The following is a 69,212-nucleotide window of genomic DNA, read 5'->3' as shown; positions in this document are numbered from 1 at the left end:
ACACCATGAAGAAGCTGGTGGCCATAAACAAAGTGGTCTGGTCCTATGTAGACCCATCAAACCTCATGCCATTAATTTCCATTTCCTGCTGCTTCCTGCCCCAACTGCCATTTGTCCCCACCAGCTGCAGCAGTTGTGTTTGAGTCACGGAGCAGTAGAGGGGCTGATGGGTACCTCCAAGGGGAGTCCCATATTTGGAGCCCTCCCGCCTCCAAACCAGCACCTTTTCCCTCTGCAGGTTGGTGTTGGAAGCCTTCCTGCCTGATGAGGGGTCTTGTGCCTGGGAAACAAGGATGCTTGGAGAGGTATTGACTCCTTCCCTCATTGTCTTGTACCAGGGCTGAAACTGTTCCTTTCCTGCTTGCCACAGAGTGGAAAAAGCAGTTATCCAGTTATCCAAGCTGTGTGCATCCCGTGTAGGGAGGTAGCAGTTAGCAGTGTGTTTGGGCCACCATCCCCAGCCCTGCATCACTGCATGGGGTCTACATCCCATCCCGGAACCTGCTGACAACTTGTCCAGGCACGTCTGGGTGTTAAAAGCACTATAAGATCTTAGGAGAGACTGGTTTGACAGGCCACTCCTGCCTTTTGCTAACTCCCAAATTAATTTGGGGCAACTTGCCACAGGCTGCCCCATCTTGCAGGTGCCCCGGAGTGGGGTTTCCCTGGGGTGCTTAATGCACCATCAGCCGAGGGCCAAACCACTCAGTGCATGATTGCTTTTCTTGCTGATCAGCTCTTCTAACTCCATCCAACGTGACACCAGAAATGTCACAGCTTGAGGGAGTGAGGGATGGTGCTATCCCCACAGGTCACCCCAAATGCCACCCATGCAATGGTACCCAGCTTGGGAAATCATGCCTGGAGCAGAGGGAAATAGATTTCTGGGGTGCTGAGGGGCGTGCAGTCCCCTGCTTCACCTACCCTCACTGCTGTGCCCACCACGTGGAAGAAAACCCTCCCAAGGAAGGGTCTGAGTGAGGAGGGCTCTGTATCCCCCCATGCCTGCCATGCCCTTGTCAGCCCACTGGATCCCAGCTGATGGGTAGCTGCAGGCAGCAAGTTTGAGCGGTGTCTCAATGCCAATTCCAATAAATAAACTAGCCTGAATGCCTCGCCTCGCAGAATGGCATCTCATTCAGCCATTCAAGCCTCAAATACCTCCGGGATTCTTTGGTTCTCAATTTGCAGAACTATTTCCCTTTTGAGTGCTCTTTTATTTTTCTTTTTGCTTATTTAAACCTGTTTTTCCTGTAGTGAACAATCCTTGCAGGTGAAAGGAGGCAGGTTTTCGATGTTGGAGGAGCTTTCCTCCAGATTTAAGAGGGATCAGTGGACTCTATTTAAAAAGGTCTTCCCTGGCCCCTGCTTCCCTGGTTGCGGCTGACGGGGATGCAGAGGGATGTTCCCATGGCTTGGTTTTAGTCTGGGTCCCCCCAGGCTGCCACATCTCTTGTGTGAAGCCCATTGCTTGCAGCCAAAGCTGAGCAGATGTGCTGGTGCTGAGGAGAAGCGCTCGCCCACTCGAGGCCAAGCAGCAGCTGCAGGAGCTACTGCTGGCCAGAGCTGCAGCCCCTTCCCGGCCACTAAGATGGGTCATGGGAATCTAAGGGTGGGAGGAACATGCATGTGTCCAAAATACCACAGATGCCTTAAGGCCAGAACAAACTCAGGCCTGGTGAAGTTGCTTTTAACATTGGCGGAATGGGGCAAAGCACTGAGCTGTGGAGCAGGGTGAGGAGGCAACATTCCCTGATTGCATTCCCCCTACTCTGCCCCTTTCTCTCTTCAGGGAGCTTTGGCCCGTGGGTGTTGCAATGAACCACCTGGAGAAGCTACGCGAGACACCTCAGAGGCTGGAGGGGCAGAACACAAATGGAAAGGAGCTGGTACTGTTTTCTTTTTATTTTAAGCCAAACACAAGAATATTAAGGGATCTGATTCATGGTGTTTGAACACCTGGGAGTGATACACAGCGAAGGCTTCTCAGAGCCACAAGATTTTCCCTGCATATAATCTAAAACAAATGTCTTCCTAGCCAATGTCTAATCAAGGCCTTATGGATCAGTGAACAAATATAGGGCCTTACTTAAATTAGCAAGATTCATGTTGTTGTTTTTGGTGGTGGTTTTACAGCTACCTCATTCCACCCACATATCCCCTTTCACAGATTATCATCTGCATTCAGGTACCTGCTTAATGCCGTGGCCAGATACGATGTTTTGCAGGTATCTGGGAATAAGCAACAATGTTTTGGGGCAGGAGAGACGCACAGGCTCAGACCCCTGTGAAGTAACTGAGGGCAGCTCTCCGAGCTCAGTTTCCCTTTGCAGACACTTGCATCTTCCTGCTTCTGCACCAGCTTCTGCGTGCAGCAGGGCTATTCGCATAAGGCTGTAGCAGCCTTTTGCACCGGTGTGGGGGGAATGTGGCCAGCAGAGGGTTTGCACTGGCGGCCTTTCTAAGGGCGTCTGGTCTCTCTCTAGCAGCTGTCACTGTGGTCAAAATTTTGCACATCAGCCAGACCATAAATAAATGGTTTAGCCTCAGGTTTCAGACATGTTTAGTAAACACGGTGCAAATTCTGCTGCATCCTTTCAGCTCCTCCATCTTCCTGCCAGCTCCCCATGAGCCCTGGCTGCCTTCCCTATGCAAAAGGCAGAACTGACTATATCCCCATTGCCAATCTTCCCCAGGAGCTGCAGGCCAATGCCGTGGGGAGGATATGCTCCCCATGGAGCCAATCTCCCCTGGTCTTTCTCATTTCCAGCCACCCCATGCGCTCAGTATAGCTGGAGCAAGGAGAGAAAGTGTCTCTCTGACATGCCTTGGTTAGCGAATGATGGTGCTTGCTCCCTCCTGGGAATGCCACTGCTGCTGGAGTGATAAACTAGAGGTGTTTGGGGATTCAAGAGGAGAGCTAGGGAGCAGGGGATGAGTGAGGCATTGCTGCACATTTCTGCAAACAGATACAGCCATTGTGTGGGAACTGAGAATTGCAGGAGACCAAGGAGCTCCGTCCTTGGCTCTGCAGAAACTGGGATGCCAACAATGGGAATGTCTGCATGTCCTTCCTCAGGTCTCAGCTATTAGAAATGGACTGAATCCATTTTGTAGTCCTCAGCCTGCCAAGCCCATGCTAGCACACTGCAGCCCTCCCCAGCTGCTGGCTACCAGGCAAGTGCCAGCCCTCAGAGACACTGGATGGCAGGAAGCCCTGGGCACCTTGGCCACCACTCTGAGTGGCCAAGACTAGGGCAAGCAGCGTGGACAGTCACTCAGGCCTTCCTCTGTTTTCTGTGCCTGTACTATCCCTCTCTATCCTCCTCTCTGCAGCCCTTTCCTACCCTTAAGATAGCAAAATCCATTTTCATCCACACCACCACCCTGCCATAACCCACGCTGGCTCCTCTCCAGTTTCCCCCAGTCCTCGGAGATGTGAAACTCACTCTGCCTGCTCCTGTGAGCGGTCCCTGCGAGGTACCAGCTCAGTAAGGCTGAGCAGAGTTTGCTTCATCTTGCTCATGTTTCCCAGGCCCCCTCTGAGCCTCTCCAGCCCGCCGTCCACAGTACAACCCCCGCGGTGGGAATGGCTCCAAAACTGAGCACCATGAGCAGCAAGGCTGCACATAAGTCTATTCACCAAGCCCAGCTGGGGAACTGATCTGGCTGAAAAAAATCCCTTTTTTCTTTAAATTTCTTTTTTCCCCAGGTTATTTTTCAGCCCAGCTCAGGTCCTCAATCTGGTTTCCTCTGGTTCCTCCAAAAGAGCCGAAGGGCAGCCAGTGGGCAGGTGGGAGGACAGGGATGCTGCAGAGTTCCACCCACTGGTGATAAAGCTGTGACCTCAGCAGTCTGAGACCAGTTCAAACATCAAACTCCAGAGCCTTTTCCTTACCCTCTTCCCTGCAGACCAGGAGCAGCACCTTTCCACAGAAGGGCCGGTACCTGGGGAGTGCTGTCGCTACTCCCAGCTAGCAGGAGCTGGCTTGGAGTGGAGATTCCTTCCCCTCCTCCGCTGCAGCCCTTTGAAATGTGTTTACATACCAGATGGGGCTAAAAAGTCAAAATTTTGTTGGTGCTTGGCCATGGAATCATTCCGATTTGAAAACACTTCCATGACTTGGTTTTTTGATTGCACTAGCAGAAATAGATGGAGGGATTGAATTGGGCACGGAGCAATTGGTGGACCAGGCTGCTTGGACAGCCCAGCCCTGTAGAGCTTCCTCACCAGAGGCTGTCCATCACAGGGTGTCCCACCAAAACCTTTTTGGTTTTGATGCCCATTATATTTTACTAATGTTTAGTGGGTTGTTCCCACCAAGTCCACATGGCACAGCCTGCTTTTGTGCTACCTCCTGGCCATGTCCCTATCCCAGATGATCCACTTAATGCTGTGTAGTGAACATGCCTTCTAATGAGGCCATCACGAAGCCAGCCTTGCTGCCTGGGGGAGCTTCTGCAGTGACACTGCTGCAGCTCATGCCTCTTGGAGCTATCTTCAAGCATGAGGACTTCACCAGCCCCAGATCAGTAGGAAGCCTGGAGCAGCTCCCTTTGCCATCCTCCTTTGAACTCTTTAGTGAAGATGCCAAGACTTGACTAGATACTTAGTTTGCTGGCACTTCTTTAGGCCTCTGTGCCCTAAATAGCACTCAGCAGTCATTTATCATTGCAGCCCGGGTCCTCCAGGCAGCGTGTTTTCACACGCCTGTATTTATAGCCATGCCAATTTTCTTTTTCTTTTCTTTTTTTTTTTTTTCCCCATAAATACAGAAATACTTATATTCTCTGCTGAAATTTCCTCTGGAAGCTGCCACACTCCTGTGGTTCAGTAAACATCAGCCACCTCTGAAACAAAGTTTGTCACTACATATTGTTCTCTCATCCCTTGATCTTCGCTAGCTGTGGCTGCTCTTCTGGAAACTACCCTCATTTCCATGCTACGGGCATGAAGTTGGCTTTCCCAGTGGATGTGGAGCCTGGCTAACACTTGGACCTCACATGTGTCCCCTGTCCCACATCTTGGTTTGTGTCACTGGGTATTGGCCACCCTGCAAGCCACAAAACCGGCACACATCCAGCCATGGGGTGCGGGAGAAGCTGAGGCAAAAGGCTCAGCACAGGAGTGTGTCTCCCAGTTCCCCTGCTTGGGGATGGAGGGTCCTGCTAAACCATGTCCCTCCCTCCGCCCACAGCAGGTTTGCCAAACAGCCTGTGGAGCCGTTCCTTACTCCAGAAATTGCAGCCCTGCTCCAGTGCCCCCAGTTGGAGAGCTTGGTCTAATCAGAGGAGAGTGAAATGCTTCTCCTGCTTGGAGAGCTGCAAGTCCCCAGCCTCCTTAAAGCTCCTCAGAAGACCATTAGCAGGACAGCGTGTCTCCCCAGAACTACACACTTGCTCGCACGCTTGGCAGGTGGCCCGACCAGATGTAGCCAGGCTGCCGGGAGGTGCCAAGCATAACAATTAACAGCCACTTTGTGGTGGGATTGGCAGTGGCAGCTGCAAATAGCAGGCACATTTGGCCGCCCACCTTGCTTCCAGGCGCAGCATAATCCTCTTACACCCCTCCAAGGGATGCATTGCTGGGGGTCAGGGAGATGACAGTAAGGGTCCCTTGGTGCCAAACAGCTGAAAGACCTCAGTGACTTCAGTGAAGTCCTGTGGTGAAGGGCACCAGCTGATAGGCAATCTCGGTGAAATCACTGAATATTGTACCTTATTTCTGTCAAGGTGCTGTCTCTGTTTGGGTTTTTTACTGCTGACTCAAGCTGCAGTTCTGCAAACACTGAGGAACTTTATCCAGATGAACAGCCCTGCAGAGTTTGGGAGGGATGGTGCCACCTTCCTCACTTGCAGCAGCAGGCACAAGCTGCTTTATTAGGTCTTAATTACTTCCTTGCTATCCAAAATTCTCAAATTTTGAGAGGCAGATAAAGGCAGATAGAAATAAAAATTACACACTTTTGCAGCTCAGATATTTGCTGCCATGAATACTACACTCACACACTCATTTGCTAATGGATACACTTCTCCTCTAATTTCTTTCCCCCTCCAGACATTTGCAAAAGCTCTTTTCATTCCCATCACACCTTTAGCGAGCAGTAAGCCATTCTGTGTTTTGTTGCTTTTATCTCTTCTCTGAAAGCTTTTATTGACTGCATGTTGGTTTTGTCTCCTCACCTTTTCCATTTCCCATCTAGCCATTTTTTTTCCCCGTTGTTTTTTTCAAGGCTTCATATCTCGAAGAAGTCTCCTGTGGAGCTATTTTGGATATTTCTCACTGCAGCAGCTGAAAACTCCTGGAAGAGCTAATGACAGGAGCAATAAGGAAAAGCAGATTTGGCTCCAGAATACACTGGGATTAGGGGGGGAGTTCAGTAAATTACTGAACTACCTGGATGAAGAATTAATACCCAAAAGCTATTTGGCCTTAGTGCCTGACTCTCATTTACATTTAAGAGCTGTAATTGTTTTAGGGATGAACTCTCCGGCTGCTTCTCTGCACATTTGTTGCCTCAAACAAGGAAGAGCCTCTTCACTTTTCACACAGCACCTGATTGCAGATAAAAAAAGCTGTGGGTCACAGGAGGGCTGGCTGAGGCCAGCCTCCATGCCGAACCAATGTGGGAGGCTGGTGCCCCTTGCATGGGGTTTGCACAGCAGGTCTGGGGTGGAGATTTGATGAGGATAAGGCAGCAGGGCTCTCCCCCTTCCTCCTGCAGTCCCCATCAGTGTGACGGTGATATGGAATCACCCTCTCCCTGCCCAGCTGCCTTGGAGGTGATGGGTGCACCAGTATTTTGGCTGCACATCTGCAGCCAGGACACAGGTCAAGCAGCTCGAGCACTGACAAGGGCAGGAGGAGCCTGCGGCTCAGGAGAGTGGCTACCTGTTTTGCTTCCATTGCCAGCTGCTGTTGGCTGCAGCAAGGGACTTTCCGAATCGCTGATGCATGAAACCACTAACAGCTCAGCTTTGATCCCGGTACTTTAAAAGGAGTCCTGAATTTTCCAAAGCAACCAGCTCTCATCAGAGGTTTGAGGTGGCAGCATTAGCCCAGTTTTGCTTTGGTTGGGAGCTCTGCGCTGCGTGTTCGGAAATGCCCAACTACCTCTAGGAACCTCACCTTTGGATGACTGGGCATGTGGGTGCTTTTGGAAACCAACACAGTGGCTTCCTGAGATGTTTTAGTGGCTGCTGGCCACCTTAATGCTGTGGAAACTAGAAGGGCTTTGTTCGGAGATGTTTCCGTAGCTCCCAAATGGAGAGGTGTAGGGTTGGCTGCCCTTCCAGAGCCCTCTGACTCTCTGAGCCTTGCCTTTCCTTGCTGCCAGTCCTTTGGATATCAAAGCAGGTGTTTTGCTGAAAGACCTTGCTCTGAAGAAAGGAGCTAGTGTTGCTCCCCACTGCCACTTGTTTTTTATAAGACAGAGAAAAGCTCTTTGCCCGGCTCAGGCAACACCCGCAGAAGAAATGCAGAGTTTCTAGGTCACACTGTTCTTGGCAGATGAGGCAAAAAGCGAAAACAGGTTAGGAGACTCCTGAAACACCTAGCAGAGAGAGGGCCAGGCCCAAGCATTGCACGGCCCAGGAGACCTCTCTGACATGCCTTGGAAGCACCTCGTCCAACCCTCCTCATGCTGTGACCGGGTCCCTTCTCACAGGGCTCCTGCGGTTGGCAGCCCAGAGAGCCCGTGGTTAAGCTGCTGCTCATCTGGGGGACGCGGAGCGGGGAAGAGTCACCTCTGAGCAAGAAGCCATCAAGCTGTATCCATCCTATCTGCCCTGGCTCTCCAGAGCATTCCCAGGCTTTTTCTTTCCATGCTCCACTGGAGTCTAATCCTGCATGCAGAAAATTCCTCATGCTTTTTGCTCTTATTCCTTCAGGGCATCTGTTTTCTCTCCCGTTCTCTCTGGCTGTTCAACAGCCTGAACTCAGTTACTCTAATCCCTCCATCTTCAGAGATGTTCTCAGCTCAACATAATAAATATTAACAGCTTACATGTATCTTGGGGTTCTTGTGCAAGGACTCCAAATAGCTTTTTGGTTCATATGCACATGGGGCTCACTTTATTCGCCAGCAAAATGCAGCCACCGATGAGAGAGCAGTTGTTTAGCAACCTACAGTGACAACACACAATAGTTAAGACGGGAAGTGAAGATAAATATTGTTTCCATTTGAAACTCCAGGAGGGGATTGGAGTTGGCAGAGTGTAAGTACTCACGCTGAATTTTAGCCAGAATTCTCTGAATAGCATTCCTATGCTTACAGAAAGGGCTATAGGATTCAAAATACCTAACCCATCCCTGGTGGTTTATTTACAACTCACATTAACAGCACTGATGTTTTAGGATGCCAGCGACGCTCTTAACCAGAGAAAGTTGAGTCACTTGAGTAGTGAAATACACAGGATTACTCCAAAGCCCTTCCTCAGAATTTCTAGGGAGGGAAAAAATCAGACTATTATATATAAACAACCATCTATTAGCTCTCAAATTAAAAAAATACTTTTATATTTTAGGCAGCTTCACCCTTCAGCTATGGCTTTCTCTGCCCCATGCTGAAAGGAGGCCCAACTGCAGCATTTTTTTCTTCTATCTCCAAACACTCTCAAAACCTTAACATGGTGAAAGAAAAAGGGGACAAGGGAGAGGAACATACACAAAGGGCATCTGAGGGAGCAGAGATTCTGGTCAAGGATGCTGCATTTCCTTTGCATGGTCCAGGGAGTATTCGTAGCACTGAGTGGCACTTGCTCACCATGTGCCTCTTCCCTATTGAAAAGTCCAGGTGTGCCAAAAAGCAACCAAGTGTGAAGTAAGATGTGAATGAGAACAAATCAGCCCACATTACCTTCAGCTGCTGTCTCAGCTGCTGAAGAAAACCCAAGCCCTGTGTGACTTGCCCACAGCTGGTGTACTGGAGCTGAGCGCTCACTGCCAGCCGTGACCCTGCCTGACTATCCTTCCGCTATTTAAAGATTTTGTTATAAATGGGTGTGCTGCTCAGCTAATGGAGAGCTTAAAATAAAAAAGTCTCCAGTGATCCTTCAGCCGCAGGGACACTGAGGACCTCAGATTTCGGTAGAATTGAAGGGTCCCCTGTGGCTGCAGACCTTCGTACTCCAAAAGCAGTCTGGGAATTTTCAGGTCTCCCTCTGATGGCTTATTTCCACCCCAGGCTGGGATGGCCATGAACCTGCATAGCATTGTTTGGAAATGGCCCTTTCCCAGTGCTGCAGAGCCCTCCCCCGCATTTCTCCTTGGACCACAAGATGTATGAAGGGCAGAAGGTGCAGAAAACAGCCAGCAAGAGCATCTTGCCAATACTGGCTGAGCCCCCTGCCCTGGCAGTGGGTGCTCCCCCCCAGGCTGAGCGAGACATTTTTCAGGGGAGGAGAAGCCAGGAGGGACAGAAAATTTGGGATAGGAGGGATGATGGGGTACCTCTTGTCTCCCACCCAGGCAACTCCACCTGGTGAGCAGATAACAGTGATTTGTGAAGGAGCAGGAAAGCAAACCAAGAGAAGGTGTTCAGGAATGGTTCAGGACAGAGGCACCACTTTGGCTCCAGAGCCACACAAGCCCAAGCTCTGTACTGAAACCAGCCCTGACACTGCCTCCTCTTTCAGTCAACTCTTTCTGAAGGTATTCAAAGGCAGCAGGAGTCTACAAAGCCCTTTCTAAGCTTTACTGGGCTTTCTCCACGCCCTTCATGTGCAGCAAGGTGCATATGGTTTTGGTCCTCCCCCAAGAGCATCAGAAGTTCTTGCAGCATCTTCAGCCCTGCTAAATCCTCAGCATGCCACTTCAGCTCAGCTACATACCCACCTTGCTGCCTATCCATGAGCACTGGGACCAGGACCTTCTCCCAGCCTGTTTCACCAGTCACAGCCTGAGCACCTCTAATGATCCCCAGCCCGTGCCCGCAGCTCAGGGGCATGAGGAGCATCCCTACTGCTGTGTTCCAGGCACAGGGCTTCTCATTTCTACCCTTGTCTTACAAGGATTTAGTTCTTGAAAAATTAGATTATCTGCCTTTATGGCAGATTTACTTTGCATGTTCAGATCTTCATTTGCCAGTGCCTCTCCAGCAGCCTTGTGGGGCATAGCTGCACTATTCTCTCTTTCTAACTAGGACTTTACATTTTGAGTGGTTTTGAATTTCACTACACTGCCAAAAGGCCCCTGCTCTTGTTTCACCAGATCACTCTGGTTCTGTCCTCTTCCATCCACTCCTTCATTTTAAAGGGGAGGTTTTTCCACTGCTCTTACAGCCTGCATCTTCCCATCGCTCCCTAAGGACAATATTAAATGCCAACATTCACTCACAAGCCTTCATCCTCTGTATGCAACATTCAGACTCTTTCTTTGACCTGGACTCCTAAGCTATGGCTTACACAGCATGTACAAAAATTCCTATTTTCCTCATCTTTTTTTTTTTTTTTCCAGTGGCTGTAGAGACACAGCTCAGTGTGATCCACTCACTCCTACCCACTTTATTTTTTTTGTACTTCATAAACTGGTAATTATGCCAATGGATAAGTTTATTTTGCATGATCTGCTTTATATAAGTGCATTTGGCAATTCTTGTATTTTTCTCTGGAGCATCCACATGCTGGAATACTTCCCATTGGAACTGTTCTCTGTGTAAGTTAGCAAATACCTCAGATAAATGGGATGGGGGAATAAGCAAGAAAAACTTGTTTATTATACAGCTATTGAAATCCATGCCAAGTTAGGGAATGCAGAATAGGATGAAACCTCTTCAACTCCTTTTAGCCCGTAATGGGATCAAACCATCCTATTAAACAGTCACAGAACAATCTGGACAAAGAACAAGATCCCCAGGTCAAACAACATTTTGGAGCGGTCCTGGACAACAAGGCCAGCTGGGCTCAGATACCTGAACTCCCTGCTCCTTGCAGGGCAGAGGCAAGGGCAGAGGACACGGGTGAGGGACTGCCAGACCGTGCCTAGGTCAGCCTTGGGGACAAGGCACCAAACCTCACACAACCCTTGCTGCCTTTTTCCCATGCCACTGAATGACACTTCCCTGGCAGGGCTGGAAGGGTCTCGACAGTAGGTGCGTGTGCCGGCACGTTCAGCACACCCAGACTTCCTGGGAACTACAGGAGGGCAGGGAAATGCCAGCTTGTGCAGGTAGCCCAGCAACCCACAGCCCCATAAGATTCAGACGAACCCCCCCAGGGCAAAGCCGTGCCAACGGGAGCCAGAGGGGGCAGTGCCCAAGAGCCACCCACTGACATGCAAGGGATGTCTGTTGTGCCTTTGGAGGAAGCAGGTATTTTGCCTCAGGGCACTCAGTACTATTTCGTTTATCCAAAGGGATAAATCCCCTCTGCTCTTCTAAGCTGGCACACCCCAAATGCCTCAAACCTGCGACCACCAGGCTTGGCTACACACTGGCCTTGACTGTAGCATCTTCTGCTACTTCTTCCTAATCGCATCCCATCCCCCTTCTCCTTCCCAAGGTGACCAGGCTGGGACCAAAAACAATCCGGGAAAGAACAGAGGCCAGTTCCCTCACTTGCCCTTTCTCCTGTAATCTCCTCTAGCCCTCTCTTGGCTGTACCTGGTGCCTTATCACAACTCCCCACGGAGGCACCAGGCTCTGCGGCACAGCGGTCATCCTCAAAGCCACCCCCACCTTTGCCGGGGAAAGGCTCCTTCTTCCCCAGGGAGTCAGCGATGCAGGCTGACGGGGAAGGCTGGAGCGGGGAGAGGGAAGAGGCTCGCTTGCCGCCTGCCGTCAGAAGCCTGAACTGAAGAGGAAAGATCGCCGTGATCCCGACGCCTCCGCCAGCTAGTCCAGGTCTCAGCCGACCAAGAGGACCCGTCCTCTCCTCGCTGCGCCCCTCTCTGCAGCTCCGACACCAGGGTGCACGTCTGCGCCGTCAAAGCAGCCGCCTTGCCGCCTGGTTTTGGTTCAATCCACGTGTGACTTCCTGCCATGTGCTACCAGGAGCCTGTACGGGAATATTGCCTTCCAAACTCTACCTGCCTTCTGCAACTTTCCAGATGGCCTGCATCAAGGGGAACAATACATATTTTGCCCACAAAAAAAATCCAATAATCTGAATTTCTACTTTTAACTCCAAGCCATAATCCAGTGCCAAAGCTCAGCAAAGGCAACTGGACAAAGACCTTGTGCTTTTAACTCTGCTGCAAGGGCTCAGGCCACTTTTACAAGAGGTTTGCCTGCTGCAAGGTGTAACCCCCTGCTCTGGAGGAACAGAGGGTTTCACCAGCAAGACCTGTCACACCCACACACAACACTGTAAGGAAGAGAGCAAGCCACATAGGTACCGATGACTGTAGCTATAAGTTATTTATTCTGCAAAATAGAGGTATCTTCTATGGAGTTGAACACTGGAATCACAGCATTATGAACAGAGTTGTGGAAACATTATGACAGCACACACACGCGCACACACGCAGGCACACAGGCATACACCTACACACACACAGCCTTTGTACAGGCCCCTACTCTTGCATTATCTAGAGGGAGCCCTCTCTGCATCTTTATTTGCAAAAACCTGCAGCGAGGGTTGCATTCAAGACCCCTTCCCTATTCACAGAGCTTCAGAGGGAACGAGGCTGGTCAGGATGGGGTGCGTGGCACAGGCAACACCTGTCTGGAGAGTGCTGCACAGGCTCCCCAGCCCAGTGTTCAGCACATCCTGGGTAGGATTGAACTCCGGGGAGAACACAGCCCGCGGTGGAGCGCTCTCATTCTTCCCTCAGTCTTTGCCCACGAAGCCGAGCGCAGGGTGTCTGGAGGAGGCAGATTTCCAGGTTAGGACACAGTCAGTGCTCCCTGCTCGCCATGGTCCATGTTCCAAAGCCGGTAAAACTCTGCAAAATCCACGTAGGGCTCCACACGCCCATCTTCATCCGGCTGGAGCGAGTGGGTGGGTCGGGAGCGGAAGAGACCCCCATCTGAACTTGAGCTGCTACTCTGCGTGTGAGTATTAGTCGACTGGAGAGTCACAGTCGGGCTTTGGCTATGGAGAGAAAAAGAGTGTGAGAGCCAAATATTTTTCCCCATTTGACGCTTTGGACAAGAAAAGCACCAGAACAAGTGTCAGTGTCTGCACAGATCAAGCTGTCTTTAGCAAACAGGTAAAAAGGTCCAGTCTCTTGCTCTATCAGAGCACTAAGAATTGATGAATGCCAAAGATATCTGATGCACCTTTAACTGAAAGGCCTTAAGCACAACCACGCATCTGAGGAAGAGAGAAGAGGAAGCAGGAAAAAGAATATGAAAAAATAAGAGGCTTGCACTCTGCTGGCCTCCCCACACCCATACAGTGTGAGCTTTACGGGTAGACTCTGGCAGAATGGAATGCTATTCCTGTGTGATCTGTGTTGCAGCCAAAGCAGCTCTAGTGTGTCAGCCTCACTGGTTCTGCAGCTACCAGAACACAGTAACAGGAGAGCTTCTTCACTTTGCAATGTGTACACATGCCACCCTGTGCCAAAGGCTGAACCTAAACCAGAGCCACTAACTAACTACGATCCTAGTTAGGATCCAAACAGGATCCAGTTCTAGTCTTTACCTTTTTTATTCTACCCCGGCCTCCCACCTCTGAGCAAGCCAACTCCTGCAGCGCAGCCTCTCCAGCACCCTTAGAGATGACCTCCAGAGCCCCTCTTCCTTATTAATATAAGGGCACCCACACTCCCTCCACGCACAGCACCCAACACACTTGGCACCAAAGATCCAAAGAGAAGGGCTGCTCGCTGCCAGAGTGCCCTCCACAAGCAGCAGCAGATGCTGCTCCCAAGCCATGTTCCCAGAGCTGGCTTCAGAGCTGCTCGCTTTACTCATTCCCACACCTCACACAACCCATCTCCAGCTAACACATTATGCTGGCTGTCAATACTGCAGTCAGGAGGGCCACTCTCCAGATAAGGGATTGATTGACAGGTAACTGGCAGGTGTCTCTCTGCTTTTCAAACTCTTTACACAGTGTAAGCTGCAGGGAAAAACTGTGGGTCGCAAGAGATTGGGGCATTTACTTAGTGAGGGTGGGGGTGGCTTCATCCAGAGTTGAGCTGCTGTGGGCACCATTGACCATCTGGCCTTGGGAAGGCATGACAAGAGAGAGCGTGACACTCGTCTTGCTTGTGCTTTGGGAGCTGGAATATGGCACAGAGACTGGGTAGACACGGCCTCCTGAGAAGGGAGGAAACAAGAGTTAGAAAACACAGTTGAGTGACTGGGGGTGCACAGCAGCAAAGAAAGGCCCAATGAAGGGCCAGAGACCACAAGAATTTATATTAAACTGCCTTTCTTAGATGCTGTACTGTATTCTGTCAAATTGTCACAGACTCCAGGTCTCAAAAGCCAATAATCCTTTTAACATTCCTTCTACACTGAGTGGAGGAACTCCTAATTCCTTCTACACTGAGTATCTCGTCTCCCAGTGTTAGGTCAGTGCTGGATTGATCAGAAGATCTGATGTTCCACCTTCCATTTCATTATCATTTTCTCCCCAATATACCTTGCGTTGGTGTCAGCGTGGGCTGGCTCATCTCCCCTAGGGGGTACCCAAAATTCCTCACAAGCAATGTCATGTCTTCATGCCGGGGACAGAACTTGGACCGTTCCCCACCGCTGGCAAAAGTGTCACAGTGGATCCGCTTAACCCGGTCCACTACTGCCTGTGCCACAGCATCCAGTGATGTCTGCTTGGCAAACTCTGTGGCTATCATGGCTGCAATCTCCTGAGCAGAGAAGGGGAAAAAACAAACCAACAAACAAACACAAAAATGAAGGATGTTTAGGAGATTTTAGGGGAAACCTCTCCCTACCATTTGATCCAAGAGTTTTTTACAGCAACTCATCCAGCTGTCACGCTTGCCAATTTCACCTCCCGGTATGTGCCCTGAATCATCCCATTCCCTTTAATGGGCTACTCCTAAGGGACAGGCAGCTGCCTTGAAGAACTGGCTTAGCAAAGCAGCTCCCATTTTATACAGGCTGGAATAGGGTGACACAGGCATTTGATCTGGGCAGCACTCATAGGACAGAAGAGAAGGAAAGTCTGTAGGAGGGCAGCTGACACTGCTGGAGTGAGGCAATAGCCAAGGAAATACTTCTGTGTGAGCAGGCTCACCTGGTTGGCCTGCCCAGGCCCATGAGCTGCCTCCAGCGCCTTGTAGAGCCCTTCAGACATGAGCACCAAGAAGCCAGTCACCCCATCCAGTGAGTGCCCTCCGTGGATTTCAGGCTCTGCTATGATGGGCTTCGATTTAGCAGCACTGGAAAGAGATGTTGTTATTTAGTATTTAATGGTGACACAGGAGGTGAGAATGGAGGGGTCATGAAGAAAAGGAGGGCTTGAAACCATAAAGCTCAGTTTTCCTCACCTGAGCAGTTCAATATCAGTATAGCCATATTTGACTTTGTAATCTCCAATGCGCCGAGTGCTTTCCTGCCCACGAATAGTTCCCACTTGTTTTATTTTCCCTGCGTCCAAGCCTGCCAGATCGAAAACAAAAATAAAACAAATTGACTTTGGGAAATTTTCAGGACTTCCTCTGGTTACACTGTCAGGAAAGAGGAAAGATACACCAACAGCTAAAGAGAACTGTAAGACAAAACAAGATGCCAAAGAATCAACTCCCAACAGGAAGAAAAGGAAATGCAGTTTGCTGTGTTCCAAGGGACACCTTCTCATTAGCTGTAATCTGGGAAGGAGAGAAGAGGAGAGATACACACACAGCCAGACACGCACATTCTGAATACAACGGTTGGCCCCGAGACAAAGTCCACATCCTGCTCCAAAGCCACCAGCAGCAGCGGGCCTGGGCACACAGGCATTTGCTGAAGAGGTAGGGAAATATCTGTGCCTGTCAACTCTGGACTGTGTGAAGGGAGGAGAAGGCAGGAAGGAAGAAATAGTATGTGAAAGATTCTGCATTTTCTTCCACCTGCTATTAATCCCTGTTCTTAAACTCCACGTGACAATTTCAGTAATACACTAGATTGCAGAGGGAGAAAAAAGGAGATCTACAAGAGACAATGAATTTGCTTAAGTGCTCAAGCTGATGTGGGCTACTCCTAAAATAAGGACAATGATCAAACAACTATTTATTTAAATAAATTCAAGGGGATAAACCTCTGGCAAGGGTTAGGAGGCAAACCCATCTAGAAGAAGGTTCTAATGGGGATCATCTGGGTGTAGCTATCACTTGAGGCAGGACTCAGAGCAGATGAACCACCTACCTGGTCTGTTCTGGCAATTCCTCTTTGTTGGTTATACCTAGAGCTAACAGGCAGAAAGTGTTATTTTGAGATTTTTTTTTTTTTTTTTTCTAGAGATGACTGTCCTCAGTACAAGTTGAAGGCAGGGGTCCAACTGAAACTCTCCCTTCTGAGTCAAACCAAGCCTCACTGCACAGATGGCTCCACACCTACCCCAGCACTAAGACACAACTCTGCCATCTGCTGCAGACCAAAGCTGACTCATCGACACGGCCCAGCTCATTCGCCAGCTCCTGGCAAGGGGATACACACTATTGACAGACACAAACACAGGGAGGCTCTCAGCATGCCAGAGAGGTTGTGTCTAAATCCCAGCAACTTTCCTGGAGCACTGAACAAGTTGCTGGGTGAAGAGCCACAAAGGCGTAAGACCTCTCCCTCCTTTCCCCCAGGAGAGGTGTCACACAGGCATCATCATGACAAACACTATCCCCACTACCTCTCATCGCTGTCCTTCACCCTAGCCCTACAATGACCTCCTTTGGGTCCCCAAAACAGCCTGTGCAGACTGGCTTGCTCCACAGGCTCTTTCTTCTGCTGGGACTGCCAGGAGAGCCACTGCTGCATCAAGTTAAGGTCAGTATTTCTAGCAGACCCCTGTTCTGCTATGGACTGCAGCTAAATTCTGCATTTTTGGCAGCAGAAAGGCAGTCAAAAGGTGTCTTTCCCTGGATTCTTGTATTCAGTCTTCTGTTTCATAGCACATACTCCAACTGCAGGAGTACGGGGAAAGGAGGAAATGGGAAAGAAACAGAATTAAACAAGACCCAGCAGCTGAAAATTACCACATCAACAGCCTCACCAGATAATAATATATCTACTAGGAATCTAATGAAGAATGCCATGTTAGATCTAGCTAAACAAAGGTACAGAATATAATTATTTCAGTAAGAATTCAGTACTAGCAATCACACTAGCGGTCTGGGCTAGTTCTAGACCAAGAAAGAAAACATGTCAAACACTGTAAAGGAAAAGGGAGATTGCCTAAAGCAAAAAGTCAGCATTAAGAGCTCAACAGTTACTGATGTGAGAGCAGTATACACTAGTGCTTGGCCTGGCTCTGTCTGAAGTATAGCTGCTGTTTTTGCAGCAGCTTGTACAAAGCCATATTGAAACACACCATCCTGAGGGTGCAGCATCACACAGAACTTGACCCAGCATAAACTGTGGTTTGCCTCCAAAGGAGCAGGCACATCCTGTCCATCCCGTTTCCACCCTCTGGCTGTGTGCTTCCACTCCTGCCTTCCTATCAACACCAGCAATCACACAGCTGGAGGGCAAATCAATGTTGGTTTGGCAGTCAGACACAAAACTAACTCTCAAAATCTTAAAAAAAATAAAAATCATTTTCTGAGCTGAACTTACTCACTCTGTAGCCTCAAAATGGCTAGATACACAGGAAAAGAATACACTGAACTTGTCACTTGAAACTACAGTAAGCTTCTTCTGGTGGTCATTCATTGTTTCTGGCAGCTTGAGTTATTCCTGATAAATTAATGAAGGCATGAGTTGTTCTCAGACAAGAACATGAAACCCAACACTCACCCAGCTGGGAGAAGCGAAAAAGTTCATCCTCGTTCTCTGTCGTATGGTCCACGTTGAGCTGAGTCACCTGCAGCCCATCCACTGTGGACTTGCACAGCAGTGCCCGATTGGTACCTGCAGTGGGAGCAGCGACATGAGGCACCAGATAGCTGTGCCATTAAGAGGGAGAACATATCCAAATGGAAAAGGAACAGGAGAGGGGAATAAAGACAGAAAAGAGAAAGGCTCAGGTACTGTCTCATCATTATCTCTGAAAAGCAGCCTTGCTTGCAGCACAGTAGGCCTGCTAGGCAGCTTTTCACCCAGGCCTGAGCAAGGACCTCACAAGAAGGCTCTCCCTTCCTCAGTGAAGCTGCACTACTGCCTCTCAACCCATTTTACCTCTGATCTTTGGTCACACACATGGCATCAGCCAACATCCGCAGGGATAAAGAGCCAGGCTGATTTCAAGTGCTCCTATAACTAACAAGCCTATCCCTCCTTGGTGACAGACCAAAGAAACTGTCCCCCACTTTCAAATGTCTTTCATTTCCTAGAGTCATGACCACCTCCAGAAATGCCTTGACTGAGCTGCAGAGAAAAAACAACTCACCCACATTGGCGATATAGAGCTTGTTGTTGAGAACAACAGCCACAATAGCCATGGCTCCTCCAGAGATCTCCTGCTCTACAACCTTCAATCTCTCCACAATCTTCTGGTACTGAGGAGGCAGCTGGTGGTGAGGGACACCCTGGAACCCAAAATGAGGGGGAAGCTAAAACACACAGTCCACAACATAGACCAGCCACAGCTGTAATCAAAATTCTGCAGGGAGGGGACTCATCTTGGTATGTCTTAAGTCTCACACCAAGACTTTTTTTGTTCAATCCTAACAAATTACATGGTTCTGATAAGATTCTGGAGACGACAGCCCAGTTCACCTGAAGAGCAGAAACCACATCTGCCCAAATGCCATGCAAATTTGAGGCCTTGCCTCTCATCTGCATCATATGGCTTTTTCCTGGAAAAGCCACACATGCAGGCTGAACTCCTCTCCATGGTACGTCGAGTTCCTTATTAAGATAACCCATGATGGGTCGAAGCAGTGCCAGTAGGAACAATAGGAACTCTGGGAAATGGACCAAAACACTTGCTTCACTTCACACAAGCTCCCAGAATAGAACCACAGAGAAGTAATTTTCAATTACATCCTCCCTTGGACCAGACTGACAAATATGCCCAAACCTCATCCAGCAATCTGGAAAGTAGGACTTTCAGCAACCTCTGATCTTAAAGCTACATTACCTCTGGTAGCTGGGATTGCAAGCTGGCCTTCTCTGCCAAGGCATCATCAATAGACTCCAGAAAACTTCTTTCCACCACATCAAAAGCCTAAAAAAGTCCATAAATAGAAACTAAGCTCTTGTCCAATGCCTACAGACCTTTGAGGCTACCCATCCCCACCTCCCTAAGACTGGCTCATAAGAATGGATGATCACTGTATATACAGACAGTAAAGGGTCACTACATCACATTGAAATGCAATTATTTCAGTGGAACTAGTTAACAACTTGTACAAACAACCTGCAACAATGCAAAAGAGGGGACAAAACCATATAGATCACATACACAGCCATGTCAGAGACCTATCTGATTTTGTGTGTTGACTGTAAGAACTTGCCTATCACTCAAGAAAGCCCACTCACAAATCCGTCTCCCCACACACTAACCTCCCCCTTTTGCTCTCTGTCATCTCCTTCACAGGCTGACTTGTTCCTGCATGTCCAGTGAAGACTTGCTGCAGCTTCCTGGACAGCTCTCAGCACTGTGCTGACAGAGCCAGGGAGGCAGATGGGTATGAGGCGGGAGTGAAACGACAATTGCTCAGGATGAGTGCAATTGCAACCATTGGCAGATGTTTCCAACCCCCACAGAAACCAGATGCTGCTCCCCTGGTGGTAAAAAGCGGAGGTGGGTAGAGTGAGGAGAAGCCGTTGCCAGCCAAAGCTTTTTTACCTGCAGCAAGACTCGACGGACATCAGCATCGCTGTGATCTGCATGTAGCTGGCCCAGCAGCAGTTCTGCAGAGAGCCTCTGACCCACAAAGTTGGTGACTCGGTTGCCATCATAGCCATTGAAGACACCATAGAGGTAGCAGTTGTTCTCACTCCTGTCAAAGAGGGAAGAAGCAAAGATGTCACAGATGTCAGTGAGAGACATATGTAACTAGCTCGTCCAGACACCTCTATGCTCGGGCTCCACCCTCTTCTTCTAAGTCCTGTGTGACAAACTAAATACCATTTTTACCTCCCCTTGTGTCTGCAGGTGTCCTGTGTCTCAGGTGCAACCCACTTACCTGAATTTTAACCAGTTGTCTTCCAAGGGGTGACTCTCTATCCCCTTGCCATCTGCACTGTAGGCACGGTTTGGAGCTGAGCCCACCCCGGAGAGATGGCAGGATGGTAAGTCATCTGTCCAACTGGGCTGCTGTTCCTGGAAAACAGAAAGAGACCGCATAAAGCCCAAGCAACCTGCCTGATCTACAGGTTGCAAGTCCATCCCCATCCTCTTCTCAACCTTCCTTCCTTTGCTAAGACGGCAGCACACCTCCCCAGCCTGTAACTTCATGTTGCCTGCTGCAGAACTGGATCACTTACCACGTCCTTTCCCTCTGAATCTGAGCTCTGGCTACACCTCCAGCTCTTGCTAACAAGAACCAAAACTTGCACCCGAGTCTTACACTCGATACAGCCCAGCACCAGCTTAGCTCTTCCTTTGGTGACTCTGAGACTCACGCACCCGTGGCACGGGAGTACAGGAAAGGCGCTGGCTCCGCGCTGGAGTAGCTGGCTCAGGACAAGAGGACTGAGGCCCTGCTGCTGCCAGAAATTAAGAGGCATCCCTGGGGCCACCATCTCCCCGGCGCACACACAGACACACACACACAGACACACACACAGACACACACACGCACAGAGACACACACACGCACAGAGACACACACACAGACACACACACACACACACAGACACACAGACACACACGCACACAGACACAGACACACACGCACACACGGCCTGCAAAGGCCAGCTGTCCCCTCACACAGCAGGGCACCCTGAAGCCCACAACACACGCTCAGCCCCCCCCGGCCACCTGCCGCCCCCCACTGCCCAGCCCCACTCCGGGGTGGGTATCGGTGACCAGGCAGAGCCCCCCCCGCCCCCCGCCCCCTCCACGCCGGGGCTCCCCTGCCCTCAGGCGGCGCGGAGGGCGGCAGGGCAGCCACCCACCTCCCCCCCTCGGGCGGGACGCTCCCCGCCCCCGCCGGGCCTCCCCCTCCCTTCCGCACGGCCCTGCGGGGGCGGGTGGGTGCGGAGGAGAAGGAGGCCCCGCGCAGCCCCTCGCACCCACCTGGGGGGTGCGTGTGCGCGGAGGGGGGGAAGGTGCCACTCACGCTCTGCAGCAGGCTCCTCCTCTGCGCCGCCATCTTGCAGCAAGGAGCGGCCTCCCCCGGCCCCGTCCCTCCCGCCGCCCCCCGGCCCCGCCCCCCCGCGCGCGGCAGGCCACGCCCCCCGCCCCGCCCCCCCCGCCCCGCGCTGAGGCGCAGCCCGCCTGGAATCCTGGAATCCCCTTGGGATGGCTGGGGTTGGGAGGGGCCTTACGGATCATCCAGTGCCGACCCCCCCGCCCCGGGCAGCGACTCCTGCCCGGCGGGGCAGGCCCGGGGCGCTTCCCGGGGGACGGCAGCCGCGGCTTCCCCGGGCGGACAGTGCCGGTGTCGCACCAGCCCCGTAGGAAATGATTTCTTCCCAACGACTAGTTTAAATCTGCTCCCTTCCAGTTTAAACCCGTTTCCCCTCGCCCTATCACTACAAGCCCGTGTAAGAAGCCCCTCCCCAGCTTTCCTGTTGCCCCTTCGGGTACGGGAAGGCCGCTCTGAGGTCTCCCTGGAGCCTTCTCCAGGCTGAGCATCCCCAGCTCTCTCAGCCTCTCTTCCTAGCAGAGCTGCTCCAGCCCTCTCCACACCTTTGTGTCCCTCCTCTGGACCTGCTCGAACAACTCCGTACCTTTCCAGTGCTGAGGGCTCCAGAGCTGGACACAGCACTCCAGGTGGGGTCTCACGAGAGCCCAGTAGAGGGGCAGAGTCACCTCCCTTGGCCTGCTGGCCACGCTTCTTTTGATGCAGTCCAGGATACAGATGGATTTTCCGGGCTCGTCATTTCTGTCAGCTCACGTTGAGCTTTCCATCAGCCAGTGGCGGGGGATGTTACAGCCTAGAAGTCAACGTGGGCCTGAGGGCTTCAAGGGCTCTTGGAAATGCAGCCTGAGCGATGTGGTGGAAGGTGCTGAGGCTCCCAATGTGGAACTCCCTGGAGACCTGGGCACCCCCTCGTGAGCCCTGTGGTACAGGGGAGCCCACGGGGATGCCCCAGCGTGATGCTTGCCTGCCTGGCTGGGGCAGAGAGCGTGGTCAGCTCACCTCCCCGAGCAGAGAAATCCCACCCAAGTGAAAGATTTTTTAAGTTTCCCTGTTGTTCCCCATTCCTTTTGTCTAGGGACAATGGAGCCATCTCCATTTCTTCCCTTGAGGCCTTCGGTTGTGTGAGAAAGAAGCACCTTTCGGCCACCACTGCAAGGGAAGAGGGCCAGAGTTGTGAGGATCTTCTACAACGGCATCACCTTGGGTGCCAGAGAGCCCTGAGGGAGGCTGGTGCTGAAATGTTTTTCTTAGCACTGTGTCTTGCTCTGTGCAACTTCTAGGGAACACCAAGCCCAGGGAAGTCAAATATGCCATCTCCCAGCTGCACTGCTGCTCCATAGGCACCACGAGAGGCATCCATTTGTCTCAGCTTGGAGTCTGTCTCCCACAGAGATGATCCACAGCCCCTTCCCACCCTCTTTTGCAGGCTGTAACAAGGACATAGTGGGACCGTGCCCTCAGGAAAATGACGGGAAGGTGTCTAGAACAGCTGATAGATGATTCTCAGTATCCACCACAATTTGGAGCAGTCCGTGGTAGTCTCGAGTCAGGCACAACAGCAAAATTGCTTGTGTGCCTGCCTGAACGACACAGGCAAAACCAGAGACCAGTGATTTTACTGTTCTTTAAGATCCTTCCTAGGCTGAGGTAGGGTCTTTCAGGAGGGACAGTTTCCACTGAATCCGCTCAGCTGGAGCCGGAGAGAAGCCACAAGAATCACTGCCCCCACTTTCTTCGCATTATAAGTCAGCAGAAGAGCCCTCCAGGTGTGTTGAGCAGCATCTCTTGAAGCGGGTGACGGCTGCCAGCCAAGCTGCGGCAGCAGGGGGCCTGGGGGAGAGCACGTCTCTCTGTGTGAATCGAAGCTGAAGAGGCTCCAGCATGAAAGACGTGCAGTTTCAGTCATGTGTAGCAGTACATTTGTGGTGAGGGTGGGAGTGTTAAGTAGTCCTGACTTCCAGCAGTGGCTTGATACTCTTTTAATGACATCTTTGTGGCAAACATATTAGATTTAGATGCACTTCAGAATTAATTGCCAGTTAGTTAACCCCATTCTATGGAATGATGCTTTTTGCTGCAGGGGACCCTGCTAGAGGATTCCAGCTCCCTTTCCTGTAAATCCTTTGTCTATTGTTTTGTTACATCTCTTTCTTCCAAAGATGCAAAGATTACTAGTCCTTCCCCGTCATGCAAGGCTCACAAATATTCAGCCGTTCAAGCAGACTTAGGTATGAAGGCAGAATAGCGTTTTTTTTCAGATTTATATTGGCCAAAGATAGAAGAAAATGCTAAATTTAGAACCTCAGCCTACAAACAAGTTTCCGCATGTTTAGCTTTCTGTATATGCTTGGTCTCACTGATGTCCTTTGCACTGTTTCTGTGAGCAAAGCTTTGAATGGGCACAAATAATTACAGGAATGGTTCTCAAGTCTGAAGTAAAATTAAAAGTAGGATGGACAGATTTGTTTTCTTTTGAATGTCAAGAAGAATTCCTGGTGGTGCAGAAGTATGTGTAGAACAGCATTGTCCGTGTCATTAAAAAGCAACAGGTGTGTTTCTCTGCTTTAAAGCACAGTGTCACTTTCTCAGCATTGCAGCAGAAGCTTATGCTTATTTAATGACATTCAAGGTTGCAGTCATGCACCTTGATGAGCTCAGGCAGGTCCTGTCCTTGCTCAGAGCACCACTGAAATCAGCAAGGCTTGTGGTGAGCTCAGACTGCCAGCATGTATCGCATTGCAGGGCTGGGAATTTAGAAGTCGTTTCTGTCTTACATCCATAAGTGAGTCCGTTTGAGACTAACAAGAGCAGACTCTGTGTGTGGGTGTGATAGGGCAGAATGTGATCTCAGTGCAAGAGCAAAACAACTTTCCTAAAGATACATGATAGAAAAGCTGCCACTTTCCTTGTTTGTACAATGACTAGTCACATCTTGCAGTTAAAAATGTGTCCTGCTCCTAATGTAAATTGCCTGACTCCAGGTCGTAGTCACTAATCTTTGTCATTCTGCTTTATTTTTTTTCCTGCCTGTTTGGGCTGGAACACAGACCTGGTGCAGAACATTTTTTTCCTAGGTGAAAACACTGGTGCCAGATTCTGCCCTAACCATAAGTGAGGAAATTAACCACTTGGCCTGCAGATATTTAATACCAAGATGTACTAAATGAGGCTGCTTGTAGTACTAGATGCATATTTGTCCATCATTTCACAGTCCTCCAAAGGAAAGTGCTACCAAAGCCGGTGTGCTCCTTAATGAATATCTCAGAGAGCAACAGCTTTATGCAACATTTGCAAGATGAAATCCTGCAGCAAGAGAGTTTTTGTTGGTTGTATCATTCAAGCTTATTTTAGCCTTTGTTTTATTTATGCTTCTTACCTTCTGCAAATCCTCCCAGAAATTACCACGCTGTATTCTCATGCAGCCAGAATCTCCCCAAGAATGTCACTGAACCTCATAATCCATGCACCAATAAATTAATTATATGATTCATTGACTTCTGGATCGACAGCTCCCTCTCTCATGTTGAACTCCCATATTTCTCATTCCTCCCTCTCTCTCTCTCTCCCCTTCTCTCTTTGTAAATGTATTGTTTCTCATTGCTTCTTTGTCCCCAGTGCTAGGGATTAGACACAGGGTATTTCTGGTGCCAAGCTGTGCAGCTGCCTTCCTGTCTTTATTAAGGTGTTCTCTGTAGAAAATGCAGAAGTGTGGTCACTGCTGGGCTGCTGGCTGAAAGATGAAGAGCATGATTGAACAATGTGCTGTGGGGGGCAGGGAGCAGAGGGCAGCCCCAGTGCAGGGCTCCTGTAGGTGCTTGGAAACTACACACGATGGGAAGCAAATATAGGATTGCCAGCAGAAGCCATCACATCATTTAGTTTCTACTGATTGCTTGTGAAATAGGTTTAGGGAGATATTTTTTTTCTGCCTTGTTTTGATGATAACGGAGGCTGGGGCTGGAAAGTCATGAGTTTTGGCAAGGCTTGCAGAAAGTGGCAGGGCAAAAAAAGAGGGGTCTCTCTGAGAGAGCCAGTTTGCCACAGTTGCTTTGCTCCTGGAGCAGACCATTGCAAAAAGGGATGATGGAGGGGGAAGCATTGGAAGCCTTCACGCAGCTCCACCCTGAGGTCTCCCCAGCTGCATCTCCTAGCTTCAGCCTGGTGCTTCCCACAGGCACAGATGCTCCTCGCCCTTCTTGCAGACCACTATTTCCAAGCAGGCTGGAACAGCAAAGAAATAGATGTGGAGCAATAGAGAGAATAAGCACTAAGGAAGGAGAGCTGGAAACAGCACGTTCCTTTCCCCCAGCACCCTCCAGAGAGTTGGAGAGTCGAGGTGGAGAGCCACTGCCAGGGGAAGGGGGAATTGTGGGGGAGTGCTGATCCCCCCAAGAGAGAGCCAAATATCACTGCAAAACAGTTTATACAGAGCTTTGGGCCAGCTGGATTTTTGAGGGACAAAATGGGTTTTTTTCAGTTGTGCCAAAACATGGTTTTATTGAATTCCTTGACACACTAAAGAAAGTCTCATCTCCTTGAGTTCTGGGATTATGTGAACTTTTTTTAAAAAACAACTTTATAATAGAATTATGTTTCTAGATGTCATGGCTGCAGGGACAAGCTTCAAAACATGACTCATAAGAGCTTGAAATACCAGAAAGCAAAATTAAAGAGATTTCAGATGATTAGAAGAAACAAACAAACTAGTAATGTTGGAGTCTTATTCGTCTTAAATGCTTGCTTTTGGCAACATCTTGTCTCACCAGTTAACTCCACCTGTCGCCAGCACAGATGTTTGCCTTTCTGTGGGCACGGTATCTCCACAACACTTCCATCGCAAAAGCTGGGGCCGTAGGAAGGGCCTTTGTCCAAACAAAGATAAATCAAGGAACAGATGGGTCTATCAACACTTTTATGTATGATGTGATGTGAAGCTACAGCCTGTGTGTGCTCAGTTGTGTCCCCAACAGGAGAGACAGTTTGGAGAACTGGATAGAGCCCGCTCGCCATCGTGTGTCTCTGCTCACCTGCTCAAGCTGCACAAGTGTTGGGAAATGCGATACTCGGGGACTCAGGTGACAGGCTCATTAAAAGGGAATGAGAAGGAAGCTTCACCTAAGCATTGGCACAGGGTGGGATTTTGAATTTTATTTTTATTGCAGAGCCTGTTGAATTGAGATCCTTTTCAATGGTGGGCGATCAATTACTGACACCCACTGCTGCCAGTGCCCTGGGAGCTGGTTTCCCAGTATTTGACTGTGTTTTGAAAACATGTACTGTGTTAGACACCCAAGCAATGGTCACACACACATGAATAGAGGTAAAGACACATCAAAGGAATAAACTGCTCTGCTTCCCCAGGTGTGAAAATACTGATGTTAATTTTCATACAGGTTTGTATGCTATATTCCTGTATGTTCCCCATCCCCACACACCCCTTTCACAATGAGCGTCCACCTCTCGTATGGCATGTCAAGCTCCTTCTTACATTTTCCCACTCATTAGGCAAGAGACTCATGATGGTGTGTGTGATTTGAAACTTAGGCCCAGAAAAACCAGCAGCCCCCTGAAATGCAGATTTCAGTAAGGGCAATTCTTTAGGACTCTTTCCTCCATTCAGGCCAACAGTTGTCACTAAACTTGCCAGCCAGTCATACAGGTGCATAGGAGCCATACTCTCATAGCAAACCCAGCTATAAAAGCCATCCCTCCCCAAAGAAGAAAATCCAGACCATTTCTTTTTTTCTTTTCTTTTTTTTTTTTTTCCATATAGTTTGGTTATTTTTAACATCATAACTTTATTGAGACACCAGTAGTTACCACCTTCACTTTGTTAACCACAAATATATAGGACATTGTAAACACAGGTGCCGAGGTGGCGGGGTTCGCTGTAGTTGGAGTTCAGAACGGACAGGGGGGAGGGATGGAGGAGGAGGAGGAGGAGGAGGAGGGGTGAAGGGACACTCGGGCTTGGGCAAGACCACTCAGGGGATCCTGTATGCGGCAGGCCATCCGTGAGTCATCGTATATACGTATATATGTATAGCTTTATATTATACATCTTTTTAAATATATATATATAATATATATACTATACACAGGCAGTAATGCGGCACGGGAAGGGGCAGGGCAGCCCGGGTGGTGGTAGAGATGCCACGCAGGCAGCAGGGATGGAAGGTTTGGACTTGCTGCATGAGGTGGCCTCGCTGGGCTCCTTGCCTGGTACCTGCTCTGGGGACCGGAGCTGAGACTCCTGTGGGAAGCACCCTGCAACGCTGCCTTCCCGGGTCCTCTCAAGTGCTTGATAGGGTGCAGGGACAAAGACACCTCCTCCCCTGAGGGAACTGCCAGGAATAATGCAGAGGGGAAGGGTGTGTCATGGGGTGATGAACAATGTGGTGGGGATGTGGGTGAGCTGGGGATGGGGATATATCAGGAGACTGAAGCAACAAGTAGAACTGGGGCAAAGTTTCATCATCCCTTTACCCTTTGCAGCCCCTATGTCCACAAAGCAGGCCCTTAATTGGGGCCTTCCTAAGATAAAACGACATCAAGAGGCTCTTCCTCCTGACAGAGGATGCATAATCCTCTGTAATCCAGACAAATGGCAGAGGGGGAAGAAAGCCGCCTTATCGTTTTGCTTATACAGCCTTCCCTCTGATCTCCTAATCGGTAGAGTGGGGCTGATCTCAACTACATTTAGGATCTAAAAGGGACATGGCCCAGCCAGCTGCTCAGGTCTTGTCTATGATCTCCAAAAACAGGCAGCACCTTATCAGAAGCGCCTAAGATAAGATAACCAACCCTTTGGGTAGGTCCTTATCTCTCATCAGCTGCAGAAACAGCCAAATGCCACTGGAAATTGCATTTTAAAGAGCTACATGCAAACAAGGAGAGCCCCACCCCCAGGTGTGTCACCACCAACTCTCTACTACCAAGGCTGAAAGCATGTCAATCCAAGGACAGTATGCCTTCTCCCACAAGAAAAAGCAAGAAGTTGCTCGAGTATCTACTGTTGTAGTATCCCCTGCCACACCAATGCCTTTCCTATGACACAAAGCAAGGAGGAAAGGGACAGAGACATGGGCAATAACCCAGGATGAAGTCACCTGGCTCATGTCTCACTGAAGTGCCAGCTCTGAGGGGGAGGCTCATTCCTACCTCAAGCCCACCAGAGCCCACCAGCTGATTACATAAGGGAAGCAAGCCAAAGAGGTTAAAGAAAAGCTTGCTCATTAGTCAGCCCAAAATGGTGTTTAGCCACCTATGTAACTCTGTTGGGAGAGTGGGCATGTAAGATGCTCCTGTGCTACACCTGAAAACAGAGCCCCAGGTAGACCCCCCCCCACATAGGGTCCATACCTGTCCTCATGCACCTGGTCCCTCACTCGCTCACCAAGGAGAGGGACAGGTGATGGGTAGCTCCTCCCAAAAAGTACAGCACATTTTTGTGCTGAGGGCAGGTTATTTAAAACCTCCTACTCCTCTTGGTCTCCACCCCCCCACCCCCAAAACACAAAGCATGAATGATGACACAGATGAGTCCGGGTAAGTACAACTAGTTTTTCTCCTCCTCCACCTCATCATTCATTCTTTTCTCTCCCCCAGCAGGAGAAACAGATTGGAGGGAGCTCCCCCCACAGCCACAGTCATAACAAACCTCTCTCAATAAAGTAATCCCCTCCCAAGCCTAAATATTAGGCTGACCCCACAGAAGAAGAAGCCTGAGGGGCTTCCCTCCAAAAAATACCCCTCCTATTTACAGTATTGCTTTCGCTTGCAGTCACAGAGCAAGGGATGTGTGCCCTCTCCCTCCTGGTGCATCCACAGGGCTAGCTGGTCCCCCTCTCCCATCCTCACCAGTGTTTAATCACCAGCAAGGGGGAGCAAGCCATGTGGAGGTCAAGCCATGGAGAGGACAAGCCACCTGCAGCACAAGTCTGCTGGTGGGAGCAGGTAGAAACAGTGCCCATATACAGCAGAGAACAACTGCCCCCCTTCCCTCTTGGAGCCTTCAGCTCTATGGTTTCTACCCCTTTCCTATCGTGGGGCATCTGGAGAGGAATTGTGCTGAGGGGAAGACTGATAACTTCTGTGTCCTCCCGATGAGATTTTTACGCAACCACAGGCCAGACCTGTGTCACATCCTCCTGACTCCTAGGGGTGCTACAGGGAATAGTCTGGACACTGAAGGGGAGCACCTATGGATTTTGAATCTGCTCCTGATCTCTGCTCCTGGGGCCAGTATTGCGTGGAGTCTAGGGGATGGAGCTCCTCATTGCTGGCAGGCAAACCCTGCTTCTTGTGCTCTGAGAGATGTCTGGGCTGGGGATGTCTGTCCAGGTGGGTTTTTCTGAATTATTTCCCTTTAGGAACTGTCTTCTTACACAGACCTTACTTATATCCGGGAATAAAGAGTGTGCTTCCACAGCCGTGTCTTTACTTGAAACAAAATCATGAGGAGTGAGGAATGATGTCCATGCGAGCTCTATCTGAGAGTCACTGCTGCCACCTAGGTGAGGCTTTAAATACAGACAGGATCTGAGATGCTGCAGAGGACGCAGTAAGGTATAGTTTATGTAAAGTACAGTAAGATCTGTTTTCAGAGAGCTGAGTCTGGCCCTAACTAATTCTCTCCACACCAAGACCTCCTCCCCTTCTGCGTGGCAGGCAAAGCGCCGCTGCACAAGGCGAGACCCTTCCCTGCTTGGTTGCACCCCTCTACAAGAGCCAGATGCATGCTGGCCATGCCAGTAGCAGTATTTTTTTCCAGAGAAAATCCTGCTCCATTCCTGTGTGGTACAAAGATGGTATCAGCAAGACACTTTGCACTGTGGTAGCAGATGAATGGAGGGAGGGTTCAGCAAGACCTGGGAGCAAAACTGGCTTTTTTTCTCCTCCTTCTGCCAAGGGTGACATGGTAAAGCTCTCCTCTCTCCCTCAAACCAGCCCAGCTGGGGATGAGGGCTCTCAGAGCCCCCTTGAAGCCCACCTCCTCCATCCTTCCTCCCACAGACACTGGGTCTGGGGGCCAGGGACTGGGCATGGCTCCTCTCCTGCCTCACCAAACACTGGTCTGAGAAGAGCAGCGAGCAGGATGTACAGGTGAGGGAAACCACCTCCACCTCAATCCAAGAGGGCTGGGGAAGGAGTGACTCTCATGGCACTGCCCCTCTGCACTGCCAAGCATCTTGCTCTAACCTGCAGATGTGCCTGTGGTCTTTGTACCTGCAAATCTTCCTCCTTCCCTTTCCATTTTATCTCTTTGTGCTTCCCCGCCCCCCAATACCACTTCTCCCCAAACCCTCTAAAAATAAAGCACCTCTCCCTCCCCAGTGTGTGGCAGAGAAAAGCCCCCCCGTCTTTGTATGGGGGATGCCCTTCCTGCTCCCCTCCAGCTTCCCTTCCCCCCCTGCACTCCTGCAGGCAGACTCCAACACCTTTCCCCTCCCTGAGCTACCAGGCCCTCCAGCCTAATAACAGATGCTCCCATGTCTACTTTATTGACACCATCTCTTCTAGGAAGGTCCCCAGTCCTTCTCACTCCTTCCCTCTGCCTCCAGCACCCTCTCCCCTGCCCTGCTGCTGCCATAGCCCCTCTCCTGTCCACCAGCCAGACTCTGCCCTCTGCAGCAAGGCAGGAGGGAGAGGAGGGAAGGGGGGACCTTCTTGTCACTGGAAGAGTTTGGTTCTGGCAGGTAGTTTTTGGGGGGAGGAGAAGGAAGAGGTGATGGGGAAACCTTTTTTTCTTTTTTTTTTTTTTTTCTTTTTTCCTTTTTTAAAAACGATAAATAAAAACAGATGACCCAGAAGGCTGGAGCATAGCTGAGAGCCACCTCTTGTGCCACTATGCACGTGTCTGGTTTGTGCCTCGGCTTTCTGCCAGCAGCGGGAAAGGGGGCAGAAGGGAAAGGGGGAGGGAAAGGGGCTTCGGTGGCTCAGTAGTTCTGCGTTTGGTACCCCTGTGTCTCGGTGTCAAAAGCATCTGCTGGGGGGGGCTGCTGGTATGTCCCCACCGCATCTGTAGCATCCTCCTCATTCGTGTAGGGAGCATAAGGCATGCCGGAGTCCTGGCTTGGGTCCATGTAGTCCTGGGAGAAGAGGGCTGAATCGGCACCCAACTGGAAACGCTGATACGCCAGAAATGCCTGGCCCACCTTTAAGGGAGGAAGTGGAGGGAAGAGAAGGGAAGCAGAGAGGGGAGGGGAGAAAGAGAGGGGGAACACACCGAGAAAGAGAAACAAACAAAAGTGGGGTTAGTACTGGTTACGGATTAGTGTGCGAGGCCCGCCTGGCAGACCCCTGGTGAAACACCCCCGAGGGCATGAAGGTTCAGGCTGCCCCACAGAAAGGAGTCCGCTGGGAGAGAGGAGGAGTGGGCAGGAATGGCTGCCAGCCCAGATAGCTGCCTGCAGCCTGCTAGGACTCCCTGCTGTCTCTGGGGTGTGCTGGGCACCTCCTGCCCAATGGTGGGCTTTCACTGAGGTGGCACGGGTCGCAGAGGCTCAGTTGGCGTGTGGTTATCCCGTTCAGCCCCTCCTGCCCCTGGGAAGGCAATCTGCCTCAGCAGCACCACAGAAGGTTCTTCTGCTGGGCTGGATCTATGCAGCTGTTACGCCTGCAGAGGCCAGGAAGGAGAGCAGGATTTGACCTGGAGTAGCGAGGTAGTGATCACCCCCTGTAACCCTTTCACTGGCCAACATTTGCACCATGCAGCACAGACCTTGGGAAGGAGCAGGAGGAGGCAAGGCAGCTGCTTCCCAGACCAGGGGATAGTTAGCAAGTGTACTGCTGCCTCCTGCCCCGGGCACTGCAGACAGGACACCCTTTGGTGGACTGAGGGAGCCTGGGCACAGGGTTTAGCATCCCAGACCCCAGCAGGCATGGTTTGTTGTCCCAGAGCATCCCAGATAGAGGTGAGCAGTCTAGCAAGTGATGGGGGGAGAGGTTTTTGGGGAATGAGGGCTGGGAGAAAATGGAGGAGATAAAGTGGTGAGGGCAGATGGCATCTTCTGGCTGTTGTATTAGGTCTGAGCAGGAATCAAAAGAAAGGCACAGTGTTGTTATGCAGCATTAGTTAGGGTACAGGGGAAGGAAAGAAGGGAGCAGAGGAGGAGGAGAAGAAACTGCCAGTTCCAACTCCTCAGAGGGACATCCCCTTACAGTGGACAACCCCCCTCCAGTTCAATGGCCCATGTCTTCCCACCCAGTGCCCTACAGTGACCACACACCCATGGTTGCGGCATTGGAACTGTCTCTGCTCAGTAACCTCCTCCAGCTGCATCCCTTCACCCCTTCCCCCAAATTCCCCCATCAGCAAGGGGCACTAAGGCAGCAAGGATGGGGAGTTAGGGAACAGGGTGTTGTATTCTTCCTGAAAAGTAATGTCTCTGAGTCTCCGGAAAGCCAGAAATGTGAGGGAGCCCTGTGAGGAGAGAGATGGGTGTGGGGAGGAGAATCAGTAAGGAAGAGCAAACCAGAGCATTTGATTGAAATAAAAAATGCAAGGAACTGGCAGCAGAGGATGCCTCTTTAGCCACTTGCAAGCCCATGCATTGTGGAGGACCACTGCAGGTGGTGGCACCTCAAAAAGGACCCTGAGGGACCCTGTGCAAAAACCTTGCTTCTTGTCACACTTTACACTGGAGCTTGCAAGGGGATTTTGGCAGCACTCGCATGGGGGACACGACATGATGCTGTCCCTTGCCCCAGCTTGGTGTCACCTTGGTGAGGGTGCAGACTGCACAACCCTTTGCAGCCCCACCTTCCCCTCTGGCAGCTTTGTGGTCTTAGGCACCTTTCCTACCTGGCCCCTGCCCAGTGTTAAGGCCCATAAGGGGAAGAGAAGATAAAGCCACAAGGACTGACACGTGGAGACTGGCCTAAAATGCTTTCCTGCTTGGCACTATGCTGTTACTTCCGACAAAAATTACATGGGCTGGGTGCCTTCAGAGACAGGAAGAAATCGTGAGGGATATATAGATTGCACACCATTGTTTTTCTAGGAAACTAGCAAAGAACATCTGTGTAAAAGGCAGTCCTAAGAGACAGCACTACCACCTTCCTACGAGGGGACCCAGTGAGGCAGCACTGCAGTGGTGCATGCAAAGGGAGAGCCCAAAAGGACATGGACCACACCTTCTTGTCACCACTGGTGCCATTTCACATGGTGGGAGCAAAGCAGGGAGGGACATGCATGCAACGCCCAGCCTGGGGCTCCCTTCCCTGCTTACCATCTGTGAGGTGAAAATGCAATTAAAGTCCTCCTACAAAGAGGGAAAATGATGCTCGGGGAGCTGGCTTGTCCAAGGTCATATCAGAGGTTTTTCAAGGACACTCCTTACTGGGATATGGGACCCTCTTTTCCCTGGTGCTTATTAATGATCTAGCACCTTCTTCCGTCTAATTTTCTGAGTCCTTGTCTCCCAAGTTTATCTCCTAACCATCTCCCCTCCTGCTTTTCCTTCTCAGCGGCCATGTGAACTGAAATCTCAGAAGGAATCACTCTCAGCCAGTCACCTCCCATTCTCCACAAGCTAATAGAGTGCAGAGGACAGTTGATCCAGTATAATGGCTGCTGTACTCACCCAGGTGAAGATGGAGAAGAATGAGAACGTGATGGCTGCTCGGGCTGCATCCCCTCCCTCATTCATTGGGTTGTCCTCTTCTTTTGAAGCTTGCCACTGGTTGGTCAGAAAGCAGAAGCCAACGAACCAGAGGAATGCCCAAAAGGCTGTGACGGACCACCACCAGCATGCCAAAGAGACATCAAGAAGGCATGTGTGAATAGAACATAAACACATCACATTTCTCTGGAAACTTCAACCCTATGAGACCCATCAGTGTGTAGCAGACTGGGCCAAACTCTGACTGTGCAGCCTGTCTAATCCCAGATGAGCTGGCAGGCTCGCTGACAGCTATATTTTCAAGGTGACAATAGGTGTCTGCAGAAAGTACCTCAGGAGAGTTCATTTGCTTGTGTTTGGATTGATCACAGGACTTGCATTTGGCCTTGGGAGGGAGCCTGAAGGGCTTCCAGTACAGGAGCAATCACCTGGGCTCTCTGCAATAGCCACTGCTTCACAGCCCTGTCCTGCAAGGACAAGCAAAGAGCAATTCCTTCCAAGGGAGCTGCAGAAGAGTGGGAAGCAGCTGGTCTGCTGTTGTGCAGAGACTGGCTTTGGCTCAGGACAGCACAGGCTAAGGGGCTCACACCAAGGAAAGGTGCTTAAGGATCATCAATATGCTGCACAAAACAAAAGGGGTGAAGGTAGGGGGGAGCCCTGAGACCAGATTGGCAGCTGGTGAGGAGTGGGACCCACCAGGAACAGCCAGATACCTGGCAGCAAAGGAAATGGGCATTCCAAACTGGCAGCAAAACAGGGTTCAATCCTTCCCCTTCTCCTGTTAGCTGTACATAGGACTGCCAGGCAAGGGGCTAATTGTGAACAAACTTGCAAGCCAGAAGTCCAAAACAAGTTCAGGCAGTTTAGGCTGCACCTAATCCTGCTCTCACTCTTCTCGTGGCCCCTTTGACAAACTGTGGGGGGACCCTGATGTGGAGAAGTTTGCCTGTATGGCTGGAGTAAGCCAGGAGAGAGACTCAGGATCACAGCACAAGAGCAAAGTGCCTGCTCACACTGCTGCTGGCTGGTGTTACCCATGCATGGACACACGCACCATCACACTGTCTGTCACTTCAACACACTACTGGGGATGGAGAGATCTGACTGTAAGTTAGAATAAGGCTCAGGTCCTGTACAGCTAATCACATGGGGAATGCCAGGTAACCTAGGAGGACTGGTTTAGTCCACCTACATTAAACCCTCAACGTTTTTTTTTTCATGTTAAAATGTATGGGTTCAATCACCTGGAGCTGGAAAAGAAGTACCATCTCCAGAGCCATCAACACTTGGCCTTAGCAAGCACAAGCATGCAAGGAGGCCAGACCTGCTGATCCTAAAGGGCTCCCCGAGCTCTGCCTATGGAGAACAGCACAGAGGCATCAGCCAGATTGGCTGAGAAGAACAGAAAGGGAAAGAAAGGAGAGAAAGAGAAGGCCTAAGAGGGTAAGGAACCCAAAAACCTCCCTGCTAGCATGGACCTGGCATGTAAGGTGGAAGGAGCTCCCTCCCTCTTCCTTGCTGGCAGAGGAGAGGGGGGCACCATGTCCAACCGGCCAGGAAGCTCACCCGAGACTCCGATGTCCGAGAGCACTGCCTTCTTGCGGTCCTTGACGCTGCTGATCTGTGGGAAGTAGGCATCCAGAGCCAGGTAGAGAAGGCAGCTGAGGAAGGCGAGGACACCCACGGTAATGCCGTAGTTGCAGGCATTGCGATTGCGGTTGAAAATGCAGTGCTCTTGCGCCTCGTCCAGGCGGTTCACGTACCCTTCATTGACAATGGAGCCAAACACCACAATGGAGAACACCTGGCGGGGAGGGAGGCAGGAGACACATTAGGCTGAGCCCCATCTCTCTGGACCAGAGCTCTGCAGGGGACAGACACCCTTCACAGGCACCTCTCTGCTCTGCTGAGCGCCCATCCCACTGCCTTGCCGGGGCTGTAGCCATAGGGAGTTTACTGGGGAGAAAGTCTCATTTCACTTCTGAGGATGAACATAAAGCAGGACCCTTTTAGATTTGAGCCTTTTTATCCATCTGATCTAAAGCAATGTAAAGCAGTTGCAACCTGGAATAAGGGTGGCTTCCCACGGACACACAGGGAGGCAACACGGAGTGTAAATTTGGATATGGTTTTGGTGCGGTTGCCTGCATACAAGGGCTCTAAGTAGTGGAAATGTTAGACTGCACTCATTCTCCCACCCACTCCTTTCCCTTCTAGGAATTAATTGTTTCTCCCAGGCATTCGTTCACTAATTTTATCTATGCAGCTACTATGCTCTTTTCCCCACCCAACCTCCCACAATCCACAGCCCTGCCTGCTCTGCAGCTCCATTCTGCTGAGCTCCTGCTCTCCCCATCTCCCTGCACATCACACCCCTCTCTCCACCAGTTTTCCATCAGCCCAGCCGATGACATCACCTGTCCTCCTGCCCACTCACCCATATGCCGATACCCTCCAACCTTCCCCATGGATTTCACAGGCCAAACATCCCCCCTCCAGGTATAGCTGGCCGGGCCACCATGAGTCCTCCCTACCCGACACTGCCACTGACACTGCATGTTATTCTAAATCAGGTAGAACTAAGGATGAGTCTAGGTAGAAATGCCATAATCCACAGTTGCTGGTCTAATCTTGACTCACGGGCTTAGCCTTTGTTGCCTGCCACAAGGCTGTCCCTCTTTGACACAGCAGGTTCACCAAAGCAGAGAGCTATTTACAGCAGGCCGTCCTGCATCTCAGATAAACAGCTTCCCTTCCAAGCCACAGGAGAAAAAGGGGAAGATTAAGGCAGTGTGTACAGACTTTTATTTGTAGGGCATCTTGAGGCCCTCACTAGGAACAGCCTACCTGCAGGCTGCCTGTGAGGGCCCCAGGCAGATGGGAAATGGGACCTCGAGCATGGGGTGAACATACAGATGACGTGCACTAGGAAGTCACCAGGGCACTCTTGCTAGCCTGGGAGTTGTTGGTGCAACAGGAGCCTGGCAGCCTTGGAACCACCACCCAGTACCCAAGGAGAAGCAGCACACAAGAAGATGAGGTGGCCAAGCCTCCTGCAGGGAGTAGAAGTAGGTCTGAGGGTTTGCTATGTCAGAAGGACTCCAGTACCACTTAACCCAACCAAGCACCAGAAGAGGACATGGCAGACAAACCAGAAAGCAGAGAAGCAGCTTTCTGAGTGCAGGGAAAATTAACTATTGATTAATGCCAACCAATTACACCATCTGTCATCAGCGGGGTTGGATGCCTGAGCCCCACCACACAGACTCTTTGACCTGTGGCATCAAAAACAAGAGGAAAAACCTTACTCACAGTCCCCAGAAACTCTTGGGCAGACATGCAATGCTGACCACATTTCAGCTGTCAAACTCTAAAAACTATCCACTTGTATGAATATTGTTTTTTCACTACAAGGCTCATAATTGGGTCACACTCAGGTTGCTAAAATTGGGGACATATTTTTGACACACTAGAGCAAACTAAAAAAGCTGGAAGCCAGTGGGGACTGTATGGATTCTCTGAAAGTTCAGAAGAGCTTTTCAAGCTTAGAAGTAAAACAAGTGATTTCTCCTAGTCCTTCTTCTTCTGGAAAGTCAAGATTGATTGTACTCTGCAGAAACTGCCCAGAAAAAATAAAGAAAAATCTCTTCTGCCTGAAGCAAAGGTCTAGTCTTCAAAATTTCAGCCTGAACAGTCTGGAAAGCAGGAAAATTGCACACAGTTAGAGCCAGGCTCTTCCAGTGAGAAGTCTCACACACTTTCCCAGCAGGCTGGGCTGACAGGTCTGCCTAGGATCATCAGCAGTATCACCATGTTCCTCTAACCTGAGAAGGAGATGACAGACCCCTGAAGTGGCATCCCAATGTGAGGCTATGACCAACACCGATGCTGCCACCTGAAGTACCAACCTCCATAGATTGGGATTACAAAGCAAGTGCCCTGTTCTTCACAGCATTAGACAGAAAGTGTATCTTCTCTTTGGAAGATGAGAAACAGTCTCAAAAGTGGCATAGTCTGGTGTTCAGTTTTGGTTTAGGACTCAAAACTGGTAAAACATTGACTCCCTGAGTCAGGTCAGCCCTTACAATGAGTTGTATTGCGAGTCTCTGCTCAGTCATTTTGGATGAATGAACTTCTGTAATGTTTCTCTCCCCAGAGACACCTCTGTTTACTCTGCTCATATCCTGATACACATCTTCCCTCTGCTCCTATCTTTGGGTTTGCTGCTGGCCTGGAAGAGCTCTCATCTGCAGGTGAAAAAAGCAGAATTATTCTTTTGCCTTTGCTCTTTCATACCTTTTTATGTTGGCACATCATAAAGACACAGCTCAGAGTCATGAGACCAGAGGGACATCTCCCTCTCCCTAATTTTCAAGCAGAGGTGGCATTCCTAACTTCCATTCTTAAGCCTTGGTCAGCCAAGATGCCACAACTCTCCTATGAAGAGAAACCTGTTTTGCAGCCTGGAGATGCCCAAGGTATCATTTACTGGCAAGCATCTTAGGAGTTTTCTGGGGAGATTCCACTAAGGGTTTTCTCACTCGTGAGCAGAACAACTCACCATATATGCTTATCTTCTACATCCTGAAACAGCCACTCCAAAGTACTCTTTGTACTTAGGAAAGTCTCCTATGGACCAAAGCACAGTAGCTTAATGGATGTCTCCTTCCCTCCATGTTTTCCTCACCACTGGTATCAGTTCTGGTCCGTGCTCTCTGCTCCCTGGTGCTGCAGAGAGGACAAGGTTAGTAGCAGTGGAGAGGGCTTGTTCCCTTTGCCAGCCTACCACCACCCTCATGGCAGAGCAAAACGCTGTGAGGATCTGCTGTGCACAGAAGCCTTGACCTGGACTGGATAACACCAACTGGGCAAGAAGGGGCAGGCTCAAACCAGAGGTTTCAGATGGATAGGCAGAGCTGGACAGCAGAAGAGGCCATTGCTGCTGCTGCTGGCAGGCAGCGTCACCCATTTTATGCCCATGATGTCTGCACCCAGAAGAAACAGGTGCAGAGACAAACAAGTTTCTAGAACAAAATTATAATTACGAGATCCCAGATCTCACACCCCTCAACAGAAACTGCTGCACACTTAATCCATGGCAGATACTTGTCGGTACAGGGGCAAGTGAGTGGGAGCTCACTGATGCAGCAAGTCATCTTAGAGAGAGCAAGTTTTTTTTATTTCCCTGATTTCACAATCCATGCCCATGCAAAGATGATCCAGGCAGCAGGTGCAGTATGAATGCTGCTCGAATTATAAACAAAGCAAAAAGTCTGCAGGGATGAAGCATTCACGTTCCCATTCCTACCACATCTGCAGCACTCCTGAAGAAATGCCAGCTACCAACAGCACTGGCACAAGCCTCCTGCCCCTCAGTGTTATCGCTGCTTGTTCCTTCTACTCATTTGACACAGCAAAACCTCACTGCACGAGGTCTCACCTACAGCCACTCAAAAATTGTCCACAATACGCATCCAGTTGTGGAGAGGAGGTGAGGACAAGATGGCAGGAGTCTTCTGCTGACTGAGCACTGAGACACAGGGAAATTATTTGTCCAAAGGTAGACAGGAGGTGGGCACAAAGCCCTGCATCCCAATGCTCCCAAATGCAGCCCATCCTCTGCTCCATGGAAGGAGATCATCAGCTGCTTTCCCACACTCGGCAACAAAAACCAGCCAGCCATCCCGAGCTTTGTGCACCTCAGCAGCCTCATTTCTTCAGTGAGGCTACTGAAGTCAGATAACAGCACTTGAAGTAACTAGATTTTTAGGTTGAGAGGGTTTCCTTAAGTCCCCAAGAGACACATTAATTGGGCAGATCTGCGGCCTGTCTGAAGGTACACATTTAATAAGCAGTAGTTATTTGGTTATATATTTGTCCCTCAAAAAAAAGGGACAGAAAACAACAAGTGGAGAAGATCTGACCAATGCAATGTTGCTGCTGGGACCCAGCTTTTCTTGTCTTCAAGGCTCCTTAAACATCGCATCCACACAGGTTGTTGCAGTGTTTTTCCTATACTTCTGTTTTCATCAAAGAGCTCCAGGGCACCAAAGCCCAGAGCCAGGCACTTTGAAAAGCTGACAGAGTAACCCATGGAAAGATACAGCAAAATGAATGTAATTCTAAGCACTGTGGGGAGGAGACAGGGAGAGGCTCAGAGTCACCCTGTCCCCATTTCTCAAGGGGCTCGTGCTGGCCATTCTGGGAGTGTAAGGGCTCACTACATCCAGGGAAGTGCAGAACAGGCAAAAGGCTGCATCCCACCATAAAAGACCTTTTTATTGTTTTCTTTCTCTTACTGAACTGGGTGATCTGATTTTGCCAGAGGCAAAGGCGAGAAATGAGCCCTCAAAGGAGTGGCTCTCTGGTCCCTCCCCACCCCCCCCGCTGCAGGCTTAGCCCCACAGAAAGCCAAGCAAAATGTCCTGAGCATCATGTGAGAGTTTCCACCACGTTTCTCATCCCTAGCCATGCATCAGACGCTCCTGAGCATCATGTGATGGATGCACAGCATGGCCAGCCTCCGGCAGTGCACTAGGATTTTCCTGCATCTCATTCCAGGAGTTTGTCACGCTGACTCCTGACTTCATTGCCAAGATCCCCACGATGGTTGTAGTGGGGATGAGGCTGAAGAGGGTTTCTGTTGAGCTGCCTGCTTGGGCTCGCTGCGGTGCCCTCCGGTCACAGACTGTCGCACTGCGTGTTGCTTCTCCCCCCTCCCAAACCCTCCTTTTTTATTCTGTTACAGAGAGGAAATACTTTAGTGACTTAATATTCCTTGTGGGACTTCAAATCAAATCCCCCCTGGGCAGAATGAAGCAGTAACCTCTTCTGTGTCTGATCTGGTAATGACTAAGAATAAATCTGTTTAAAAAGAAAGGAAGAGCGGGGGAAGAGTACAAACGATAAACTGGCAGAGATGATCTGGCTTTCATTTTCATTCAGCCACTTGCAAATGGAGTCTCTGGAAAGCTTTGGAGAGCTCTGCACAGACATGTATTATTATCATCATCATCATTAAATCTACTTGTATTTAGTTCATTTTGAGGAAAACATATGCAGCTTTTCATACGTATGGGACTGGCAGCTTGGAAACAGGCGGCCTCTATTTATTCCCTCCAGCCAGCACCATGCAGGCAGGGAACAACTCCTGCCCACAGTCTGGATGGCATGTCTGAGCCCTCTTTGGGTGCTGGAGGGGGCCAGCCTCCCCTATCCCAACTCCCCTGAGCACAGGATGGGGGAAGAGCACAGGCATGCCAGCACTTCCCCTCCAGCTCACCCTCCCTGCGCAGCAGCCACACAGCACCAGCCCCTTAGCCAGGGCTGAGCCGGAGCAGGTGATGGAGAGAAGAAAGGCTCCACATCCCTAATTCCTGCCACGGGATCTGGGACAGGCTCTCTGGCCAGCCAGCTTTATTTCACACATGGCTTGGCAGATCACAGGCTGGCCATTAACCCTTCTGCCTCCTGCAGAAGACCCATGCCCAGGCTGATCTTCCCCTAGGAGCCAGGAAGACTTTTAACAAAAGGCAAGGCTGGGCTGAGCAGACATGCCTGCCACCCTGGGGAGGAAGGAAGGGCTTTGCCATAGGAAGATGCCCACTGGTGTAACAAGAGCCTGTGTCCCAGAGAGCAACTTCAGGAAACTCTGTCCAGTCCTGCAGGTCTCACACTCCTCTCGTGGTCAAACAGCATCTTCTGTATCTTCTGTCCCACTGCTACTAGTGACAATTCCCCAAGGCCACACCTCCACAGTGGTATTCAGGAGGGCCACGAAGATGATCAGAAGCTGGAGCACCTCTCCTATGAAGACAGGCTGAGAGAGGTGGGCTTGTTCAGCCTGGAAAAGAGAAGGATCTAGGGAGACCTTAAAGCAGCCTTCCAGTACCTGAAGCAGCCTACAGGAAAGCTAGGGAAGAGCTTTTTACAAGGGCATGTAGTGACAGGACAAGGGGGAGCAGTTTCAAACTGAAAGAGGATAGATTTAGGTTAGACATCAGGAAGATTCTTTCCTGTGAGGGTGGTGAGACACTGGCACAGGTTTCCCAGGGAAGCTGTGGCTGCCCCCTCCCTGGAAGTGTTCAAGGCCAGGTTGGATGGGGCTTTGAGCAACCTGGTCTGGTGGGAGGTGTCCCTGCTCATGCAGGGGGATTGGAACTAGATAGGTGATCTTCAAGGTCCCTTCCAACCCAAACCACTCTGTGATTCTCTGCTTTCAGATGGTCCCTACATTGCCAGGCCACTGCACAGTGAAGAGACTGCCCAAAAGTCACATCTTCTTCCATGACAAAGAGTTCAGTTTTCTTTTTAGCAACATGTCTCCCTCCTTGTCTTAGCTGTGCCAGCCTAGATGGAGGACGACATCCATTGCCACCTGCGCCTCTCACAGCCACACTAGTCCTCTCTGCTGCCTTGTTTTGCCACAAATGTTTGCCTTAGCCCTGTCTCGTCTCTATGCAGTTTATCTGCCTCTCACCTGTGCGCTTCTCATGTTTTGAAATAGCAGATTACATATGATTATCTTATTTTTGTTCTCTTACCTCTGATTGCCTTTGGTCCCTATGTGCCATTTCCCATATTTTTATCAACAAAAGCCATTAATGAGACATTTGTTCCTGCTCCAAGATCTTTCCTAGAAACGCTATGCTGGAAACAACACGCCCCACCATACACAGCCCTGAATCACCCTGTGGCTCTGCACATGAATTACTCATTTTCTGATATGGCCTCTCACTGAATCCTAGTGACAGCACTCCCCAAAAAATCCTTTTGCAGCCACCCCAAGGAAGGGGATCCCATAAAGAACCATCCCTAGGGCTTGATTCAAAGCATGTGCTTTGAACTGCCCCATTTCTTTTGCCACACACCAATATATGTTGCAAGCAGGCAACCAGCAACCGTGGTGGCTGGGGCAAAAATCCGATGGAGGGGAGAGCACAAGCTATGGTCCATGAACACAGGGAACATTTCAATAAATTTAGCCAGGACAGAAAGAAGATGGAGATTGCAGCTGGTTTCAGGTAAGTGTGGCCCCTGGGTTCTAAGGCTCAATTTAACTGCATGGCAAGCCCATGCTGGGTGTCCTTTCCATGTGGTGAAGGGTGGTGTGGGGTCCAGAGGCAAAGGGTGTTGTAAGCTGGGCGTCAGCATGGCAAGCCAGGACCCGCTGGCAAGGCAGGTGATGAGGCTCCCTGCCATGCCAGGGCTTGCTCCTGTCCTCCAGTTCACAGGCACCAGCCTGTTGTGGTGAGGCCAGGGATGCAGTTCCCATCTTTCACTTTCCTTGCCTGCTCAGCCAGAGATGCTGAGGATGGGATGTGTCTGCAGAGACAGGGGACAGCACAAAACATTAGTGTGCTCCCACCAGCCAGGGGACATGGTGGCAATGGCAGCAGGTGATGGAGGAGATGGAAGGTAGGCAGCACCTCTCATCACCAAACCTCCCTCCAGAGCGGTAATGTCCTTTGCGTCAAGAGGGAGATTTGGTGTCTCAATCCATGCGGCAAGTTTTAATGGGCTGCTTTGCCTGGGTGGCTGCAGTTGGAAATCCTCTCACCCAAGCCACCTAGCTGGGCCTGCTTCCAAAAAGCAAGTTACTTTTGCCTTGTTAGCCTTTTACATCGAGCAATGCTTCAGTTTCTCCAGCAAGCAGGTTTCCAAGCAGTCAGGAGCACCTGGAACAACCTGTTTCAATTAGCATTTTACTTATTTATGGAGCCAGTGCTACATCCAGTGCCTGAGGGTTGCAAAGGAGCCTCCCCGCTCCCCCTCACTGGCTGCGGAGAGCGGTGTGGGTCAGGGCACGACAGGATTACACTGGGATGTGCCCACGCTCGCCTGCATTCAGGAATGATCCTGGAGCCATGTACCATAGCACAGCTCCAGCTCAGTGTGGGTCACCTAGCTCTACTCACTCCAGCTGTAGCACCACTAGCTCCAGCTGTCAGGTCATCTAAGCGAGCTGAAAGAGGGTCTATATGGCAGGGTGGTACAAAACCTACCCATGCACCCACGTCCTGTCTCCTGTGGGGCACCAGCTGTGCGAGGCAGCACGTCTCCATGTCGCAGCTGGCAGCAAGCAAAGCAGCACAGTGTGGAGCAATGTCTTGAAAGACCAGGACTCAGAGTAAACCCCAGCCACCCATTGCAACAGAGCAAGTTGCTTGACTTCTTTTCACCATTCCTGGAAATAGGGAGGGAGTTGTTCTGCCCTTCCCCACACAGAGGTGAGGAAGCCTCCAGGAGCTTCCAGCAGCCCATTGCTTTCGTTGTGCAAGTCTCAGTCCAGACAGACTGGACAAGTCTCCTCACTGCAAGATCCAGATGTCCTTGGAGGCATCCTCAGCAGATGCTCAGGAGGGATTGCTCCATAGGGCTGCCTCCATGCTCTACAAGGTTTCATCCAGGTAAGTGTATCTGGGGCAGGCAGCAGCAAAGGCTCATGCTGCAGCTGAACATCCAAACCTAACATGGGCACTCTGCAGGACCATCACCACTTGGCAGGCAACTTTTCTGTAGGGAGATGCATACTTATTCTGCTGTGCCTGACCTCTGAAGCACCCAAGAAACCTGAGCTGCCTCACAACACTGTCACAGTGGACACTGTGCTGCTCCAGAATTGCTAACCTCTTTCCATAGCTTAGCATCCTCCTTGTCAAATAGATCCCATCTCCTCCTCGGCAAGCAGCAACAAAAATAACCTTCAGTCACCGCATCTGCTCCTGTTCCTGCAGCTCTCCCTGGAGATTTGCTGCCATCTCAGTTGGGCTGCAAACTCCATGGGCAGGAGCCAGTTTTGCTGCCTGTTGGTAGAAAGCCATAGGCACCTCCACGCCATCATGAAGTCTGCTAAAAGGCAGCATGACCTGAGAACAAGGTCAACGCCTCGAGAAGCAATCACGAGAATTTCTGCTCTTGATGAAAGTTCATCACATGAAATGGGCTGAAAGGAGTCTCCAGCTTGCCCCGGGGAGATGATGGACCACCCATGCCATGAGCAGGATAGAGGCAAATAAGATTTTAGGAGATAGCAGGCAAAGTGCATGCCAGGGTGGGTGAAAGGACGGACACTCGCAGAGACCACAGGGAGGGAGAGCCCTTTGCCACCAGAAGAGTTTGGCTGATAGAGCCTGGCAATAGAAAGGCTAAGTGCGGATGTGATCGCAGTCTATAAATATACCCTGGGGAAAACACCAGGGAGGGAAAAGCACCATCTAAACTGAAGGGCACAAGTGCACAAAAGCAAATGGATAAAAACTCAGCCACTAATAGATTTACAGTGGAAGGCCCAGACCGTGGGAGCCACTGAATTCTCTCCCAGAGGGAATGAGAAGGGCAAAAAAAACATGATTTTTTTTTTTTTTTTTCAGCAAAGTTCAGCCAGTTTATGGAAGAGGCCATAAAGGTCTGACGCTCATGACAGCCTGAGATAAGACTTCAGGGACTCACCCCTCTTGGTCTCAAGTGAAAAAAAAGACCAAAACCAAAACTAAATATCTCAGGAACTTGTGGCTCCCCAGCTTTGCAGAGAGAGATGTTTGGGAGGACAGACATGCTGGTGGAAAAGCAGGAGAAGGAATTCATATTTTGGGAGGGCAGAAGTACACCTGTAGACTTGCACCATGACGGCCAGGACAGCCGCCCTTGCTAGACTGCTGACCTGGAGCACCTCCAGCTCCTGGTAAAGGACTTTAATTTCCATAGCCATGTGAAGTGTGCCGGGTAAATCCCATCCTGTCCTCTGTCAAGGTCAGACAGGCAGGGAGAAACAACGCGGGGTCCCAAGGAAATGCCAGTCCCGAGGAAGTGCTCCTTGCCTGGGGAGACCTTGTGGGGCACAAAGCTCAGCTTGGTGAGCAAGCTTACAGTCTCTGAGATACTTCAAAGCATAGTAGGTGCCTAATTACAAAATAAACATATTTGCTGTTCCCTCTCCCTCACCTGGTGCCTCTGGGAAGCCAAAATCCCGCAGTGCTCGGATGAAGGAGAAAAAAACAACCACCAGACCGAGAGGGAGAGAGAGAAGAGGAAATTCTGCCACAGCGATTAGCAACGGGCAAGCCTTTGTAGGTCACATCACGTCCATCATCTCCGGGCATGCAGGCTGGCTCTGCTCCACCCACCCAGGAGTGGGGGGCACACATACCCCCTTGCCCAGCACTCAGGGGCAGCCCCAGCATGGCCAGCCTGCTCCCGGCGCACATACTGTAGAATAAACAAACCCAGGCAGATGGAAGGACAGACAGATTGCCTGCACTAATCATGTCCTCAGCTGTCTCGAGGCTCTCTGGCTGCCCTCCGAGTCACGTCACCCAGAGGGGACATTACCCAGCCAGGTGCAGGAGGGCTGCCTTCCCACCACTGGCAACAAGCTGGACTACCTTCCCTTTCCCTCCTTGTTTCCCTCTCCTGGCATTGCTTTTATTTTATTTTCCCAAAGCCAGCCTGACGCCTCTCCTCCCCGCTCCGGTGCGCATGTGTCTCCTCTGCTCCCTCTCCCTGCCCTCCCTTCTCCGCTCCCGGCCGAGACCTGAATCTCTCCCCCGCCAGCTCGGTGCTGCAGCTCTCGCTCCCTTAATCCCAATGACCTTCTTGCACATACACACCAGCCCCACGGGCAGCCATGGGATCGGCGTCACGGGAAGAGGGAGAGACCTTCCCCCTGGCACCACTGCGCGCTCCACGCTGCCCCAGTTAGACCCCACTTTTCCCCTGCCCCCTTCCCCACAAACTATGGAGGGGGAAGCATTACTAGCAAAGGAGGCTGGGGGAGTGACAGGACAAAACACAGCAGCATCCAGCCCCCATAAGACCCCCAACTTGCCCTGGCACAGCCAAAGCCCAGACCCCCCCACCCCCAAAGCCCCAGGGCACCGGGGAGCCACGCCAGGACTGCAGCATCACCCCCGGCTCCCCCTTGCCCCCCCACATCCCGCTGCATCCCTGTGCCTTCCGTAAACCCACCTGCATGGAAGGGGAGCAGTGGGGGGGAGAAGACCCCACGACCACCCTCCAAACAGCAGAGACAGAGATGGGGTGACAGCCCAACCTCTCTTTTACCCCTTCCCTCGCCAGGGAAGAAACCCCAAACCAGAGAGTTCTCACCCCACACGTCCCTGTATCTTGAAGTCCCTATATCCATACACGCAAATATATACACACATCTGCATGTGCACACATATATGTGGATATATATATATATATATGAAGATATACACATATGGAGAGATACAATCCCCTAGATAGATCCATATATCCAAACACTGATACATATATATATATATATATATATGGACATAAATGCTTATGGAGGCATCTATGTATATATCTGTATATGGATATAGCCGTGTGGAGACTTATATCAATGGACATAGGCACATCTATATATGTGGATACAGAAGCACCTATACAATATATAATAAAAATACATTATGCACAGTAGCATAGAATTATAGCCATATCTAATGGTATATAACATAAAGATTTTAGCTATATATGCAGGTATGCAGAGAGGTCGGAGCTGGGGCCGGCGGCGCCCAGAGGGAGCCCCGCGCCCCCCGCAGCCCGGCGGCGCCGGGGCCGGTGCCGGTGCCGGGGCCGGTGCCGGGGCCGGTGCCGGCAGCAGAGGGCCCTTACCCATGAGACGAGCCGCAGGAGGGTGTGCGGCTGCCGAATGAAGGCTTGCGGGTCGAAGGCGCCGCCGGCTTTCCCCGCTCCGAAGGCGCCCCCGTCCATGGCGGCGCGGGGGTGGGCGGGAGGCGGGCGGGGGGCTCGGCGGGCGGTGCCGGGCTGCGCCGAGCCGTGCCGAGCCGAGCCGAGCCGAGCCGAGCCGCGCCGCGCCGCGCCGAGCCCTGCCTGGCAGCCCGCCGGCGGCGGCGACGAGCCGCGCGCTCCCGGGCACGGGGACGCGCCGCGCCGGCAGCGCGCGCGCACACGCACGCACCCCCCTCTCCGTCCGCTCCCCCTCCCCGCCCCCCGCCGCCGCTGGAGGCGCGGGTGTCCAAGGGGAGCAGGCAGGGGTGCTCCCTGCCTGCCCCCCTGCCGGGTGCCTGCCCCCCTGCTCAGCCCTGACGCTGCGCTGCAGCAAAGCCCCGGGCTCTCGGTGCGGGCCTCCCTCGCCCCGCGGATGCTGCGTCCCTGGGATGGGGCAGCAGGAAAAAAAAGGCCTTTTGGGGACATGGGGAGTCCACGGGTTGTTTTTTTTTGGCAGACCCTCTGGCTTTGGGAAACAGAGACGGCGAGATAATCAGCTGGCATCCCGGAGGCTGCGGCCTCGGGGTCACCGGGGCTTCCCTGGCGACCACGGCGGCACCAGGGCCAGGGAGGGATGCCTGGGGAGAAGCCACCCAGCAGCTCCAGCTCCTTGGCCTGTGCTGTTAGCACAGAGTAGCTGTGTACCAGCGGCCCGCTGGCTTCAGCAGAGTCCTCAATATTCTATGTTAATATGAGGGAAATTAAAAGCAAGCACTTGGGTTGTAATGTGCTTCTCTAAGCTCATCAGCGGGAGCCAAGACTGCTCAGAGTCAGCTTGTCCACTTCAGACTGAGCACGACTGAAGCCCAAGGGCTCAAAGCTCCAGCCAAGTGGAGGTGCTCTGCACTTCATCTCCACCAGGCAAGCCATGGCACATAGAATCATAGAATGGTTTGGGTTGGATCATCTAGTTCCAACCCTCCTGCATGGGCAGGGACACCTCCCACTAGACCAGGTTGCTCCAAGGCCCATCCAACCTGGCCTTGAACACTTCCCAGGGAGGGGGCATCCACAACTTCTCCAGGCAACCTGTTCCAGTGTCTCACCACCCTCACAATGAAACATTTCTTCGTAATATCTAATCTAAACCTACCCTCTTTCTGTTTAAAACTGTTACGTCTCCAGCTCTTCATTACCAAGGTACTCAACTCAAACCAGGCAGCAGCTTTGCTGGAAGCAGTCAGCCAAAGAGCGAGGTGGGAATTCTGTGAGCCCTTTGCAAGGTCTTACAGCACCAGGACATCTTTGAAGGGCCCTTGTTGAAAGGTAGATCCGCATGAACTGGGGGAGACGAATGGAAGAGAGGAGATAAATGAAAAGGGAAAAAGTTTGGTTTTGCTAATTAGGTGTCCAAAACGCTCTGGTGTTCTATGAACCCAGCCAAACAAACCAGCCAGGTACACAGCAAAACCAGCTGCTTCTGCTCTGCACCCAGATGGAGTGGTGGTGCTGCACCCAACCACCATCATCGGAGGATGGTAAAGCAGAAAGACCAGTTGGATGGCTCACATCCTGCTTGCTTTCAGGTCACATCCATGCAGAGAGTAGTAGTAGCAAGGGAGCAAAGAGCAGAGCAGTGGGATGAGGAACTTGCTTGACCCCCTTTAGCACTGAATCCATCTTCTTGGCAGAGTCTATGAATCAATTCCACGACTCAAGAGCTCAGTGCAGGAGCTAGACACAAACATATGGGGGAGATAAAAGAGCATTTAAAGCCCACCCCTTAGTCACACGTTAGGAGTAGCACCTTAAAAAGTGAGAAGCTCTACTGTGTCCTTGGTGGGGCACCTTCTGAGGGGTATTTTGGAGGTAGGGGATGGACTGTCCCCCATCATATCCAGCCTATATAGAATCATAGAACGGTTTGGGTTGGAAGCGACCTTAAAGATAGTCTAGTTCCCAAGCTGCTGCAGTGAGCAGGGACACCTTGCACTAGATCAGGTTTCCCAGAGCCCCATCCAACCTGGCCTTTAATGTTTCCATGGGTAGGACAGCTCTGTTTTGGGAAGATGAGCTGCAGCCAATATGGCTAGGACCGCCGCCCTCCAGTTCATACTAGTTCCCTTCTCACTGTCTGCCAGGTTAGAGCAGGCAATGAAACATCTGTAGATGAAGCACCTCTTGGTCTGTATGGGCTTTTTCATGCAGATTTGCATGCAGGTCCCCTCCAGTAAAACATCCAGGGCTGAGTTTTACTTAACCTGCAGGGACCAGAGTTGTGATGGGGTGGTGGAAGGTCTCTGGGAGTTGATTCAGTGTGCTTAACACTTGGATATGCCCTCCTTCATTATTTCATGCCAGATAGGTCACCAGCTTCCCCTTGCCAAATGGCTTAGCCATATTACACCTGAGCAGCTGGCAGGGGGATTTGGCTTTATAGGTAGGTGTTTGCTTCAACTGTTTAATTAATATTTGTAGTAACTTGTTAGAACCATCATGTGCAGCACTTACATTGTCTGTTACAGGTCAGCATCCCCATGGTGGGAATTTGGATGGTGTTATGATCACTGGCAGAGAGGGAGAAGGCAAGGCAGGAGCCATCTCTGGGGGCACCCGTCTCCCCATGGTGCTGTGTCTGTCAAACACATCCTTCTCTGTAAGCCCCAGGGGATCCTGAGGACAAACTCCCTGTGTGGGGACTGCCGGCCCACCCAGCTCTGGGTACCATCATCTTCATGGCCTTGGGTTTGCATTCCCTTTTGTACTACAGGCAATGGTGGAATGTTTTGAGCCGTTACAAGGTCAAGGGAGATTCGAGATGATCCCAGTGGCAAAATTAAGACACAAACAAGGTCAAATGTCACATACACACCAATGTGTATTCAAGCTACACAACAACAACCTCAGGTGCAGATAGGGTAGGAGGAGAGAAGGAAAGTCAAGACTGTAGCAGAAAAGCATAGAGTTGCAAGAGATAGGATAGTCACCACCACGGATCCAGCAGCATCCCGATGGTCCGCAAATTTCAGTCAGTCAGTGGGGAAGAACTTGGATTTGCTGTTGGGCCGTAGCTCCTTTTATGATTGATGTCTCTGCCTCTTCTCTGAAAAGGTGTGGAGATACCTGGCAGCAATCTGCATTATCTCATCCCTCCAGCGTGCACGTGCAGAGCCGCCAGGGGATCTCTGCAGGGTCACCAGGGGGTCTCTGCGCATTTGCCAGAGGGTCTCTCACAGCTTGTCTTCATCTGCCACGAGTCTTCTTCACCGTAACTGGCCTTTACCTCTTCTCTCGAGTGCATGTGCTCTGAGAGGAGGCACACCTGGTGGATACAGCCACTAACAGGCCCAGCACATCCTGTCTTGTTTTGCTTACTAGCAAGACACACTGGTTTTGAGCCATAGCACAAAGCCTGCATACAAAGCTTGCTCAGGCCTTGCGGTTTGCTGCATATCCTGCATACGGATGCCTTGTGGTTTGCTTCAGAACAATGCTGAGGCATAGCAACAATTCAGCTTCTTGCAGCCCCCGCCCTGAAGAGACCCAGTGCCAGCTCCCTCTCACGTTGGTGAGTTTCCTACTTGGGCCAAGGTAGCCAGAATCTCCCAGAGACATGGCTTGTCCTGGCAGCGCTCATCCCTGAGCCAGAACAGCAGTAAATGGAGCGAGAGAAATAATGGCATGAATAACAACAGCTCCAGATTGGTTTCACAGCAAGTCTTATTTTCAGTTTCTCTTTCATAGCATAACTTCAGCACCCACATTGGCTTTATTGTTTGTTATTAATTCAACAGTAGCACACAGAGGCCCTGATTGAGTTTGGAACCGCGCTGTACCAAGCACCGTGGGAATACAGAGCAGGGTGCAGCTCCTGAAGAACACACGATGGGCACAACAACGTGTCCCTGCACCACAGTGAAGAAGTTATTTGGCGTCCTTTTATATTTTGAGATGCTCCTGTTAGCAGTGAAAACTAATTTATGTTTTTAATTTTGAATTTTATTTTTCTGCTTTCCTGTTACTGCATTTCTTCACAGCACTTAACAACTTTTGCAAACCACGACACAGATTTGTCAAGCACCTTTTGACTTAGGATGCTCTGCCAGGGCAGGTACTCACTCCCAGCTTGGAACAAGCACATTATTGTCATCAAAAGGAAATGTCTAGCCTATTCTAGGAGGAGGACTGCAGTAGGAATGCAACAAGGAAGGCCAAAGCCCTCTTAGAACTAAATCTGGCAAAGGAAGTAAAAGAGATCAAGAAGTGCTTCTTCAAATATGTCAGTGGTAAAAGGGAGCATAGGGAAAATGTGGGCACAGTGCTGAATGAGGTGGGAGCCCTGGTAACAGAAGATGCAGAGAAGGCAGTTACTGGATACCTTCTTTGCTTCAGTCCTTACTCCTAAGAGCAGCCCTCCAGAATCCCAGACCCAGGATGTAAGAGAGAAGGCCTGGAGGAAGGATGACTCTCCACTGGCCAGTGAGGATTGGGTTAGAGATGAGTTAGGTAAATGGAATATACACAAATCCATGGGCCCTGATGGGATGCACCCACGAGTGCTGAGAGAGCTGGCTGATGTTGTTGCCCTACCACTCTCCATCATTTTTGAAAGAGCATGGAAAACAGGAGAGATGCCTGAGGACTGGAGGAAAGCCAGTGTCACTCCAGTCTTCAAAAAGGGCAAGAAGAATGATCCAAGAAACTACAGACCAGCCAGCCTCACCTCCATCCCTGGAAAGATGATGGAGCAGCTCATTCTGGAGGTCATCTCTAAGCACATGGAAGATGTTATGAGGAATAGCCAGCATGGATTCACCAAGGGGAAGTCACGCCTGACCAATCTGATAGCCTTCTATGATGGTGTGACTGAATGGGTAGATGCAGGGACACCAGTGGATGTAGTCTACCTTGACCTTAGCAAGGCTTTTGACACTGTCTCTCATAACATCCTTGTGAGCAAGCTCAGGAAGTGTGAGGTAGAAGAGTGGACAGCAAGATGGATCAAGAACTGGCTACACAATAGAGCCCAAAGAGTGGTGCAGAGTCCAGCTGGAGATCTGTAACTAGTGGAGTTCCCCAGGGATCAGTGCTGGGTCCAGTCCTGGTCAACATCTTCATCAACCTGGATGAGGGGATAGAGTGTATCCTCAGCAAGTTTGCTAATGATACCAAACTGGGAGGGTTGGCTGATTCACCAGAAGGTTGTGCAGCCATTCAGTGAGATATGGATGGACTGGAGAGACAGGCAAAGAGGAACCTAATGAGATTCAACAAGAAAAAGTGTAGAGTCCTGCACCTGAGGAGGAACAACAACATGCACCAGTACAGATTAGGAGTTGACTTGCTAGAAAGCAGCTCTGTGGAGAAGGAGCTTGGAGTCCTGGTGGGCAGCAATGTGCCTTTGTGGCCAAGAAGACCAATGGTATCTGGGGGTGCATTAAGAAGACTGTGTCCAGCAGGTCAAGGGAGGTTCTCCATCCCCTCTACTTTGCCCTAGTGAGGCCACATCTGGAGTATTGTGTCCAGTTCTGGGCTCCCCAGTTCTAGAGGGACAGGGATCTACTTGAGGCTGCCCAGAGAGGTTGTGGAGTCTCCTTCTCTGGTGACTTTCAAAATCCGTCTGGATGCATTTCTGAGTGACCTACCTTAGATTCTGTGGTGGTCCTCGTCTTGCATGGGGGTTGACTCAACGATCTCCAGAGGTCCCTTCCAACCCCTAACATTCTGTGATTCTGTGAATGATGACATGGAGACATCATGGCTTTGCACGATACGATGCCTGGTGGAAAAAGACCTGGAGGTGTTGGTTAACAGCCAGCTGAATACGAGCCAGCAGTGTGACCAGGTGCCCAAGAAGGCTGACAGCATCCTGGCTTGTGTTAGGAATAGTGTGGCTAGCAGGAGCAGGGAAGCGATTGTCCCACTCTACTCAGCACTGGCGAGGTCACACCTCGAGTTCTGTCTTCAGTTCTGGGCCGCTCACTACAAGGACACTGAGGTGCTGGAGCGTGTCCAGAGAAGGGCAACGAAGCTGGAGAAGGATCTAGAACACAAGTCTCACTAGGAGCACTGGAGAGAACTGGGGTTGTTTAGTCGGGAGGAGGCTGCAAGGAGACCTTAATGCTCTCTACACCTACCTGAAAGGAGGCTGTAAAGAAGTGGGTGTTGGTCTCTTCTCCCAAGTTGCCTGGGATAGAAAGAGAGTAAATGGCCTCCAGTTGCACCAGGGGAGCTTTACATGGGTAAAACCCATACTAATACAATATACCAACGCATAACAACACTACCTGCTCTGACCTGTAGCTGCAGGCCCTGGGGGGGCTGAGAACCCCTGGGGGGGCTGAGAACCCCTGCCGGGCACATCGCACCCACCGCCCCACCCAGCCCAGCCCAGCCCAGCCCAGCCCAGCCCAGTCCAGCTCAGCCCAGCCCAGCCCAGTCCAGCCCAGCCCAGCCCAGTCCAGTCCAGCCCAGCTCAGCTCAGCCCAGTCCAGTCCAGCTCAGCCCAGCCCAGCTCAGCCCAGCCCAGTCCAGCCCAGCCCAGCCCAGCTCAGCCCAGCCCAGCTCAGCCCAGCCCAGCCCAGTCCAGCCCAGCCCAGCCCAGCCCAGCCCAGCCCAGCCCAGCTCAGTTCAGTCCAGTCCAGTCCAGTCCAGTCCAGTCCAGTCCAGTCCAGTCCAGTCCAGCCCAGCCCAGCCCCGCCCCCGGGGCGTTGCTCCACCCCCCGCCCTTTTTCTGGCCCCGCTCCCGACCCGTAGCGCCGCGCGCGCACCGCCCCACCACGCTCTCGCGAGAGCGGCGCGCGACACGCCCCTGGGCACCGCGCCGCCGCCGGGAGGGGGGGGGGGCGGGGCGCCCATAAAAGGCGCGCGCGCGGCTGCTTCCGGCCCTTCCGGCGCGGCGCGGGCACAAGATGGTGGGTGTCGGTGCTGCCGCCCGGGCCCGGCCGCGCCATCCCGCGGGCATCGCCGCCATCCCGCGTCCCGTGGCGGCCCCGCCTCGCTCCTGCCGCCGCGGGGGCGCTGCCGGGGGCGGCGCGGGGCTTCTTTCGGGGCTGGGTCGCGGCGGGCGCCCTGGGCGGCAGGGCCTTTGCGCAGGGGGCGCCGGCCGGGCCCGCCTGGTGCCCGGGAGGGGCCTGGGGGGCGGGCGAGCAGGCGCTGTGAGGGGCGCTCTGCCCATGGCGAGGCTTGGGGTCCCCCCTGGTAGGAGGAGGGGGGATCTGCGGGTGCTGGCGTCGGGGTGGCCGGGCGGGCCGGGAGCGCGGTCAGGGGGAGACGCGGCTCCTGTGTCCCGTCTGCTGGAATAGCGAGGCCGTGGGAGGGGGGAAGGGGGGTGCGAGGAGACGGAGCAGCCCGTCCCATGGCGCGGTTCACCTCCTTTCGTCTGTAGGCTGAAATTTTATGTTCTGCTGTGTCACTCCTATGAGTAGGTTCTGTGCTGGCAGCCTTGGGCCTTAGGCGGAACTGAGTTGTGCTGGGCCCTGCCACAAGGTTCCTAACCCTGACAAAATGCCCGTTTTGAGGTTGCTGAACTCTCTGTTGTGTATTTTTCTTAAAAGTAAGATACATATTTTTAGCTATTGGCTCTGTGTTCAGCTGCACGGGATTTTCCTTAAATTTGGGGATGAGCTTGGATGGGTAGTTCTTAGTTGGGCTGAGAGTACTCGGGATAGAACCCAGCCTCACCTGGCTCAGGTGGCAGCAGGAGGCTGCAGGGCCGGGAGTTCAGAACAGCTTAGAAAAAAAGACTGCATTTCCACCTACTGTGACTGACTAAAGATGGATGTTGAAATACTGCTTTACTGCAGTTTTTCAAACTGAAATTGTTTTTATAATGCTTATACTATTGCTGATACATCTTGGAATGTATCGTCAAGCTGTGCTTTTTCTTTTCCAGGCTTTTTGGGTGTGTAGGAATCTTAGTGCTGGGGCCAAATTACAGCTTGTGTGATTCCCTAGCTGGAGTGGAACTTGGTGGTTTCTTAAAATAAGCTTGAAAGGGAGGGTGTCAAGAGGATTATGTAGGAAGGCCATGGTTGGGGCACGAGTAACGTCGTAATGGAATTCAGGAGCCAAACAGCTGATGCTGAGAATAATTTCTAGGATGCAGTATCTTGCATGTTCATAATGGTCATGTTTCAAGGCAGGAAGAGTTGGCCTTGGCACTTGAGTGGATACGAGCAGCTCTGGAGCAAGCACTGAGTGTTTATGTTTTCTCTTCAGTCTCACCGCAAGTTCTCAGCTCCCAGGCACGGGTCTCTGGGCTTCCTGCCCCGCAAGCGCAGCAGCAGGCACAGGGGCAAGGTGAAGAGCTTTCCCAAGGATGACCCCAGCAAGCCTGTCCATCTCACTGCCTTCCTGGGGTACAAAGCTGGCATGACCCACATTGTCCGTGAAGTTGACAGACCTGGATCCAGTACGTATTGCTGTTCCTCTTTGTGGAGGAGATGGCTTCCTTTTCTTTATGAGTGGTGGAAGAAGGAACTTTTTGCTAGTAGATCTGGATTTTAGTCTTGGCTCGGGTTCACCCCATTTAAAGTCCTAGAGTGGGTGGGGTGTAAAGCACCCAAACACCTCCCACTTCAAAGTGAGTGATGTCTCAGCAGCCAGACCTCATGTCTGGAAGTGGATGACTTGTTAATGGTCCTGTTTAAGATATGCAGTGACCTGATGGTTTGGTTTAGCTGTACTGCACCAGGTTACTTACTATAAGTTGTTCTTGATGGTCAGGCATAAGTAAGTTGCATTCAAGGGCTTTTTTGCTGATTGCTGAGCCCTGGATGCAGTTCTATTACTCACCAGCATCCATTTTGCCTGTCAAGCTTTGTCTACTGAGCCAGCCTCGTATGTTTGCAAGGCATGAAATTATGACATAGTTGGTCATTTTGTCCTGCATTGTTTTTGCCTTTATAAAAAGAACTTTACACCTTTCACATGAAGGATTTGTGAGCAAGAAGGAACAGATGATGTTTAATAGCTGCTGCCAGTGCTAATTGCTGTGCTGTGTTTCTGCCTTCATCCAGAGGTGAACAAGAAGGAGGTGGTGGAGGCAGTGACTATAGTGGAGACTCCTCCCATGGTCATTGTGGGCATCGTGGGCTACGTGCAGACTCCTCGTGGTCTCCGCAGCTTCAAGACTGTCTTCGCTGAGCACATCAGCGATGAGTGCAAGCGTCGCTTCTACAAGAACTGGTGAGAGAGCAGGGCTTTTAGCTTTTTCTGCTGGGCTGTAGATTAAACTAGGGCAGCTTTCTGAGGAGGCTTTTTAGCTACTAGTGTTTGTTTGTCCTTGATGAACAGACATCATCACGGCTGAAGGGACGGCTCTGGGAGGGTGACAGCATGATGTTAGCTAGCACCCTTCGTGGCCTGGGGATGACCATGTTGGTTTTTGCCTGAGATCTCCTTACGGGGCTACACATGATGATAACTTCGACGGGCGGACATAAGGAAATCGCCTCTGGCGCTTGTTGTTGAGTGTCGAGTCCTGACTGTAGCCCTGTTTTCTCAGGAAAGGGGAAGACAAGTGTTACTTCTGATTACTGTTCCGGGCACTGTTGTTGTGATTCCAAATATGCACATTTGCCTGATGGCGGCTCCAGCGTGTCTAGAGCTTCCAGCCTGTTTATGAACTGCAGGCTGTGAAGACGTCAGAGTAGAGCAGTAAATGATCTCAGGGGTGTTACAGTAACAACCAAGCTCAGGCTTGCAAAGGGGAAATTGTAGTATTCTGAGGCAGATGGCTGTCATCTTGACAATTGCTTTAAAGATCTGTTTTTTCTCTTTATTGTGTGACATCTCTCTACAGTCTTTTGTCTTCTGTATGAATGTTAACATATTTTGGATTTAATGGCAGCTCCGCTCAGCTCTGGCAATTTTGCCTCTGTCTGATGAGCTCCAGGCTCCGCTTGTCAGTGGAAAAGAGTCCTTAGAAACTGGCAATGAGCTGAAACCAGTGAGGTGGCAGCTCCTTCCGCTCTTCCCCATATCCCAGGGGATTGATGAAGGGCTTAGCCAAACCTTGTCTCTGCTCTGCTTCTGAAGGCACAAGTCCAAGAAGAAGGCCTTCACCAAATACTGCAAGAAGTGGCAAGATGAGGAGGGCAAAAAGCAGTTGGAGAAAGATTTCAATAGCATGAAGAAGTACTGCCAGGTTATTAGAGTCATGGCTCACACTCAGGTAAGTGTCTGCAGGACTGTACAGTGCAAACAGCCAAGAGAGCAGGTGCAGAGTTTGATCTGTGTCTAGGGGGATTTCTGTCCCACTGCAGCCTGAGGCTAGCTTAAGCACAATACAAATGCTAGTACTTTTCATTCTGTACCAAGTATATGCTTACAGGATGCTTGAGGAGCCTTGAGGGCAGCTGCTGGCAGTCTTCTGAGGCAGTGTCTGGTAGAGTGAACTATAGTAGGAACTTCTTAGACTTGGTCCGTTGCTGATTCCATGTAGATCTCTCGTAATTCCAGCTACAAACAAAAACGGTCTGAACACTTAACTCTGGGGTTTGTGTGGTCACCATCATTTCAGGCTCTGCTCTGTAGGGACTGCAAGCACTGAGGTTTTTGGTGGCTTCTGTTGCTCAGCTGGAGGAGGTGGACTGCTGAGTCGTGTGGTGGTGTCTCCCCTGCCCAGCAGTGCTCTGCCAGGCTTTCCTGGGAGGTGCAATTAAATCTGAGTTGGCTGTAAATGCAGTATGTCTAGTTACAGCATTGCTAATTTCACTGGGTTTTTTTTTCTGTGCCAGAGAGCAAAGCTGGTACTGCAGCTGCTGCTGACACTCCTGTCAGTCCCTCTGCTAAAACGAGTAGATAGAACTGTAAATGTGATCCTACCCAAAGTGTCCTTCAGTGTGGCAGAACCACAGACTATGTCAACTTGGAAGGGGGTTGGAAGAAACCTTTAAAGATAATCTAGTTCTGTCAGGGGCACCTTCCACTAGACCAGGTTGCTCCAAGCCCCCACCCATCCAATCTGGCCTTGGAACACTTCCAGGAAGGGGGCATCTGCAGCTCCTCTGGGCAACCTGTGCTAGTCTCACCACCCTCACTTTAAAAAATTGCTTCCTAATATCTAATCTACTCTCAGTTTAAAACCATTGTCCCTTGTCATTTGTTCTTCCTGCATGGAGTTTGGCTGGTGGTTGTAAAAACACTGGGTGCCTATACTGAATTAATACTGGATATAATATATGATCCTAAAAATACTGGATAAATAACCTCTAGATACAACACAGCATTTCTCCTTAGCAAAGAGCCTTCTACTTCAGTATGTTGAAGTTCTGTTGTTTGGAAAAGGGTATGTTTTGTTAGCAAAACAGGTAGACCAGGACTAGAAGGATACTGGGCTAGTTAGGCCCATTGTGGAAGAGCAGGAGCTAATTGTCATCCTTTTTATTTTCTAGATGCGTTTGCTTCCTCTGAGACAGAAGAAGTCTCACCTGATGGAGATCCAGGTGAATGGTGGCACTGTTGCTGAGAAGGTGGACTGGGCCCGGGAGAAACTGGAACAGCAGGTGCCTGTGTCATCTGTCTTTGGCCAGGATGAGATGATAGATGTTATTGGTGTCACCAAGGGCAAGGGGTATAAAGGTAAGCATGTGGAAGTTCTCTTTGTGATTAGGGGACAGACTGTATCCTTGAGTTGCCACCAGTGTGAAGGCCAAGAGCTGAGGAGGTAAACCCATACTGCTGTCACGGTTCAATGATGAAACCATGGAATAAGCACTGGGCACAGTGCCTGACATCCATGAGGAGTCATTCCATGCTGCCTTCCTTCTGAGAACACAACCCAGGGACAAGCAGGGAGGGGGGGGCGGTGCAAGATACTTTACCAGGAACTGTGGTTAATTCCTGGGATGCTGAATCTGGGGACAGCAGCTTTAAAGGTGGCTTAAAGTCTAGTTGACAACACTTGGTGACACCTCAGCTTGACAGTCAGCATCAACACTGTTTTGTTTCCATGTTCCAGGTGTGACCAGCCGTTGGCACACCAAAAAGCTGCCCCGCAAGACGCACAGGGGCCTGCGCAAAGTGGCCTGTATTGGTGCGTGGCACCCTGCTCGTGTGGCTTTCTCTGTGGCCCGGGCTGGTCAGAAGGGGTATCACCATCGGACTGAGATCAACAAGAAGGTTTGTGTCTCTGAACTGCTGGGCAGAAACACCAGCTGACCAAGGTTACTTGCTGTGGGACAGGAAATCATGGAATCAATAAGGTTTGGAAGAGACCTCTGAAGATCATTAACAGTCCAGCCCTCCTGCTGCAGCAGGAACACCTAGGGCCCTAGGACAGATCATACAGGAACATGTCCAGACAGGTCTTGAAAGTCTCCAGAGAAGGAGACACCACAACCTGTCTGGGCAGCCTGTTCCAGTGCTCCATCACCCTAACAGTAAAGGAAGTTTTTCCTCATGTTGAGGTAGAACTTCTTGTGTTGTAGCTTGGTGCCATTTTCCCTCATCCTGTCACAGGGCAGCACTGAGGAGTGGAGAATTTTGCTTTGCATATTTCTCTCTGTTCGAATGTCATCTTGGGGGCAATAACCATAGCCCATTGTGTTGTTTAAAATTCTTGTATGGCCACGTGTTTTCAAAGTGCAAGATGTTTTTCTCTAGCCCTTCATAGAATTCTTTGCACTTTGACTGATGACAGGCTTTCTTCCTACCTTCTGCTAACATTTTGACATTTTATTTTTAGATCTACAAGATTGGCCAGGGTTACCAAATCAAGGATGGAAAGCTGATCAAAAACAATGCATCAACTGATTATGACTTGTCTGACAAGAGCATTAACCCTCTGGTAAGTTCTTGCAGCTCTGTGGAGAGAGTCTGGTTGTGAGCTGCAATCCGAACAGGCAAGTGGGCCTGGTACAAGTTGGAAAATGATTGCATGAAGAGCTGAGGAAAAAGCTGCTGTGGGAGGTGGTGTTGCCTAGTCATTCTCAGTATTGACTTGTTTAACTTGCTAAATGCATTTGATGTGTGGCAACAGTATAGAGAGATGTTACAAACCTAGAAATGATACTTGTAAATAAGGAATAACTTGAGGATGCCAGCTTTTGCTGTTTTGTCAGCCTCTTCTTGTTGCTGCTGTCCTTGACAAAAGTTGTACAGCAGCAAGGGAATTGCTCTATGAAACTTGACCAATGAAAAATAATACTGGAAAGGGGATTTTGGTGAATGTAGGCATGGCCAAGACCCAGAAGTGCTGTGAGAACATCAAGCTGCAGGCAGATGTGATTGCTGGTGCTGCTTAATACAGACCACCATGTTCTCTCCTTCCTCAGGGAGGCTTTGTCCACTATGGTGAGGTGACCAATGACTTCATCATGCTGAAAGGCTGTGTTGTTGGGACCAAGAAGAGGGTTCTCACCCTGCGCAAGGTGAGTAGTGCAGGCTGTGCTGCCTCTGGCACAGGTGTCATTGCGTGCTGCTGTGGGGACGTGTAGCCAGCTGAAAAGAAAAGCCTGGAAGACTGTTGGCTTATTGGCAAGTGCTCCTTGCTTATACAAGCAGCTGAAGTGTGAGGTCAGAGTTGCTTTACAGGTGTGAGCTGTGGAGGTGATAAGAAGTAGCCAGGCTACTGGCAGGTTGGAAAGGTGCTCTGCTGCCTGCTCACCTGGCATCTCTCTTGCAGTCCCTGCTTGTGCAGACCAAGCGCCGGGCCCTGGAGAAGATTGACTTGAAGTTCATTGACACAACCTCTAAATTTGGTCATGGCCGCTTCCAGACAGCTGAGGAGAAGAAGGCTTTCATGGTAAGGATGCTTTCTGAAGCTGACAACTTAGCATGTCTTTGTTGTCTTTCAGCTAATGGCACTTGGTAGCTTGACCTTGGGGCTGCCCACGGGGCCAATGTTTCTGTGAAACAATGTGTAGCTTTAGTTGAGATGGTTCATCCTGCCAGCTTGGTCATCATCACCACACAGGGGACTAGGGTCTCATCTTCCCCTGTGACAGTGCTTGGTGCCCGAGAGGTGCTGCCATGTTTGTGCACAAGCCTTTCAGCACTGAGGTGTGAAACAAGCAGCGAGCAATGTCTGGGACCCGTGGGGAGTGGCTCTGCACTGCATTTCTCTGAGATCAGCTCTGGATGGTGCCGACAGTGAGCTGGGGGTGTCACTTGTTGGAGAAAGTGTGTCAGGAGTTCTGGGTGGGAGGCACTTGCCGGCTTAGAGATGAGTTCGGCTCGGGGCTGTGCAGGAGCTTCCCCACAAGGTGGCACCAGCATTTCTTCTCTGCGGTGCAGTGGGGCCCATTTCATCTTTCCCCAATACCTGTAGCTGTGGGGATGGGGCTTGGAATTTCCAATGGGCTGCAACATTGAGGGCTTGATTTGGGTCTTAATTTCTTTATGGCAAGAGAAGAAATGACAGCATTGTAACTGTGGTGTGGTCATGATGCAGACTGCTGTTCACACAGTCTCTTTATTTTTTATTCCAGGGACCACTCAAGAAAGATCGTATTGCCAAAGAGGAGGCAGCTTAATGCATGGAACAGTCCTGTGGCCTGGGTGCTCTCAGACCAAAAAATAAAGATTTTAAAGAAATTCACTTTGCCTCTTGTCTTACATGTACCTGCCTCAAGTCTGGTCCTCTTGCTGCAGGCTCTCTGCGTGCTGCCAGCTGAACCAAAGGAGCAAGCTCAAATTCATGAGTGTCCAACTCACAGCAGAGCTCCTGGAGTTAGAAAGAGGCTTCACTGCTGGTTTTGGAGAGCCAAGATGTTGGGGCAAAGCAAAGCTCTTCTGTGTGGTTGTGTGAAACAGTAAAGCAGCAGCAGAAGTTTGGCAATTCCTGAGTTACTCCATATGTGAATCCTCTGCCGGGGGGGCAAGAGAGTGGCCTTGGATCAAACAGTTGTTAAAATTGATGAAACTACTTCAGACAGTTGAAACATCACTGAATTGTGGGTAGGTGGTGGATGCTGGCTGTTGCCATGGAAACCTTCCCGTTTCCATGTCACACAAGACATAACCTGTGTGCTGTTAGCAAGTGCAGCCTGTTGCTGTTCTTCCCTGCTGCCTTCTGCAGCTCTGCTGACACATTCCCACGGCAGCTTGCAAGGCTCTGCCTGGTGGCCAGGAATAGTCCTGTCTGGCAGGGGAGGAAGGGGACTTGATCTTCTGCCTCCCAGGAGGAGGAAGCCCTGCTGGTGTTGCCTTACCATGTGGCTCGAAATACTCCCTTGGATCCGTTGGCAAGGGTCTGGCAGGTGTTCCCAGCAGTTGGGTAGTGAAGGGCAGAGGAGTCAAGAGTGCCTGTGTGTGGGCTGGCCCTGAGTGCAGCTCCTGTCCCGACCGCAGCACTGTGGCTGTGGGCACACAGGCGTCATACCAAGAAAGGCAGCACTGGCCTGGAGTGCTTGTCTACCCTCCAGCTGCAGCAGTGAGATCACTCGTGCTTGGGGCTGTAGCCTGACCCGAGGCTTGTGGAAATTGGGATAAGAGCGTCGGTGTAGCTGTCACTGACCATAATTGGAGATCACCCCCCAGATCGAACCACCAACCTGTGCTGCCCTGAGACAGACCCCATTGCATGCTATTTGCTCGGATTGAGAGAAGGAGCCTTTCCAGTGGTGATGTGTTAAGGACCTTGTAAGAGTTAAAAGGTGGCAAAAGGAAGAAAAACATTTACCTTGTTTCCCTAGAAACCAGACTCGATGACTGCACAAGCTGGCTGGCTCCCTGTCAGCCTCATTTAACACATGAACCTGCTGCTTCATCTCAGCCAAGTTTGACAAGAGAGGTCTCGCCCACCAGGTTTTTTTGATTATTTTTTTCCCCCCACAAGAATCAAATCAGCAGGTAGATAGAAAAGAATCCTAAATTAGAATTCCCCCAGTGCTGGAAAGTGGAGCTTCAAACCTAAATCCCTTTTGAGGCCAGGGTTTTATGAGCAGCTCTCAAGAGCAAGGTTTTTCTGCCCCTTGGGGAGCCATAGGTGGTCTTTTCACGTGGCTCTGAGATGGATGTTGTAAATCACGTGTGTGCTAGCTGGCTAGCAGGTGTCCAGCTCTAAGCCTACCCTGGCTGCTACTGCTGCTTCCATCACAGCAGTCAGGCATGTTGGGAGGAACTGGGATTATGGGGATAAACAGTGAGGTGTTGGGGATGATCATCCATGATGAGCTATGTGCCGTCTTGATGAAAATCTGTAAAAGCACCAGATTTTACCAAATTGAACCTTGTGGTGAGGGCTCCATTGGAGGCTGGGGAGCTGGTTAATGTGTTTTGAAGTGGCAATTGTAGCAGAGGGAATTCTTGGTCAAATTAGCATCTAGTTAGAAGGAAGCCGTTCTGAAGAAATGGCTGGCCTTCAAGATGCTTGGCATGTGTCTAGTACAAGGAGCTGCTTCAGCTTGGAACCCCGTGCCAGGCTTGGGTTTGCTCTTGAAGTGATAGCTGCTGACCAATAAAGCACTGGATGTGAGGAAAAAACCCACAAAAGTGGTTTTTGATTTTATTTCCATCCTGGAATCCTGGGGACAAGAGGACACCCAACGTCAGGAGGTGGCGCTCCTCCCTCTGTAGATGGTGTGTGGGACACTTGTCCCCAGGGGCTTGCTGGTGGGGCTGGTCTGGAGAAAAACGCTTGTTAGCTGAGCCCAGGTCACCCGGGGCTACGTGGTCCCTTGGTCCCTCCAAGGGGTCCGTGACGCTCCATATAATGCTGCCTGATCACTTTGCTGGGGAGCTCCTGGGATTTGGAGGTTTCTGTTAAGCCATGCGGGTGGGGGACAAAGCCAGGGGACACAGAGCTAGCTTCAGTAGAGCTTCCCCACTCCCAACACCTGGGTCTGCCTGGTAGATCTCATCCCCCTAGCCTTTCTGCTCTTGCAGACTATCCATCTTCTGCTTTGGAAGCAGTCCCCAGTATAATAGTCAGCAATCAGGGCAGGTCATGCATTGGTCCATCGGCTCCCAAGAGTCCAGAAACTGGTATGAGGGTGCCTTATGTGGGTTTTTTTTTACCCACCTTCTCTTCACATTGAGCTTTTTCTCTTTGCAAGGTCATCTCACCCCCTGCAGCACCCTGAGAGCTGCTGTGGTGCTGCTTGAGTGCATCTTCCCTCCTCCAAAATGGCCAATGACGTCCCTGCCTGCTCAGAAAAGATCCCGCGCCCTGACTGATGTTCAGACCAACCCGAGAGCCGCGGGAGGACAGCCCTGACCCCTCCGAAATAGCACCAGACACCGTGGGAACGTGCCCTGTCCCAGCTGGTGCCGGGAGGGCTGCGGCTGGGAAGCGGGGCTTGGTTTCACCCCCAGCACCCGGTGCTCCCCAGCTGCCAGCAGGGCAGGGGCTGGGACCCGGCGCTCCCTTGGGGGCGGGGGCACTTTTCCAGCCATCCCGGGGCACATCTGGCTCCGGCGCTCCCTCTTTCCCTCACCAGAGATGAAATGAGATGCAGCTGTGGACGCTGGAGAGGAGACGTTAGAGACGCGTGAAGGCGCCCGGGGTGGGGAGACAAAAAAAAAACAAAACACAAGCCCAAAACAAACCACAACACAACAAACAAAAAAAAAAAAATCGGGTTCAAGTTGGAGGTCTTGGTTCCCGCAGTCGGCTTCACAAGTGGCCCAGCTGACACCCCTGCCTTTGATCCCAGTGACAAGCAGGGAGCTTCGGCGATGTTTGACGGGGCTGAGGCAGGTGCCCCGGGGAAGCCGCAGCCGGGTTCAGACGCCGCGCGGCAGCTTTTCTGCTGGAACGGCTCCGCTTTTCTGGAGCACAGCGTATGTTTGATTTGCAGCCTCTCCCCCACAAACACACCCGCCCCTCATGCCCGAGGTCTGCTTTCCTACCTGACAACTCTCTGGCTTCTCCCCAACTCTTAGAAGTGCCTCTGGGACCCGGGGAGGGGGGGGGGAAGGGGTGGATGCAGAGAGGAGATGGGTCCCCACAGAGGTCAGGCCCTCCCTGTGTGGGGTGAGGGGGTGGTTGCTCCTGCTGCAGGACCACAGCCCCGAGCTCCCTGTGCAAAGGGAAAGCCAAACCCAGAGGTCTCCCATCCCCATGGCCGCCACAGCCTCCCAACCATTGGGTGTCAGTGCTCCTGGTGCAGCACTGCCCCCCAGCCAGGCATGGGGCTTAGGGGAACCTGCGTGGCTTTTGGGAAGCCCTCTCATCTTCCCCAGCTCCGTGTTGCGGAATCGTGTTTTTGTGGCAGTTGCCAAGCGCAGCGGGTAAGACTGAATTTATCTCCTACTGCCTCCCAGCTTCCCCAAGATGCAGTGCAGAGCTGCCCTCCCTTCCTGGTGGGGACAGCTGCCATCCCCAGGGCCCCCAGGTACCACTCAAGAGGTAGCACTGGGGCTGGGCCCCCTCCAGCTCCAAAGCACCCCAATGCCAGCACATGTGGCACCAAATTCAAACCCAAGGATTGAAGCAGGAGAAGGCATATGTCCAAGTTCATCTCAGGGACATTCTAAGGGACACCTCTCCAAGGCTGTCCACCAGGCTCAGGCATTGCTTCACACCCAGCCACTGTATTACAGAGCTTTTAAAAATACGGTTTTTAACTTCTTCCTTGACGCCAGCAGCAGGGGACGCTGCACGGAGCCGGTGGGGGCTGTTCCTGCTGCGTGTGGCTGGTGGGAGAGGCTCCCCCCATGCATCCTCCAGCAGAGACAACTCCCCCCCTCAGCTTTACGGCCAGAGCCATCTGCCGTGTGTTCCACTCCTATCTGCCACCGTGTCTGAGGGCTGGATGGAAACCAAAGTTCATTCTTCCCCTTGGGAATCAGCCAGCAACTGGGGCCCCGGTGGGCCGGGTCGGTGAGGAGCTGTTGATGGCGGGAGGTATTTATAATCTTTGTTTGGTTCCAGCGAGGCTGGACGCCCACTCCCGCTTCCCTCCATACAATAAGATCAAACAGCTCCGGGACATTTCCTCGCTCCTCGCAGATGAAATCCCTGCATCTCCACTCCGCCCTACCCAGGACTGCAGCCTCTTCCTTCACTCGAAGACTTGGGGGGCAGGGGGCTGCTGCTGTTTCTTCTGCCTTGAAATGGGGAATTTCCTAATTTTTCCTGCCCCCCTCCATTTTCGTGGGTGAGAGGTGCAGGGGCACTGGGACTGCAGCACCTTCCCCACATCAGCTTCATTCCCTCTCCCACTTTTGAGGGACATGGATGAGAGTCCACATGGGGTCTGAGGGCTCCTGTGCAGGACATGGAATCTGTGCCCATGGATGTCCCTGTGGCCTGGGGCAAGAAAGCAGGAGTACACCTGCTCCTGGAGAGGGGAAAGTGCCCAGCAGTAGTTTATTTCACTGTCCCACACCTCCCTCCTTTTCCTTGGTGCCTGGCCTTGGTGACGAGCAGGGATAAGTGCAGGCTGAGGTCTCAGGAGGACAGTATGACTGTGCTGGCTGGGTTGTCTGTGTCACCAGTGATATGGAGGGGGCTGACATCCTTGCTGTGGGCACCTGCTGCTGCTGACCCCATCCCAGCTGAGAGCTTTGGCTGTGCTGCCACACTAGGGGTCTGTGCAGATCCTTTCCCCAAGGCCGTTTTGCTCTGGGGATCACTCCCAAGGGCTCACTAGTGGGAGACAGCCACCACCATTGCCAGGGGTGCAGGAGGGACAGTGTGCAGCAGCCCTCAGGAGGTGACACCCAACACCAGGAAAGGCCAACTGTCTCCCAGGCTCTGCTTGGGGTGGAGCAGGAGCCCCCCCCCTGAGACCCCACCACCAGCAAGCAAAGAGGTGGTGGGTGAACACCCACCCAGCTTCTCCCTCCTCCTACCCCAAGAGGGGCTACCCAGAGGGGCAGGAGCAGGATGCCGGCCAGTTGGTGAGAGCTGTGGCTGGCCACATCCCAAGCCAAGCTGTGTTGTCCTCCTCCCAAACAGGTTCCCACTCTCCTCTTTCAGCAGGTGCCTTCCCCAGGTGTCCCTGGTGCCGGGGGGCTCCTGGTGTGGTGGGGGGCCCGGCTGAGGGCAGGGGCTGCAGCTGCTTTTCATGTCCCCCCTCCCTGCCTGGCTCATGCTCCCTCTTTCAGCAGGTCCCTATGATCTCAGATATAATTATGGGTGTCAGATTCGGGGCAGCCAAGAGGGAATTTTGGAGGGGGGGGAAGAGACAGAGAGCATCAGCGGGACAGTGGGGGGCTGGGGAAGGAAGGGGTGGGGTGGGTGCTAGTGGGGTTTCAGTGCCATTTCACCTGGGTCCTGCCCTGCTCTCTGTCCAGGTGCCATCTCCCCATTTCAGGGTCTGCACCTTGCCCCTTGCAACCATAAGCAGTGCCTGTGGGGACTGGGATCATCCAGTTCCATTAATCTCAGTTCCTTGTGCACAGCATGGCCCCCTCTTTCACTGTGCACATGCAGCTCCCACCTGGTGCCAGCTGGGGCTGGGGGGGGAGTGGGAGGATAGGAGGATACGAAAGCTGCAGCCCCAAAGCAGTTCCCTTCCCTTGACAATGGGTCTTTCCCCCTCCATCACATTCTGCTTTGCTTCTTGTGTCCCAGATTAAGCCAGACATTCACAGCATCTCCTTGGGGAGCATGACAGGGTGTCAGGCTGTGCTTGGACAGCCAAAACGCACACATCCATCCCCCAGCTCCGAGCCCGCAGCATCCCTTCTTCAACTCAAGGCTTCCTCCTGAAGGAAAACCCTAGGTAAGACACTCCAGCCTCCTTCCTCCTCCTCTCCCAGGATGCTGGGTCTCCCCAGGATGGGGGCATGGTGTGGGTGAAGGGGCTCAACCGACGGAGGAAACAGGGCAGACGGCGGCGAGGCAGGGGCCCAGGTGTGAACCCGCGCAGGTAGCAGGGCCGTGACTCAGCTATCCCGAGAGAAAGCGCCGCGGTGCCCCAGCCTCTGGCACAGCCGTGGCCAGGAGGGATCCAGCAGGGAAACCAGACAAGCCACCAGCCTGGCCACTCACCACCAGTGTTTTGCTCCAGCAGCCGCGCTCGGCCGCCCTGGGGCTGTTGGGGTGCAGGAGCGCTGACCTTCCAGTTTTAGCTCATTTTATTTCCACGGGGCAAAGCACCTCTTTCTCTTGGAGACCAGAGAGATGCATGTACCCCAAAGCTTTTCCTCCTTTCCATCCAGCTTAATATCAGAATCCAAAGGGGATCCAACCATGGACACCCCTTCTCCTTGTAGGCAGCCTTCCCTCTTCCTCACTTTTCTCTGCAAAGGGTTAAATCTCTCTCTTCAGTTCAGCACTTTTTCCCCTCCCTCCTGCCCCCGGGACAATGTTTAACTAAGCCCATTGCTAATTAAATATCGATGACCTCAGGCAGGTTTTGTTATCGTCTGGAAACACCTGATGCATGTGTCACCAGCAAGAGTTTTTCACGTCTCAAGTACACCGGCAACCCTTGAACTCTCTTTGGCTTTCCCCTTCCCACCCCACCGCCAGCCGCTTCTTGCCCGCGGGCACCAGAGCCGACAGTGGAGGCTTCGCTGCTGCCAAGCGAGCGGCTCATGTGGACTTGTCATCACTCCTCCTAACTGCAGGGGACAAATGTGGTGGGAAAGGTGTATTCCTCTTCTCCTTTCCCCAGGTGTGGCTGTTGCTGCTAACCATCCACTGCTGAGCAGGCTCGGTTTGAACTTTCTTCTGGGCTGAA

General features: G+C 51.4%; 3 protein-coding genes and 1 non-coding gene across 6 annotated transcripts; 2 read left to right on the top strand and 2 right to left on the bottom strand.

Moving 5' to 3' along the window:
* Positions 1-12,337: 12,337 nt before the first annotated feature.
* On the bottom strand, positions 12,338-21,356 carry TAB1 (TGF-beta activated kinase 1 (MAP3K7) binding protein 1). The gene is made up of 11 exons (XM_051608176.1): positions 21,281-21,356; positions 20,183-20,319; positions 19,843-19,996; positions 19,132-19,218; positions 18,439-18,577; positions 17,847-17,960; positions 15,404-15,515; positions 15,151-15,295; positions 14,536-14,758; positions 14,051-14,207; positions 12,338-13,032 (listed from the first exon to the last, which is right to left on the bottom strand). The coding sequence occupies exons 1-11, from the start codon at positions 21,311-21,313 to the stop codon at positions 12,825-12,827; spliced, it is 1,509 nt and encodes a 502-aa protein (XP_051464136.1). The 5' UTR covers positions 21,314-21,356; the 3' UTR covers positions 12,338-12,824.
* Positions 21,357-27,064: 5,708 nt separating this feature from the next.
* On the bottom strand, positions 27,065-47,782 carry SYNGR1 (synaptogyrin 1). 2 transcript variants are annotated; one of them, XM_051608179.1, is made up of 4 exons: positions 47,572-47,774; positions 35,500-35,737; positions 33,895-34,040; positions 27,065-31,464 (listed from the first exon to the last, which is right to left on the bottom strand). In XM_051608179.1, the coding sequence occupies exons 1-4, from the start codon at positions 47,668-47,670 to the stop codon at positions 31,246-31,248; spliced, it is 702 nt and encodes a 233-aa protein (XP_051464139.1). In that variant the 5' UTR covers positions 47,671-47,774; the 3' UTR covers positions 27,065-31,245. The 2 variants fall into 2 exon arrangements, with proteins under 2 accessions (XP_051464139.1, XP_051464140.1); XM_051608180.1 differs by having other exon boundaries at positions 31,374-32,732; positions 47,572-47,782.
* On the top strand, positions 39,435-62,173 carry RPL3 (ribosomal protein L3). 2 transcript variants are annotated; one of them, XM_051608178.1, is made up of 10 exons: positions 39,435-39,438; positions 55,849-56,041; positions 56,649-56,817; positions 57,670-57,805; positions 59,028-59,214; positions 59,594-59,754; positions 60,320-60,421; positions 60,909-61,004; positions 61,259-61,378; positions 62,064-62,173. In XM_051608178.1, exons 1-10 carry the CDS (start codon positions 39,436-39,438, stop codon positions 62,106-62,108), a joined length of 1,212 nt encoding a protein of 403 aa, XP_051464138.1. In that variant the 5' UTR covers position 39,435; the 3' UTR covers positions 62,109-62,173. The 2 variants fall into 2 exon arrangements, with proteins under 2 accessions (XP_051464138.1, XP_051464137.1); XM_051608177.1 differs by lacking the exon at positions 39,435-39,438 and adding an exon at positions 54,506-54,542.
* LOC127380324 (small nucleolar RNA U83B) lies at positions 59,319-59,411 on the top strand. The gene has a single exon (XR_007888482.1). It is a non-coding gene; the product is annotated as a small nucleolar RNA U83B (small nucleolar RNA).
* Positions 62,174-69,212: the final 7,039 nt, after the last annotated feature.

The sequence above is a fragment of the Apus apus genome, chromosome 1, assembly GCF_020740795.1.
Source record: "Apus apus isolate bApuApu2 chromosome 1, bApuApu2.pri.cur, whole genome shotgun sequence".
In the NCBI taxonomy this organism is placed as follows: Eukaryota; Metazoa; Chordata; class Aves; order Apodiformes; family Apodidae; genus Apus; species Apus apus.
Note: the sequence above shows the minus strand (reverse complement) of the source record. Positions and strands in the feature narration are given on the sequence as shown.

Coding starts and splice junctions, on each gene's coding strand:
- TAB1 (XM_051608176.1), bottom strand. CDS start 21,313: ATGGCGGCGCAGAGGAGGAGCCTGCTGCAGAGC. Junction 19,219..19,842: donor TCCGTCGAGTCTTGCTGCAG/GTAAAAAAGCTT, acceptor GGACTTTTTTAG/GCTTTTGATGTGGTGGAAAG. Junction 15,296..15,403: donor ACTGATATTGAACTGCTCAG/GTGAGGAAAACT, acceptor ATCTCTTTCCAG/TGCTGCTAAATCGAAGCCCA.
- RPL3 (XM_051608178.1), top strand. Junction 57,806..59,027: donor GAGTCATGGCTCACACTCAG/GTAAGTGTCTGC, acceptor TTTATTTTCTAG/ATGCGTTTGCTTCCTCTGAG. Junction 61,379..62,063: donor AGGAGAAGAAGGCTTTCATG/GTAAGGATGCTT, acceptor TTTTTATTCCAG/GGACCACTCAAGAAAGATCG.
- SYNGR1 (XM_051608179.1), bottom strand. CDS start 47,670: ATGGACGGGGGCGCCTTCGGAGCGGGGAAAGCCGGCGGCGCCTTCGAC. Junction 35,738..47,571: donor TCCTGCGGCTCGTCTCATGG/GTAAGGGCCCTC, acceptor CCTCCCCGCCAG/GTGTTCTCCATTGTGGTGTT. Junction 34,041..35,499: donor CTCGGACATCGGAGTCTCGG/GTGAGCTTCCTG, acceptor GGTCCGTCACAG/CCTTTTGGGCATTCCTCTGG.